Below are 70,662 nucleotides of genomic sequence, written 5' to 3' on the forward strand. Positions count from 1 at the left end.
TGTCAAAAATAATGTTACCATACATGTGAGGGTTTATTTCTGGGCTTTCTATTCTGTTCCATTGGTCTGTATGTCTGTCTTTATGCCAATACCACACTTTTGATTACTGTAGCTTTGTAGTAAGTTTTGAAATCAGGAAGTATGTGTGCTCCAGTTTCGTTCCTCTTTTTTCAAGATTGTTTTGGTTATTGGGGGTCTTTTGAGATTCCATATGAATTTTAGGATGGGTTTTTTCTGTTTTTGCAAAAAAAAGTCACTGGGATTTTTATAGAGATTGCATTGAATCTGTAGGTCTCTTTGGGTAGTACTGACATTTTAGCAATATTAAGTCTTCTGGCCCATGAACATGCAATGTGTTTTCGTTGATTTATGTATTATTTAATTTCTTTCAGCAGTGTCCTCCAGTTTTCATTGTATAAGTGTTTTACCTCCTCGGTTAAGTTACTTCCTAAGTATTTTGTCCTTTCTGATGCTATTTTAAATGGAACTGTTTTTGTAATTTCCTTTTCAGATTGTTCACATATAGAAATGCAATTGGATTTTGTGTGTTGACTTTCTATCCTGCTACTTTGCTGAATTCATTTATTAGTTCTAACAACTTTTTTGTGGAGTCTTTAGGGTTTTCTACATATAAGATAAACATCATCTGCAAACAGATAATTTTACTTAGTCCTTTCCAATTTGGATACTTTTTATTTATTTTTCTTGCCTAAGTGCTCTGGCTAGAACTTCCAGTACTATGTTGAATAGAAGTGGTAAAGCCGGGCATTCTGATCTTAGAGGAAGAGCTTTCAGTCTTTCACCATCAAATGTGGTGTTTCCTGTGGGTTTTTAAATATGGCTTTTATCATGTAGAGGTAGTTTCCTCTTCCCGTTTTGTTGAGTGGTTTTATCATGAAAGTGTTGAATTTTGACAAATGCTTTTTCTGCATCAGTTGAAAAGATTTTGTGTTTTTTCCTTCATTTGCTGATATGACCTATTACATTGATAATTTTCATATGTTGAGCCATCCTTGCATTCTAAGAATAAATCTCAGTCATGTGTATAATCCTTTTAATATGCTGCTGATGTCTATTTGCTAGTATTTTCTTGATGATTTTTGCATCACTGTTCATAAGGGATATTAGTCTGTAGTTTTTTTTATTGAAGTATAGTTGATTTACAATGTTGTGTTAATTTCTGCTGTACAGCAAAGTGACTCAGTTATACGCATATATACATTCTTTTTAATATATTTTTCCATTATGGCTTATCCCAGTGTATTGAATATAGTCCCCTGTGCTGTAGTTTTCTTTTCTTGTAGTGTCTTTGTCTGGCTTTAGCATAAGGTTATGCTGGCCTCATAGAATGAGTTAAGAAGTATTCTCTCCTCTTCGGTTTTTTGGAAAAGTTTGAGAATGTTTGGTATTAGTTCTTTAACTGTTTGGTAGAATTCACAGTGAAGCCATCAAGTCCAGGGCTTTTTTTTTTCCCCCCGGTTTGGAGATTCTGGATTGCTGATTCAATCTGCTTACTAGGTATAAAATCTGTTTATATTTTCTGTTTCTTTGTGATTTAGTCTTGGTGCGTTTTGTGTTTCTAGGAGTGTGTCCATTTCATCTCGGTTATCCAATTTTTAGCATACAATTGTTCACAGAACTCTTTTATAATCCTTTTTATTTTTGTGGAATCTGTAATAATGTCCCCACTTTCATTTCTGATTTTAGTAATTTGAGTCTTCTCTCTTTTTTTCTTAATCCATCAAGGTAAAGGTTTGTCGATTTCATTGATCTTTTTGAAGAACCAACTTTTGGTTTCATTGATTTTCTCTGTTGTTTTTCTATTCTTTATTTCATTTTTCTCTGCTCTAGTCCTAATCATTTCCTTCTTTCTGCTAGCTTTGGGTTTATTTTGTTCTTCTTTTTTCTAGTTCCTTAAGTTATAAAGTTAGTTTGTTGATTCTCTCTTTCTTGTTTTTTAGTGTAAGCATTTATAGCTATAAATTGCCCCCTTAGCACTGCTTTCTCTATGTCACATAAGATTTGGTGTGCTGTGTTTTTCTTTTCATCTGTATCTAAGTAGTTTCTAATTTTCCTTGTGATTTCTTCTTTGAGCTATTGGTTGTTTAAAAGTGTATTATTTAACTTCCATAATTTTGTGAACTTTTCAGTTTTACTTTTGTTATTGATTTCCAGGTTTATCCTCTTGTGGCCAGAGAGGATACTTTGTATGATATTTATCTTTTCAAATCTATTGAGACTTAATCTGTGGCCTAATATATGGTCTGTTCTAGAAGATGCCCCATACGCACCTAAGAAGAATGTGTACACTATTGCTGTTGGGTGGGGTCTCTGTATCATATATGTCTGTTAGATCTAGCTTATTTTAAGTCCTCCATTTTTTTTTCTGTGTGTTCTGTCCATTATTGTGAGTGGGTATTGGTGTCTTTATTTTTGTGGAACTGTCTGTTTCTCTCTTCAACTCTGTCAGTTTTTGCTTCATGTATTTTGATGGTCTGTCACTAGGTGTGTAAATGTTTATAGTTGTTATATCATCTTGCTGTATTGAACCTTTTATTAATATATAATGTCCTTTGTCTCTTGTAACCTTTTGTGGTTTAAAGTCTATTTTGTCAGATATTAGTATAGTCACCCCTGCTCTCTTTTGGTTACTAGTTACATGGAATGTCTTTTTCCCTTTCATCTTCTTTGTGTCTTTGGATCTCAAGGGAGTCTCTTGTAGATGGCATATAGTTGGGTCATGTGTTTTTATTCATTCTGCCAATCTGTCTTTTGATCGGAGAGTTTAATTCATTTACGTTTAAGGTAATTACAGATAAGAAGGGACATATTTCAGTCATTGTGCTGTTTGTTTTCTATGTGCCCTGTAGCCATTTTGTCCCTCATTTCCTGCATTCCTGTCTTCTTTTGTGTTTTGTTGATTTTTTTGTAGTGAAATGTTTAAATTCCTTTCTCATTTTTTATACTCTATAGCCCTTTTCTTTGTGGTTATCATGGGGATAACATGGTAAAGCTTTAACACTCTAATTTGAATTTATATCAGCTTAACTTCAATAAGTTTTTATAAAACTGCTCCTTTACAGCTCTGTCCCCACCCCTTTCATTTGCAGATGTCACAGAATTGCGTCTTTATCCATTGTATGCCCAAAAACATAAATTAAAAATTCATTGAAATGCATTAGTCTAGACTTAGAGTTACACACCAAAGTTACAGTAATACTAGCTTTTACACTAGTAATTGTTGGGAGTTTTTTTTCTTAAAATGTGTTAGTCTCTTACTTCATGTAGAAAACAAAAAGTACAGTTACAAACCATTGTTACAATGATGGTAGCTTACATAATTGCCCATGTGTTTGCCTTTTTTGAGATCTTTATTTCTCCATATAGCTTCAAGTCACTGTCTAGTGTCCTTTCATTTTACCCCACAGGACTCCCTTGAGCCATTGCAGTTGTTGTCTGGGTGGAGAGACAGCTTCCTGGCACTTCCTGCTCTGCCACCTCCCAGAATCCTCTGAGAATTGATTTTTTTTTAAATGTATCTAATCAACTAGCTCTGAAAGTACTCTCACCTTGTCCAAAAAAACCCTTCATTTCTTTAAAAAGCAAAATCAGTATTCTTAATATTTAACAGATTTGATTTCAAATAACTTAGTCGTTTCAAAAAAATTGAATATCCTTTCCGCAGCAGAAAAACAACTACTGGGGGTATTCAAAGGCAGTACAGATTATCAATATAGAATATCAAAGGCACTGTAGATTCTGAAGGCAATAGTAATATCTAATGTTTATGATTTATTTACTATGAATCAGACGCTCATATGCTTTAAGTAGATAAACCTGTAAATCTTTACAACCACACTACGCAAGGAAAAACTTAAGATTTTTGGAATGAACAAAAGAGATTACTAGATATCCTTTCAATGGGATGCTTGAGCCTTGTAGGGTGTGTGACCACGTCTTTGAATAGGCTATTTTACAACTCTCTAGAGGTAGAAGTTAATTCATAGAAAACTGATAGTAATGTGAATATTCCCTAACTGTTGCTATGCAAGTGATTCCCATTCATGGCAATGCAAATGAATTTTGTCCTGTAGAGAATAAAGCTAAATCCTCATTTGAACTGGTTTTAACATTTTCCTGATTCTGTCATTAAAAAAAATAAGTTAATTCACTTCACCATACAGTAGAAACTAACAAGACATTGTAAAACAACTATACCCCAATAAAAAAATTTTTTAAATAAAATCATTGGCACATGTTCATTTTACATCTGTCCGAGAGTCAACAGTTCCTACTGTTAAATACATTTTTTAAATGTTTCATGTATTTGTAAGGTAGGTAATACTGATATCCCCATTTTATAGATGGAAAAAACAGACAGATCCACTGAAGGCCACACCCAGCTACTAGGTAGAGAAGGTGGGTTCAGACTCCGGTGAGCTCAGAGCTCCAGATTCCATCGTCTTCATTACCTTGTAATACTCTCTCCACAAAAGGAAAGAAGATCCAAAAGTATTTTGAGCCATGAGAGCTTCACTGGAGTAAATTCAAGTCTTCCATAAAGACTCCTTGGGGGAATAACCACTACCATTCACATGACTTTAGAGGAGATGGCATTTTTCTTAACATGGGAGTATTTTCTCCTTTAAGTAGGTCATGTTCTGTATACCAAGATGCTCACAAATTCTCCTGGCTAAGACAAGGAAAAACAATATCAATTCAGTGCACAGTTACCTAAGCCTGGCTTCTTGTCCAATTCTGTTAGGTTCTATGAGAATGAGGACAAAAGTAAATGACTACTTCTGCCCCAAGGAATTTACAAGGAATCCTAAGAAGACTTCCTAAGTAAATCTGAAAATATGAGATTGTTTGACTCAGAAGAAAAATTGTCCTAACAGCTGGGACTAAAAAGTTTGAAAGGAAATGATTTTCTTGGGTTCAGAGCTTTGTATATGACAGAATGTTTTCAGTGAATGTTTAAGTGGGGTACTGCTTGGGACCCAAAGTTGTTCCCAGCTCAAATGTAAATTTTTTAAAACTTCTACTAACTGCTTCTGTCATCTCTGAACCTGCAATTTTCCTCAAGTATAATTCTAACCATGTCATTGCTTCTCTTAAAAAGCCTCCGTGGTTACTTATTGCCTACAGGAAAGGAAGGGGGTGAAGGAGATTAATATTTTTTGAGCATCTGTGTCCTGGACAGTGGACTGATTGCCCTCCACAAATTACCTTGTTTAATCCTCATAACAACCCTGTAAGATAAGCACTAGTCTCACCATCCTATCCCAGCTTCCTGGTTAAATTGTATTTTCTCTTCCCCTGAATGGTTTCTAATCTCCTTTTCATACTTACATTTTTACTATTTTATCTTTCTTAAAATCCCACCAAGATTCTTTGGGGAATTAAGTAAGGTATAAATAATTTCACATTAGTAACACTGGGGCCAACAAGATGACTTGGGCATGGCTGCAATCTAATTTCCAGAACAGGTCATGAAAATAACCTAAATGAAAAATGGCATATGCTTCATCTGACTTCATCGTTAACAAACGGCAGTAGCTTAGCTCTGTTTGCAGGCATGGCTGCCCTCAACCTCTGGGCAAGTCGGTTGCTCTTCAGTCTGAATGAGACTGTAGCCCGCCTCCTTCATTTTTATGAAAGATCATCAACTTTGCCATCTTCTGGTACCTAAAGCTTCCTGATCTCCAATCAACAACATCGCATGTCTGCACTCTGTGGGCTCAGTGATGAGCAGGCTGCTAATCAAGGCATGGCCACAGTTTGATAAGGGAAACGAGAGAGATAGTAAGGACAGTATCATCTGTCTGTTTCTCTTGGTTCCCCCAAGTTTTATTTCCATATCAAACTTGATGCCGGAAAGCAATACCCCTGAGCTAAGGTATAAGTTCCTTGCTTTTAGCGAAGAAATAGCCCTGTGAGCAACATCTCCTGTCTTCCAAAAATTATAATTGAAGACATGGTCAATTACATGACCTATTCTTTTCTTTATAAGGATCCATGTAATAGATTTTTCTTAGAATTTAGTGCAAGTAAAAGTTTGCCTCTTCAAATGTCTATGATTTATTTATTTATTTTTTAATTTTTATTTATTTATTTTTCGGTACGTGGGCCTCTCACTGTTGTGGCCTCTCCCGTTGCGGAGCACAGGCTCCGGACGCGCAGGCTCAGCGGCCATGGCTCACGGGCCCAGCCGCTCCGCGGCATGTGGGATCTTCCCGGACCGGGGCACGAACCCGCATCCCCTGCATCGGCAGGCGGACTCCCAACCACTGCGCCACCAGGGAAGCCCTATGATTTATTTTTATCAGACAGATGAGTCCTATCACTTCCCCTTGTTAGCCTTCCTAGCAAGGGGCACAGAGGCAATTCCTGTTTCACTGTCTCACTGCAGCTTCCTGTAATATTGCCCTGGATCTTTCCTTAAACACTCTCTGATCTCCTTTTTATACCTCCAATTTTTCTATTTTATTTTGTCTTAATTTAAAAAGAGAGCCCAATTTGGGGAAGAATCAAGTAAAAGATAAATAAGTATGGAGTAGTCACTTGGGCATATATGAGTAACTTTGCGTCCCCAATTTTTAAAAATATGTATGAGGGGACTTCCCTGGTGGTCCAGTGGTTAAGATTCCATGCTGCCAATGCAGGGGGCCCAGGTTTGATTCCTGGTCAGGGAACTAGATCCCACGTGCCACAAGTAAAGATCCCGCATGCTGCAACTAAAGATCCCGAACGCCGCAACTAAGACCCAGTGCAGCCAAATAAATAAATAAATACATTTTTAAAATAAAATAAAATATATATGAGAATGAGCCATTTCACAAAACACAAATTCCTAAGTGAGGCACATCAGCAAAAGTGGTGATGAAGGCAAGAGTCGTAGAGTCCTGTCACTCTAGAACTCTAAAAAGAGGGAATAGGTCACGTCAATGATGCAATAAAAATAGTAGTTGCCGGGCTTCCCTGGTGGCGCAGTGGTTGGGAGTCCGCCTGCTGATGCAGGGGACGCAGGTTTGTGCCCCGGTCCGGGAAGATCGCACATGCCGTGGAGCGGCTAGGCCCGTGAGCCATGGCCGCTGAGCCTGCGCGTCCGGAGCCTGTGCTCCACAACGGGAGGGGCCACAGCAGTGAGAGGCCTGCGTACCAAAAAAAAAAAAATAGTAGTTGCTAACTGTAACTCCATTCAATTGGTACCTGAACACATAGAGTCAGACACTGTGTGTGTAACCTGCTTGTACCCTGTGCATTCAGAGGAAGAAGGCTCCTGACCTGAAACAGCATGTGGTCTAGTGAGAGAGACCAACCAGAGCACAAATCCCAGAAGAACATGCTTTTATCACAGTAGGAATGGGCGTGGAGCATTAAGAGAGAGCATGGGAAGGCCTCCAAAGATGAAGAAATCGCCAAAGCTTCCCAGAAGGGGTGATGCCGAGCCAGGACTTGAGCACTCAAGGAGTTAGCCCGGCCAAGGAGGGAAGAGGCGATGGCTGTTCTGGGTGGAAATGCCACGTTTAAAGGCACAGAAGCCATGGGCACATAGAGCATTCTGGGCCCTCCGAGGAGCTGGCTTGGAGCTTGCAAGAGCATAGGATGAGAGGCAGGGTGTCGCCAGAGAGCAGCTTCCCATTTCACAGGGTCTCATAGGAGGCTTATAAGACATGCATGATGTGTAAGTTTTACAGGAGTCTGATTTTCCGTGCTAAAAAATTTGGATTTTTGCACTAAAACATTTGGAAGCCTCTGAAGGACTTTGATTTGATCAGGTTTGCATTGTAGAAATCTGATTTGCATTTAGAAAAATCCCTCTGCTGACTGTGGAGAATGGAGGCCAGACTACAGAGTTAGAAACAGGTGGCTGCGCTGGCAATCCAGGTGAAGAGAAATGAGGACCCGGCAGCACGTAAAGGTGGAGACACAAGGCGATGGGCCGGCATCTCCGTGGGCAACTCTCACGCTGAAGACAATTTATACACTGGATAAAATAGAAAAAGCGTTTTTCTAAAAACATCAGATGGCTAATGAGCTGGTGAGAAATTGTTGCACAAGGTCTAGAGGAAAACAAGTCAGGACAGGTGAGTGAGTCTAGCGTTGCCAAGGCGACATGGTAACTGTGAAACAGCAGTGCGCTTCCTATAGCAAACGCGGTGACCCTAAATCTGGGGTTCACAGACAGGTCAACTCAGGGGTCTGTGAACTTGGTTAAGAAAAAAATTACATTTTCTTTTCACTAACCTCGAAATGAAGCTTAGATTTTCTATTATGAGTCTAGGCCACAAGCCTCAGTGATGTGTGCATGCCTGTGACTTTGTCACCAACAGAAATCAGCTATTTTCCCACCACATTTACAGCTGTATGTATCTCAAAATGTTTAGGGACTTCCCTGGCGGTCCAGTGGTTAAGACTCTGCGCTTCCACTGCAGGAGGCACAGATTTGGTCCCTCCTTGGGGAACTAAGATCCTGCATGTCGCATGGCGCGGCCAAAAAACAAAATGTCATTTACATTCATCACTATTTCTAAATTGCAGTCACTTTCAGACCTGCTGCTTGAACTTGCTATTTAATGCTCTAATAAGGAAGCACACATATGACTCTATCACAAGGTTTTTATAAATGTTTTGTTAATTGTATTTCAATTTAACGGGCTTCCTCTGTAACTCTGTATATTTTTTCCCCTTTAATTTTTTTCTATTTTCTTCTTTTATTTTTTGTTCTCTACATATTTTATGTTTTTAAAACCATCGTTCTGAGAAGGCGTCCACAGCTTCATCAGATTGCCAAAGGGACAGAAGAGGCTAAGCATCCCTGGCCTGGTGGAACTGAAACGGAGCAGTTTGGTCCTTCCCTGCCCCCCACCCCATGTCCTCAGCCTACCTTTTGTCTGTGGAAAAACTTTAGCTGAAGAATAAGTTTAATCAGAGAAGTGAGAAAATGCAGAAACAGAGGAAAAGAGTCAAAGGAGACCAAATAATAACAGTTTAGTCATTAAGCATAGTTAAGGATCTTTAGTTCCTCCTTAAGGGCCATAGATAATATTCTGAGCCATGTCCTATGAGCTGTCTTGTAGATACTGAAACCCCCACCAGATGGAAGAAGTTAACTCCATGATGACCAGGCTGTAGCCATGACATAAGCTGCCACAGTTCCAAGAATTGGCCTCAAAGAAACGGAAACAAACCGACCCTGGAACTGAAGATTAACTGTACCTAAAACAATCGAGATGACACTGGTCAGGCCACCACATGACCAATTTCATGATGACTGTCAGAGCTGACTGTGCTGTTTCTGCATGTAGCCCCCTCCCTCTGTCTATAAAAGCTCTGGCCCCCTGGGCTTCCCTGGTGGCACAGCGGTTGACAATCTGCCTGCTAATGCAGGGGACATGGGTTCAAGCCCTGGTCTGGGAGGATCCCACATGCCGCGGAGCAACTAGGCCCACGAGCCACAACTACTGAGCCTGCGCGTCTGGAGCCTGTGCTCCGCAACAAGAGAGGCCGCGATAATGAGAGGCTTGCGCACTGCGGTGAAGAGTGACCCCCGCTTGCCATAACTAGAGAAGGCCCTCGCGCAGAAACGAAGACCCAACACAGCAAAAATAAATTAATTAATTAATAAACTCCAACCCTCAACATCTTCTAAAAAAAAGCTCTGGCTCCCTGATTGTTGGGGGGGCGGGGAGTCGGCCTTTGGACAGGTGTCCACCCTCCCCCCTGGTTGGTCGCCTCTGAAATAAAGCAACCTTTCCTTTCCTACCAACACTTGTCTCTCTCGAGAACTGGCTTTTGAGCGGCAAGCAGCTGGACATGGGTTCGGTAACAGAAAAAGTTAGAGTCCAGGGCCTGTGAAGGTTGAGAGTTCTGGTAAACCACCCTTCATTCAGTATCAGGACTCTACAAGTGCAGGTGAATTAGAAGCACACCAACCCCTCACACAGAGATTTTAGGCCAGCTTTGAATCCAGTGGATGGTCCTGAAAATTTCAAACTCGTAAATTGGATTAAAGCAATCCAGGCACCTGATAGGACTAAAATCATCTCTGAGGAAAGAGAACATCCTAGGCCTTAAATGATTTCTATACATAATTTTTCAAATACAATATCTAACATAGAGATAACTGGCCATAAATGGAAAAAAAACAAAGGGGGAACAGATAACAGAGACGCAGGTCCTCCAGATGGTGGAACTAATAGACACAGGCTGGAAACCGACCATCCTCATGGAGATAAAACACGAATGCAAACATTTCAGGGAGGAACTAGAAGGAATACAGAGTAACGCTGCAGATTTGAAAAAGAATGTTAGCAAAGAGCAAGCCTGAGAGAAGGGGATGAGCACTTAGATTGGAGGTGGGCAGGAATCTGAGTAAAAGAGAGAGGAAGCTGGGACTTCCCTGGTGGTCCAGTGGCTAGCTCCCAATGCAGGGGGCCTGGGTTCAATCCCTGGTCAGGGAACTAGGTCCCACGTGCATGCCGCAACTAAGACCCAGCACAGCTAAAAGAAATAAGAAAGTAAATATTTTTTTAAAAAAGAGAGAGAGAGGAGGCTGGCTACCCATCTGATCTGGGTAACTGTGAAAACAACAATGCCATTCATTGGTACAGGATAATGTAGAACAATTTTGTAAGGTGGAAGTGGAGTAAAGAAAGTGATGGGGGCTTCCCTGGTGGCACAGTGGTTAAGAATCCGCCTGCCAATGCAGGGGACATGGGTTTCAGCCCTGGTCCAGGAAGATCCCACATGCCATGCAGCAACTAAGCCTGTGCACCACAACTACTGAGCCTGTGCTCTAGAGCCCATGAGCCACAACTACTGAGCCCATGTGCCACAACTAGTGAAGCCCGCGTGCCTAGAGCCTGTGCTCTGCAACAAGAGAAGCCACCGCAATGAGAAGCCTGCACACCAGAAAGAAGAGTAGCCCCTGCTCACCATAACTAGAGAAAGCCTGCGTGCAGCAACGAAAACCCAATGCAGCCAAAAATAAATAAATTTTTAAATTAAAAAAAAAAAAGTTACTCAATCCCTCTGTTAAAAAAAATATAAAGAAGGATTTTTAGAGTAATGCTAAATAGTTCATTCTTTAAAAGGACTAAACAGTAATATAATTACTTACACAGCAAAAGAAGTGTTCTCTGAACATGAGGAAGTCTCTAGACTACAAGGAAGATAAAATTGTAGACTGGGCAATGTTACAGACTGAATGTTTATGTCCCCACCACTGCACCAACAAAATTCATGTGTTGAAGCTCCAGTACCTCCAGGTGTTGGTATTTGGAGGTGGAGTCTTTGGGAGGTCATTAGGTGTAGATGAGGTCATGAGGGTGGGGCCCCTATGATGGGATTAGTGCCCTTACAAGAAGATGAAGAGCCCAAAGTCCTCTTTCTCTCCACCATGTGAGGACACAGCAAGAAGGCAGCCATATACAAGCCAGGAAGAGGGCTCTCATCAGAACCCATCTGCACTGACACTGTGACCCAAGTCTTCCAGCCTCCAGAACTATGAGAAATAAATATTGTTTAAGCCACTCAGTCTATGGTATTTTGTTTTACCACCCCAAGCTGACAGCAAACAAGAGACCCATGGAATTTCCATCCCTGGGAGCCTCTAAGAAATGTATAGCCCTGTCCTCTCTCAGATGGGAACCTGGGCTTTCCTCACTGCTTGTGATTCACAGCCAACCACTGATGGCTTAGACTTCAGTGACCTTTAAAATGAACCTGCTCCATTTAATGAATTAACCAGAAGAGCTGGGGGTCTGGACATGGTGATGAATGAGACCATCAATTTGCATGTGGTAATTCAAGGCATATACTAGATCTGATGACCCAATTTGATCCTGATTTTTAAGGGGCAAATTAGTTTTGTGGGATTAAAAAATTCAGGAGGAAATGGTTGTGGAATTACTCAACTGAAAAGAAAAAGGAAGGAATTAAGCAAGTTTTTTTGTTTTATTTATTTATTTATTTTTGGCTGCGTTTGGTCTTTGTTGCTGCTCGCGGGCTTTCTGTAGTTGCAGCGAGCTGGGGCTACTCTTTTTTTTTTTTGGTACACGGGCCTCCCACTGCTGCGGCCTCTCCCGTTGTGGAGCACAGGCTCCGGACGCGCAGGCTCAGCAGCCATGGCTCATGGGCCCAGCCGCTCCGCGGCACGCGGGATCCTCCCAGACCGGGCCACGAACTCGTGTTCCCCGCACCGGCAGGCGGACTCTCAACCACTGCGCCACCAGGGAAGCCCTGGGGCTACTCTTTCTTGCGGTGCACGGGCTTCTCATTTGGTGGCTTCTCTTGTTGCAGAGCTCGGGCTCTAGGCGCATGGGCTTCAGTAGTTGTGGCACGTGGGCTCAGTAGTTGTGACTCACGGGCTTAGTTGCTCTGTGGCATGTGCGATCTTCCCAGACCAGGGCTCGGACCGTGTCCCCTGCATTGGCAGGTGGATGCTTAACCACTGCGGCACCAGGGAAGCCTGCAAGTTTTTTTTAGTGAATGTTAAAAGACCAAAAATTTATAATATTATGACTAGTGGGGGGAAAGCAATGGAATCTTGTAAAAATCAAGCTGCTTTGGGGCTTCCCTGGTGGCACAGTGGTTAAGAATCCACCTGCCAATGCAGGGGACATGGGTTCGAGCCCTGGTCCGGGAAGATCCCACATGCCGTGGAACAACTAAGCACGTGCGCCGCAACTACTGAGCCAGTGCTCTAGAGCCCACGTGCCACAACTACTGAAGCCCGTGCCTAGAGCCCGTGCTCTGCAACAAGAGAAGCCACCGCAATGAGAAGCCCACGTACCGCATCGAAGAGTAGCCCCAGCTCGCTGCAACTAGAGAAAGCCCATGCTCAGCAACAAAGACCCAACTCAGCCAAAAATAAATAAATTAATTTTTAAAAATTGCCTGTGAAACTGCTCTTGCCATCTACATAAGCTTTGATAGCAGTGCCAGGATCATGCTGAGCTTGGCAGCAGCCAATACAAACAGAGGAAAACAAATTTACACAAGGTAGGTCATGAAAACACTTACTGAAAGTACAAGAAAAAAAGAAGCCAAATCTAGAAAAGCACAGTCCAGCTACGTTCTGTTCCCCTACAGTAACTTGACACTTAAAATAGTGGAAAAGTGGATAACAGGGAAATAAGCAAAGCTGTAACAGACTGATACTGACAAAGCAAAATAGAGGTATCTATAGAATTATCAACATAGACTCCAAGGCGAAAAAGACTAGATAGGATAAAGAATTTTATCATCCATTGATATGGGATGAAATCACTTAGAAGATATAATAGTGATGAGTCTTCACACACCGAGTAAGACAGTGTTACAATGATATGAACCCTAAACTGTTGGAGAATATACGGATTTGAGAAAAACGCAAACCTCATAGGAGACTTGAACTCTCCTTTCTCAGAATCTGAAGATCAAATTGGGGAACCTCATTTGAACAAACTGAGAAAACACTTGCTTTTTTTAAGAAAATTTGTTCACATACTAGCCAACAAAGAAAAGCTCAATAAATTCCACATTTTCTGAATGCTAGAAATTAAACCCCAAGATGATCAGCAACCTTGCCAGTTTTGTTCACCTTTGTACCTGAGCACCTGACACAATGTTTAGCACACAGTAGGGATCCAAAAGTATTAGTTTCATAAGGAAGGAAGGATGACCCACAATACAGCACAAAAGCAACTTGAAGAATACATCCTCCCCCCAATTAGAAATTTCCATTACACTCTTCAAAATAATTCTTGTGTCAAAGAGAAAACTGAAATGGAAATTAGAACCTATTTAAAAGTAAATGGCAATAAGAGTACTGTGTATAAAAATGTACAGTTAAAAAAAAATGTACAGGTTGTCTTTGTGGAAAATTTACACTTTTAAATGCATTTCTTGGAAAACATAAAAGATTGCAAATAAATGAAATAAAGTATTCTGCTGAAGAAAGTAGAAACAAAGTATTATAGAAAAAGAAAAAGGGAAATCATAAAATGAAAACAAAAGATAACGAGCTGTACAAAAAGAAAATCACTGCCTAAAAAATTAAAGGAAACATAGTCTGATCATGAAAAAAATAGAAAACACAAATAAAGTATATTAAGTATAATAAAAGGACTGCAGATAACACAGAAATTTTAAAAAATTAATAAAACACTATGCCCAACTTCACATCATTAAGTTTAAATTTAAAGTTTAGAAGAATGGCTGATTTTCTAAGAAAATACAAAGGATCAAAACTGACTCAAGAAGAAGTAACATCACCTTGGTTGGTCAAATATTTCCAAATACATTTTCCTAGTCTTTTGTTTGTTGATTTTTTTATGGTGTCATTAGCCATACAGAATTTCTCCCACCCCAAAACTATACAAATATTCTCCGATAATCCTTTCTTATGACTGATATTTTTTTAATTAAATTCTGCAGTTATTTTTGGTGTGAGGTAGTGGTCTACCTTTATTTTCTTCCAGCTAGATAGCCCACTTGCCAATGTCATTTATTAACCTAAGAGCTACTATGACTTAATTTAAAAATATACAAATGGCTTACTATAAAAATTGGCCAAAGGTTGGAATATGCATTTGATTGAGAAGGAAATGGAAATGACCAATAAATACATGAAAAAATAATACATACCATTTTTGTTTAAAAATATAATCAAAACAATCATGAGATACTGTTTTTCACCTATCATATTGGCAAATATTTAAAGTTTGATCATTTTTAGTGATGGTGAAGGTATGGAAAAAGGGTAATTCTTCAAGGTTATTGGTGAAATTATAAATGTATTCAGCCTCTCTGGAGGCAGGTTGGCCATACTTAACAGAATTTTTAATGTGTACCTTTGAACTAACAGTACTCATTCTAAATATCTGTCAAGGAGAAATGCTCACACATGTACAAAAATGTATGTATACAAGAATGTTGGTTGGACTATTTTATTAGCCAAAAACATTGAGAATCCCTTAAATGTCAATAGTAGAGTATGGTGGACCCATATGATGGACTCCCATGCACCAGGGTGGAAAATAGGCTACATCTATAATACACTAATATGAAAAACGCACATTGCCTATATGTACTCTGAGGCCATTTTTGTAAGAATAAAATCTCCAAACCACTTTATAACCAACAACTTTACTTTCTTGCTGTTTTTTTTTTGAAATAAACTTTTGATTGATTGAAGTAGAACATACATACAGAAAGTTACACAAAGAACATACCTGACTTACCACCACCCAGATCAAGAAGTGCATTATTATCTAGGAGTCTGGAGCACAAGAGAAAGGTGCAGGCTAACGACAGAGACTTGGGAGTTAGCATAGGAAAATAATTGACTATTGTCAAAATCGGATAAAGACATCCAAGAAAAAGGTATAAAGTGAAAAATGTGAGGGCTGAGGACTTGGGGTACATTAAAGCCTAAGGGGTAGGGAGAGTATACTGGGTCTGCAAAGGAGACTGAGAAGGATGCCCAAGGTAAGAACCCCAGGAAAGAGATAAGATGTTGGAGTAGAAGGACGTGAGCTCCTATTCTTACAAAAACACCAAAATCACAACTAACTGCTGAACAACCATCGACAAAGAAAAAAAACACACACTGGAACCTACCAAAAAAAGATAACCTACATCCAAAGACAAAGAAGAAGCCACAACAAGATGGTAGGAGGGGTGCAATTGAGATAAAATCAAATCCCATGCCCTCCGGATGGGTGACCCACGAACTAGAACCCCAGGAAACTGGTCCACCACCTGAGACAATCTGATCCAGCAGAGGCTCAAAGCCCGCGAGTGCCATCCAGGTACACAGGTGGGATGCGTTATGGATGTACTTTGTATTCTATGACCCTGTAACTCCAGCCACAACGGACTGAACCGGAAATCATTGCCCAGGGCTCTGTGCCAGCTCTCAGTATTGGTCAATGAGTGCCACACCCAATGACCCCCCCGTCTCTTTGGATCACACCTGTATCGAGTAGTACATCAACACAGAATCCAAAATGGAGAGAGAAGGCAGTAACGGAAGTGTGATTGGGAGGAAACCATGGTGGAGAAAAGCGGCCAGAAAGTGGGTAGCTTGGAGTAGCGTAAGGAAAAGCAGCAAGGCTGACTCTCACAGAAGCAGAGGAGAGAGAGTGCCGTGGGAACCCTGGGGAAACTTCTCACTCCTGGAACTGGAAGCCTGTCTTTCACAGCTGAAAGGGGTTCAGTCTCATCACCGTCCTTCCTCTCCCTATCACAGGTGACCCTAAGCCTGCCTGGTCAGGGACAGAGTGCCAACGCCTGCGCAGAGTGTCTGAGTCACGCTTCTTGTCACCTTTTCATTTCCCCAACCAAGTGTTTAAGACATGAAAGGCCTGATTGGCTGCGTCCCGGGCCGGTGCCTCAGTGCGGCTGGCCCTTGGGGTGTCAGGAGCATATAAATAGTTCTTGCTGGGGAACCTGGTCTCAGACAAGAGGAGAGACCTCTCTGCCACCGCTGCTGCCCAGACCCGAGTGGGATAAGCGCTCCTGCGTCCAGGAATTGGGAGCTCCCTGGGCGCGCAACGCTCTGCCCCTTCCTGCCTGCGCTTCTTTGTATCCACTTTCATCCGACACGTGTGGGCCGGCGACCCAGGGGAGGAGAAGTGCAGTGATGGGGCGAGGGGAAGGGGGTAGGCGGGCTGCAGTTGAGAATGCCTGGCCCTTCTGCCCTGTCATCAGAAAGCCCTTCCTTCTCTGTTCAAAGGTCCCGGTGCTGCCGGGTCACCCGCGCGCCGCCCCATGCACCTGTGCGTCCGCCGCAGCGCATCCCCGCAGCAGCGCCCCACGGACCGTCCCAGAGGAGCTGCGTCCCCGGTCATCCTTCCGCTCCTGCCTGGCATCGCCTCCTGAAGCCCGGAGACCCAGAAAGCGGGTGGTGTTCGCAGATACCAAGGGGCCCTCGCTGACGTCGGTGCACAGATTTGAAGATGCTGTGGGCGGAAACTCAGAGGAGGACTCCTGCCGCGGGTCCAGCTGCGCGCGCCCTGCACAGCCCAGCTCGCCAGAGCCAAGCCTCTAGGCTCCGGGCTGCCCCGCCACGGGCAGGACTCCGGGATCCCGGGAGGCGTCTTCACACCCCTCGGGCGCCGGGAGCAGTGTGCGGGGCCGGGGTCCTCCTGCGAGGCGCGGTGCGGGCGCGCGGGCTGGGATTCCAGAAGGTGTTGCAGATGCGCATAGCCTTGGATGCCTGGGGTCTGTCCTTGAAGCGCCGCGTGTCACTTGCCCGGTGCTGGCGGAAAGGACAACACGTTCGCGCGGTGTTGCCGCGAGGCCCCCCGAGGCCGGGGGCACCATCCAGTCCTACTCCTCTTTAGAGTGTGTTCAGAGCTTTCGAGGGACGATGATCAAGGTCAGAATTATTGCTTGGCGCCTACTTCACAGTCCTGCTCATCGGAATGAAACTGAACTCGGCGAGGGCCCACAGACAGAGCCCTCGGGGATACTTTTTATGTGCAAAGCTTGAATCTCTTGCCCAGGACGTGCGCCTTTCCTCTCTCCCCTGGAGCCCATCTCAGACCCTTACAGCTCCTGCATCACAGTGGGCAGACAGGAATGACGCAACTCCTAGTCGTCCAGTAAGCCTTGAATGCCTTGCATTCTTGTCTCACAAGGTCAGGAAGTAGACCAAAGAGATGAGATTTCCTTTAGGAAGATGCCACCGATGGCGCCCTTCACCCTCTGCAGGAAAGCTTTTGGAGTGTGGAAACAGAAGAAATGCAAACAAAGCTTTTCTATATAATTTGTTCAAAGGCCTGGCAGAGAGTGTCCGTGAGGATGGTGTGGAGGGTAGGAGGGGTGAGGGAGGGGTTCTTTGCATTAAGGCAGGAGGATGCAGCGCAGAAACAGGCTCTTTTACTTCCCTCCCTGTTTGGAAAGGTCTCGTTTTCTGGTAACTGGGAATCGTCTTGCTGCTTCAACTTTGGCCAAGAGAAATATTTGTTAAAGTATTTTCAAGTTGTAAACACTTGACCTTTCCCCTCTTCAGCAGATAAGAGGCAGGGACAAGTTTGTCTACCTTAAAGTAGGTAGACTTTAAAAAATTAATGGTTTAGTACCGTTTTTTTCAAGCCGTAATTTACTGAGGCCCAGAAGGCTGACCTTTGCTCCCATGGCCACCCACACTTTCCCTGTTGTATTTACTACCCCGTATTGAAACTGCTGACTGAACTGTGCCTCCCGTAAGGTAAAGAATGTTGCCCACCATCCAGCTCTACAAGAATCAAGTCATTAGCCAGTGCAGTCGCTGGCCTACAACACACTCTGAAAGGAATTCAGGGCGAAGACCAGGTTGGGGCACTTCGTGCTCTGCGAAAACAGGCCAAATGAGCCCTTAGATAGTTAGAAATATTGCAGGAGACATTTTTTATGAACCTGGATTCGTGCATCTTCCTCTCCTTAGAAAAGCACTAAAATCATTAACTGAGGCACCTGCTCTTTGTAACTAGCAGTAACCTTCTGCTGAGATGTAGGCTTGAGTGCACATACCCTTTTGCCAAAATCACACGTATACTGATCCTATCTCTTCGGAGCAGGTGCCTCAGAGCTATCTGAGAGGCTGTCTCCCAGGCTATAGTCCTTAATAAGTTCCCCAATAAAGCTGAAACGGCTCTCACGTCGTGGGGTTTTATTTCAGTCAACAACTCCCTCAGGTCTGGGGAGGCTGGGACAGGCCTGCCATGTACACTGCAGTCCCCGAGCCTGGCCACCACTGAGACGCCCAGAATGTATGGGTTGGTATAATACATGAGTATTTGTGCCAAGTATGCCAAGTATGCTTCTAGCTTCAGTTTACAATATTCTGAGATCTTTAGGCTTTGGAAGATTTTAATCTCTTTTCAGAGTTTGTTCATTTCCTCAGTTTATCGTTCATGGATGAAAAATTTTAAATAACCATGCTTTTCAAAAAGTCTTTATCTGCTCTGATCCTTGACTTGTTGGGCTACAATTGTTTGTGCCAGTGGCTGGCTATATAAATGCAGTCATAGTGGTCGAGCAAGCAACCTTCTTTTTATTTTTCTCCCTAAAGGGCCTGCCCTGGCCAATTCACTCTGTAAAACAACCAGGTGGTTAACATCGTAAAGAGAGAGGCAGCCAAACACACAGGCTTCCAGGGACAGTGTGAACACAGCTGCAACTTCCTCATCTGAAAAGGGATGCTATTGTGACCGCCCCCATTCGTCCCCATCCCTATACCTGCCTCTAGTCCTGACTCCATTAAGGGATGATCGGGTATAGGGTAGGTGGTCCCCACAGGGTATGTTGTCAGGATTGGGGAACGAATGCTCTCTGAAATTAAAGCTGGTAAGACTTGTCCATGAAAAAGTTAATCGACAGTCAACCTGGGGCTTCCCTGGGGGCGCAATGGTTGGGAGTCCGCCTGCCGATGCAGGGGACACGGGTTCGTGCCTGGGTCCAGGAAGATCCCACATGCCGCGCGGCGGCTGGGCCCGTGAGCCATGGCCGCTGAGCCTGCGCGTCCGGAGCCTGTGCTCCGCAGCGGGAGAGGTCGCAGTGGTGAGAGGTCCGCGTACCGCAAAAAAAAAAAAAAAAAAAAAAGTCAATCTAAGAAAGAAATGGAAAATTTTATTCACGCCAACCTGAGGATTATAACCCAGGAGACAGTCTTTTAGAAGGCTCTGAGGACTCTTTCGAAGAGGTAAAGGGGAAAGCCAGTATATGTGTGATTTTGGCAAATGGCTTATGCAGCCACGCAATCATCTTGGTAGAAGGTTACTGCTGTTCACGATGAACAGATATCTTCGTTAATGGTTTTAGTGCTTTTCTAAGTACGGGAAGATGCAAGAAACTGGATTCATAAAATTTTCTCCTGAAAATATCTAACTGCCTCCGGGCCAGTTTGGCCAGTTTTCCCAGAGCACAAAGTGCCTCATACTGACCTTCCCCCAGAATTCCTTTCAGGGTGTCCTGTAGGTCAGCGACTGCAGTGGCTAATGACCTGACTCTTGTAGAACTGGATGGTGGGCAGCATTCTTTATCTTACGGTCCCCTCCCTTGCAGTCTTAATTTCGACCAAGGTTTGGGAAGCATTTCATGACCAGTTTGTCTCACGTCACCAGGAATGCTCATTCCCAGGTCGGGCGAGGATTTTCTTGATGGGCCTCTCAATGTGCTATTACTGCATCTGGTCCTGTTCATAGTAGCTCAGAGCCTCTGGATCGCCAGTCTTACTAGTCTCTTGTGGTCCAGGAAATGGTTCCCTCTTCTTGCTTCTTCCCTTATCTAGAGTTACAATATATTACAGTCGTTGATCTTATAGAACTATATAGTTCATCAATCATTTCAAGTCACCTAATAATCATTAACTTTATTTGAGACTCAGTCACACATTTGCAAGAAACAATAATCTTGTAAAATCGGCAGAATACAAGTATCAATAATATAGCTAGTAGCATTAATAAGGTCATAAGTCAGTATTTAAGCTAAGAACTTCCATTAGGTGTGGCCTAGTGTCTCCCCAGGTCATCTGACCAGTCTGTTCTACACCAATCACTGTCTTTAAGGGAAACAATATATTGGCATTGTACAGAAAGCTCACCAAAGGTGTCGGCACATACAAGGTGAGTGGTGGGTCATTATGACCCCTTACAAGATTGAGGAAGGAATGTTATCTTCTAAGGAGTTACATGGCTGGCGCCAGAAGAAGAAAAATGGATCTATGTGGCAAGTATTTCTGCCATCGGAGAGGTCTGGTTAACTTATAAAACAGATGCACAGTGCACACTGGCGGGGAGAGAAGAGGCCTCAAAGGACAGATTTTATGTTTAAATTTTGTGGGGTTTTTTGTTTATATTTATTTTATATGTTATGTTTAACTTTTTGTTTATTTTCTATTTTATGTTCCATTTTTGTTTATTTTTGTTTTATTTTATTTCAATTTTATGTCTGCCTTAAAATGTGAATTTTTATTTCATCAGTGTCAACAGAAAAAGTAAGTAGCCAGCTATAAAGGTGACTTACCCCTAGAAATGTGTTGTAATACATTTGTAATGAAATTAAGGTTTCTAAACTCTCATCAATGAGCCTTTGAAAAAGTACTACTCATGTCAGAACTCACCACTGGGGAGCGGAAGTCTGGAAGACCATGTGGGTCTGGTCTCACAATTATGGGGACCTGGAATCTAGGTTTTTGATATTATCTCCAATGATGTTATACATGCCACCACAGCCATAGCTAACAGGATTGAAAGAAGATGCTATTCATCATCATCTGTGAATTTTGCAAGCCTGTAGTGCACTTTGAATTAATATTTGGTGTTTTATAAAGCCTTATCTTGTAAATTGCACAACTGTGCTCAATGCCCCCTTTTCTGTTAGAATTGTTGATTTTGGAAATATGCACATGTACTATATGTCACAATATTAATCCTGTAATTCTTTTTTCATAGTGATAATCTCAAAAAAAATGAAAGTGGCTCAGGACCCTCTTGACCTCTGAAGACTCCAGACTAAGATAAACTGGTCTAATTTATAACACCCTTTCTTATCTGGGTAATATTTCCATTCACTGAGCTCTGATCTTTCTGCTGTTAAGAACCCCTTTTACTATTTTTCCCCACACACAATGTGTGTTGTCTACCAAATTTCATGCATTCAGTACTAGTTCATTTCATGATTTCATTAACTGCGTAAATAATTTGTCAAGTTTCTGATGGTTACATTGTGTAGTTTTTACTCATTCAACAAACATTGATTGAGCAAGTGCTATGTGCCAGATACTAACTACTAGGGATGGAAAGATGAATTTAAAAAAATCACAGTCCAGGGCTTCCCTGGTGGCGCAGTGGTTGAGAGTCCGCCTGCCGATGCAGGGGACACGGGTTCGTGCCCCGGTCTGGGAGGATCCCACGTGCCGCAGAGCGGCTGGGCCCGTGAGCCAGGGTCATTGAGCCTGCGCGTCCGGAGCCTGTGCTCCACAACGGGAGAGGCCACAGCGGTGAGAGGCCCGCGTACTGCAAAAAAAAAAAAAAAAATCACAGTCCAGTGAGGGAAGCCAGCCATATAAATAGATAATAAAAATGAACAGGGAATTCCCTGGCTGTCCAGTGGTTAGAACTCTGTGATTTCACTGCCAGGGGAAGGAGGGCGTGTGTTCAATCTCTGGTCAGGGAACTAAGAGTGTTAGGGGACACGAGGGAGAAATCAGAGACCACTTCCTGTTGGAGTTGCCCGCTATCATGAGTCCCTACAAGCTGAGCAGATGTTTGCCAGAAATTGCATTTTAGTCAGCTTAAGTGGCCTTATTTACATATGTAATTTCCACTAGACTTTTTGAATTAAAGCAACTGAAGCTCCCCTTTTCTTTTCTTGAGACTCTCTGGAAGGCAGCCCATTGTCTTAATGGAGGTGATAATGACTGGTGGGTGTGAATTTTAGAAAATGGAGAGCCTTAATGGAGGTGATAATGGCTGATGGGTGTGAATTTTAGAAAATGGGGAGCCTGGCGAAGAGGAGTAGTTTCCCGTATTCATCCAAGAGGATGCTTTGCTCAACCAAGCATTTTTCAGCTACGTGGCAGGTAGAATGCTGTACAAGTAGAATTTCGGGGTGTATCAGATTGCCAGAGCCTTTACAGTCACACATTTCCTTCCTTCTTCTTTTTGTTATCGTCAACAGCAACCTATTGGTATTGATTTGGTTCCCCAAGTAGATTTCCTACCGCTAAGGGTATGAACTGACCTATGGATTCTATTATCCCAGTTATATTATTCTACTATTCTAGTGAATTAAGCATTTTCAATTAGCCACCTAAATTAAGAAATAAGCCTTATCTTATTATCAGTGTCTCCTGTTGGCTTGATTACTACAGAGCAATCCCCAGAGCCGGATCATCCTGCTGTGAATTGGCAGAATTGAGTCTGTGTATATTCACACTGAGGACCACAGTGTGGATACAAACTGAGAAGCTTGTCTTCATTTTGCTCTTAACTGCAAAGTCCTACTTAAGACCGAGTGTCCTTGTATTAATCTGATCCAACACATATATCATCCATATTCCGAGGATTCTTAAATTTATATTACTAGCCTGGATCTCTCCTCCCAACTCCAGACTCATATGTCAAAGAATAGCATCTCAAATGGTGGTTCCCCCGAAGTTAAAAAGAGAACTACCACACAATTCAGCAATCCCATTTTGGGGTATATAACCAAATGAACTGAAAGCAGGAACTCAGATATTTGTACATTCACGTCACAGCAGCATTATTCACAGTAGCCAGAAGGTGGGGGCAACTCGAATGCCCACCAGTGGATGACCAGGTAAAGAAACTGTGGTCTACACATACAGTGGAATATTACTCGGCCTTAAAAAGGAAGGAAATTCTGGATGAAGCTGGAGGGCATTATGCTAATTGAAATAAGCCAGTCACAAAAAGACAAATATTGTATAATTTCACTTATATGAGATATGAGTACTCAGAGTCATAGAAATTGAGAGTAGAATGGTTGGTTGCCTGGAGCTGGGGGAAAAAGATTAGGGAGTATTTGTTTAATGGATACAGAGTTTTCTTTTTACAAAATGATAAATTTCTAGAGATTGAGTGCACAATAACGTGAATATACTGAACACTACTCAACTGTACGCTTAGAAGTGCTTAGGATGGTCAATTTTATGTGTATTTCACCACAATGAAAACATTTTTCAAAAAGAACCCAACTTTTGCTTAATTTGGCCTTTTCTCTAGGGGCTTGGAAATGAGCATCTCTGTTGCTGGTTGTGGATTCACCTCTCAATAAATGTCAAAGGCTTTGCACACATAAAGGTGACTTGGATGGGAGAGAAGTTATACAGCACACGAACGGGATTATTCTGCTGGGGGAAGGAGTATCATTTTTTTTTTTTTTTTTTTTGGCTGTGTTGGGTCTTCGTTGCTGCATGTGGGCTTTCTCTAGTTGCAGCGAGTGGGGGCTACTCTTTGTTGCGGTGCGTGGGCTTCTCATTGCAGTGGCTTCTCTTGTTGCGGAGCATGGGCTCTAGGCACATGGGCTTCAGTAGTTGTGGCACACGGGCTCAGTAGCTGTGGCTCGCAGGCTCTAGAGCGCAGGCTCAGTAGTTGTGGCGCACAGGCTTAGTTGCTCCGCGGCATGTGGGATCTTCCCAGACCGGGGCTCGAACCCATGTCTCCTGCATTGGCAGGCGGATTCTTAACCACTGCGCCACCAGGGAAGTCCAGGAGTATCTTTTAAAAGGAGTATCTTCCCAGTTCATAGCATCGTGTGACATACACACAGCAAACACAGTGATTGCAGAGGCGCATTTTGGGAAATGAGTTCAAAGTTAGGACGGCGTGGGAGGTTATTAAACTTCTCACTGAGCTCTTAAACACTGTGATCCCCTACTCTTAATGGACTATCCTTCATCAGGTTTTTTAAATTACTCAGGTAATTTTTGTAGTATGAGAGTATATTCATTCTAGAATGTGAAAATTCCTTTAACAATAATCTAAAAGTCCCAATTCACCGTGACAAGGAGTTTACTGTTGGATATAAGCTGATCATGCTATAGGCAAGAGGCCTCCTCTGTAAGTAAACCTACTTTGTGTCTAACTTTTCAAGCTGCCTGCTCATTTTCTCTCTCCCATTTGTATTCCTCATGCCTAGAAATGACCATGACAGAGATGTGACCAGATCACTGACCTTTGCAAACAAAAGTTTGGAGCCTAAGGGAATTATATTAACCCGGTTCTTATTGGCTTCCGCTTTGGAGAGAAGTTTGATTGCCTTCCTGCACTCAAGAAGTTTAGAGATGGTCTCAGGGAACGTGTACATATTCTCTCGCGCATGTGTGTGTGTGTATGTGTGTGTGTGTGTGTGTGTGTGTGTGTGTGTGTTGATATCCAACAACTGAGTCTACTATTTGGTTGGGCAAAGAATCAGTCAACACTATTTGTGTTCAGTCTCTAGTATGTGTAAAACATTTTTAAATTTCAAAATTATTATGTACAAAGAAATGTAGTGTATGGTAAGAATTGTGAGGAAATTTAAACATGAATATATATGAGCAAAGCAGGTGAATGGATGACTTCTACATTTTGACTGATTCTGGATCAAGAAAGGAGAGCAGATATAAGAACTCAAAGAGCATTTATGATGGTGGTGGCCACTTTAAAGCCCTATGCCTCGCATTGATGATGTCCAGTTTCTCCTTTTATGGAACTTAATCTATTTGAAGATTAGACATAGCCATGCATTGTTTGGCTTTGCATCATTGGGACCAAAATTTGTTAAATGAATGGATAAGTGATTGAGTTAATGAATATGGGATAAGTCCCACAGGTGTGGTAGCATTTAGCATGGGGATGAGCGGTCCAGTGTTTGAGAGCAGAGCCATCATTCTTATATGATGATTTTGAGGTCTAAGAATATGGACTTTACCCTCAAGCCTTACTATCAGATCATTTAGCATGGATTGGCAATCTGACAGCAGTGTGCAGAATAAACTAGGAGGGAGGACTTGATCTTTTAAGAACAGGAAGGAAAAGGGCTAATTTTTTTTTAAGGAGAACCAATTTTAGGGCAGATGATACAGGTTTGGGTTAGGCGTTTGAAGTTTAAAGAGATGGTGAGCAATACACATGCAAACTCTAGCAGGCAGCAACTAGAGTTTAGCAGAGAGGTAAGTTACAAGTTGAGGTAGACGTTGGAAAGTTGCAGCTGCGAGGGAACAGGGAGATGCCTACACCAACCCTTTAACTCCTTGGCTTCGCTAGTTGGCAAATGAGACTCGGATGATGATGGTGGTGGTGATGACAGCTAATATTTCTTGAGCGTGCCGGCCGCAAGCTAAGTTCTTTCCATACCGATCTGTATCTCACTGTATACTCACAACAGCCCCAAGATGACAAGGCCATTTGGTGACTTCAAGCCTTTTCTCGCTAATCAGGGCTGATTTCACTCTCTCCAGAACCTATAAGAGTGTTCTTTGCGGGAAGCAGCCAGCGTTCGGGCCCTGGCGCAGCTCAGAAGCGTGGAGACCTCTCTTTAGGAAGTGCTCCCCTTATCACAGCAGGAGTCTCGGGGGCACGCGCCAGGCGAGGAGCAGGCGACCAGGGCCCGGCGCGCACAGTACCGGTCTCTGCAGCAGCTGGCCCGGCCCAGGCAGCGGTCCTCGCCCGCCAGGTGGCAGCTTGGAGGGTACCGGGCGCGCCCACTTGGGGCTCGGGACGCGGAGCCCCGCCTCCTCGGCCCTCCATTCGGTTCTCCGTCTGCCCGTCTCCCCGGCGCCCCGCCCTTCGGAGCCCCGCCTCCCCATCGCCCCTCCCCTTGGCGCCCCGCCTCCCCGGTTCCCCGGCCCAAGACTTGGCGCCCCGTCTGCTTATCTCCCGGCGCCCCGCCCCCATCTCCCCGCCCCTCGAGGCCCCGCCCAGCCCGACCGGGCGCGCGCCAGCGCGTGGGTACTGGGCGTGAGGTTAGACGACGGGAGGGTGGGGACTGGACGCGAGGGTCACGTCAAGGCGGCATAGACAAAGGGCGGGCGCGCGCACGTCCTTACGCACGCCTCGGCCGGCGGCGGCGAGGGCGGGGCGGACGGTCCCCGGAGGGATTTGCCTCCTGGAGCCTCGAGGAAGGTGAGTACGGTCCGGCTGGCCCGTTCGTGAAGGTCACGGGCGTCTGCGGGAGCTGGGGTTTGGGCCGGCGCCCGTGAGGGCTGCGGTCGAGCGACCCCGCTCCCTGCGCCCCCCACCCCACGGCGTTGGGAGGCACCATTGCCGCTGCCGGGGGGTTCCCGGCGCCGGAACGTGCCGCCCTCCCTGCGGTAGAGCGGGCCCGCCCGTCCCCGCGGCGCCCTCCGGCCCGCGCCCCCGCGTGTCCTGCCGAATCCCGGCCCCCGCGGCCTGCCCTCCGCGCGTTCGGGAGGGTGAAAGATCACGGGGAAAGGCCTTCACCGTGACCGCTCAAGTTCTTTGGTGTCCCTGGGATGTACGTTTTCCGCTCCTGTTCTCCAGAGGATCCCCATTTTGCTTTCTTCAGGATTTCTTAACCCTCGATATCCCTTGCCTCTCCGTTTTGATTTCACGCCCTGCGAAGCATCCTCCTGCCGGAGGGTCTTATTTCCTCACTCTCCGTGTCACAGAGGGCTTTAACTTTCGCAGTTGAAAAGTTAGGGAAAATATACCGTATGAAACATACTGTAGTTCTGTGGAAGTAAGCTCCATGCTGTACTACATACCAGTGCCTCACGGCTCAAGGCCTCTGTGCCGCGGACCTTCTCGCTGATAAGTTCCTTGAGATCCGTTGAAGAATTTGCTTTCTGGTTCATTTTCCTTAATTTTGGCTGAAGTTTGAGTACGTCTGTTTAGTTTCATGTCTTGTAGATTCTATCTCAACCCAAGGGAAACGGTAGGAAAAGCAATTGTCCTTATGCCAGAGATGGTAGAAAAGAGTCCTGTATTAATGCCAGTTCGGTATTATTTTCTCACTTTGACAGTGATGTTTTTTTCAACCTTGTATTATGCAGAATTTCAGACATGGAAAAGTAGATAGAATAGTGAGCCAGCATGTACCCATCATCCAGCCTCAAGAACTCACCTGTGACTGAGCATGTCTAATCCACATCCCCCTTCCGCGCGCCCCCATATCTCTGGGATAAATCCTTGATGTCAAAAGTAGCTTGAGAGGGCTTCCCTGGTGGCGCAGTGGTTGAGAGTCTGCCTGCTAGTGCAGGGGACACGGGTTCGAGCCCTGGTCTGGGATGATCCCACATGCCGCCGAGTGGCTGGGCCCGTGAGCCACAGCTACTGAGCCTGCGCGTCTGGAGCCTGTGCTCCACAACAAGAGAGGCCGCGATAGTGAAGAGGCCCGCGCACTGCGATGAAGGGTGGCCCCCGCTTGCCACAACTAGAGAAGGCCCTCGCGCAGAAACAAAGACCCAACACAGCAAAAAGAAATAAATTAATTAAACTCCTACCCCCAACATCTATTAAAAAAAAACACCATGTTCCTTCAATGAGCCAAGTTCTTTAAAAAAAAAAAAAAAAAAGTAGCTTGAGAGTCAAAATAAAAATCTTACTTTATGGCTTTATGCAGTAAAGCCATAACTTACTTTTATTGGGACATAGTCTATTACAAGTACTTCAAGTCCAAAATACATAATAGCATTGGAGAAGCACCAGAAAAGGGCATCTAAAAATTAATTAAGTGGCTGGAGGACAGGTTAAAACAGAAGGTATGGATGAGAACTTCCAGATCATCTTGTCTTTTTCATTTTTGATGAGCCCTCAAGGCCCAGAGAGGTTCAGTTACTTGTCCAGATCTACAGAGAATGAGAGGTTGAACTGAGGCTGGAAAAGACATCTCCCAACTCCGCATCTAGTCTTTCTCCTGTACCATGCTGCTTGCATTTATGTTGTTTCCTTTGGGAAAGAGAAGTGTGTGGAAGGGCTGTAACTGAAAACTCTTCCGATGAAGGGCTTGGGTAGGCAAATATGAACCTTTCCACCAAAATATGGAATAATGAAACTAGGGGATAGGCCTTAAATTATTTCTTAAGCTAGATTTGGGACAAGTTGAAGAGTTCTCATCATAGCTTTTAGGAAACATGGGAAGATGCTGACCTTAAAAGTGGAAATCCAAACAGAATAAGTACAAGCTTTAAAAGATTTAGATGACATTCATAGCTATTGAATGAAGAGTGACTAAGGGAAACTGGAATGCTTTTTAGGGGGTGTACCCCTGATGCTATGCTCTTGTGGCTGAGAGAACAGTAGCGCCCTCCCATAAAAACATCCTTCCTTGCCATGAGCAGCTAAGAATCCTGGGCTGGGTTAGGCTTTTTTTTTTTTTTTAAACAAAACCATGGTTTGTATTTCCTAGCACACTTTAGGCAGTTAAGTTTCCATACCTCAGGAAAGACAGCTAAGTTCAGTACTTGGGCCTCAATTTTTTTTACCCTTAAATGCTACCTGAGGGATGCTGTGAACAAGGGAATCCTTGTATGTAGACTTCTTGGAGTTTGCTTGTAAGTTCAGTTTATATGATATGACATAATTGTTTATAAATTTATTTTCAGGATGGACTTTTCTTCTGTGAGTTTGTGACCTAAATACAGTAGTTGTCATGCACATCCAGTTTATGGAAATGCCGCTCAAATGAACAGCATCAGGGTGTCTTGGTAAATCATTGACCCTGAAGACATGAGGGGGTGGGGGAATTGTATGTTTTGGCTGAGGGGTTGGTGTGTGTTGGAGAATATTTGGTCCTGGTTAAGCTTGAGCTGTACTGCAGAATTGTTTCTTCACGTAAAACAACCTCATCGTGGCATGTCATTTACTTCTTACTGTATCACTACATTCATGGGGAGGACCTGAGCAAATGTCATCAGTTCCCTGTATAATAATGCTTACTCTATAGCATGATGAATGCTTTTTAAGAGCACAGAATTTTAGAGTTAGGAGGAGTGTTGTAAGTGCTTGGAGATTTTCGTAAGTCCTTAAAGGTACTCTCTCTTTTAAAACACATTGACACATGCACACGCCACCCAGCCCTACAGGCTGGTTTGCTCTCTGGGAGCTCTTTTTATTTTGTCTTCATAATAGTTGTTAGTGTGTTTGCCTTCTATTAAACTGTTAGCTCAAGATCTGCAATTCTAGAATGATGCTTTGTAAAAAGTAGGCACATGATACGCTTTTGTTGACTTTTTGAATTAAAAAAACAGAAACCAAAAAGCTGGTGGGGAAACTTAAATCCACAGAAGGTGAATGACTTATTGAAGGTCACACAGAGCAGAGAGTAACAGAGCTCGGCCTCCAACCTCAGACGACTCCTGAGTCCATTTCTCAGTCCCTTCCTTTGCACTGTTCTCTTCACACCTCCGAGGAGTAGGGCGGGGAAGATACTATATGTATTTTTTCCGTTACCAGTTGGAGATACATTATCTTCAGAGTCTGCCTTAAAACTTTGTGGTCAGTGCTATCCAATAGAAACATAACACAAACCGCACGTATAGTTTTTAATATTTTTTAGTAGCCACTTTAAAAAAAAGTAAAAAGAAACAGGTGAAGATAAGTTTAATAATATATTTTATTTAACCCAGATTATCTAGAATATCACTTCAACATGTAATCAGTGTACAAATTATTAACGAGATCTTTTACATTCATTTTTTTTACCCTAAATCACTGAAATTCCAGAGTCTGTTTTACATTTACAACACGTTTCAGTTTAGACTAGCCACATCTCCAGTGCTCAAGGGTCAGACATGGTTAGCAGCGGCTGTGTTGGACAGTGCAGAATCACTGTCAGCTGAGCATAAAGATGAAAGAGCATTTTATGTTCCTGGTAATATACAGGTCTGAGGTTAAAGTAGAGTTTGTGGTTTTGGTGACTTTTCTTTGCACAATTAGGGTTGTTTCAACCTTGTGGCAAGTTGAACCAAGAAGTCTGATGTTTCACAAATTTTGTGCCTTTGTGATGAAATGCTTTCTCATTGTAAAGAGACTGCTTAGTCATGGGAGGGAAGGTTTGACTTTTAAAAAATGGCTAGTGATAAAACTCAATAATAAAATAACCTGATAAAAAGTAGGCAAAAGATCTGAGCGCTTCACCAGAGAGGATATACAGATGGCCAATAAGCACATGGAAGATGCTTCATATCATTGGTCATGAGGGAAACAAATTAAAACCGTGAGATACCACCTAACATCCATTAGCATGTCTAAAATTAGAAAGACTGATCATATTGAGTGTTGGTGAAGATGTAGAGCACGTGGAATTTTCAGACACTGCTGGTGAGAATTAATGCAAGATGGTACAACCAGTTCAGAAGCCGGTTTGGCCGTTTCATTAAAAGCTAAACATACACTTATGTCATTCCACTCCTAGGTATTTACGCAGGAGAAATGAAAGTATGTCCATGCAAGGTTTGTAGGTAGCGACTTTATTTGTAACAGTTGCCAGCTGGAAGGACCCATCACTAGGTGAGTGAATAGAGAAGCTGTGGCCTGTTCTACCAAGGGAAACAGCTCAGCAATGGGGAATGAACTGTTGACACGGGCAGCAGCATGAATGATTCTCAGAGTGATTATGCTAAGTAAAATAAACCAGACACAAATTTTTGAAAAAAGAAGGCCAGGAAGTTGCTTCCAGTTACATATACAGTACTCAGATGTCAGAGCACTGATTTTGAAATGGAACTCTGAGAGCAGCGTTCAGGTTGGGTAACGAAACCTCTCGGGTCTTATAGTCCCAGCAAATGGAATTGTCCTTTCTTAAACTGATGGCCCCAGAATGTCAGTGTATCCTGTATCTTTGTCCTTTTTTTCTTTTCCAGCTTTGCAGGTTATGTTGCTTTGGGTTGAACTTGGTACCACATTTCTTGTTACCCAGGTCCAGCTGATGTGAGGCCTTTCTAGGCAAGGAGAAAGTACTTAGGGTCAGAATGACCTTAGTTAAGACCAAGACCCTGAAACTGACCATGTTCCTATCTTCTTCCTAGTGAGTTGAGTCATCCTTGAGCCTGACATATCCTGGCTTTGTCTTGGACCATCTGTTTTATCCAGGATTGCTGTTGGCCGTAAGCATATCCCTGGTTTTTCAGCAGTTCAGGTTCACTTCACCTAGCAGCTCTGTGCTGTCCCAACTCCTTGGAAACATTTTTACACCCTTCCTCCTAAGCAGCAGCGTCCTATTCAGGCATATTTCTTATACTCCACTGCTCTGACATGCTTGACATCAAATTCCCCCCAGCGTACATTTCCTCTGTGTACGTGCATTTATTTACCATCACATCAGAATGGGGGCATTTGCTGGGTCTGTGACCTGACAGAGTAAACTAGGAAAAATGGATGGCTTTCCTCTCAAGTGTAACCTGCCCCAAAGCAAAGGAGAGGCCAGCTTGGGGAGCAGAAAGACCACAAGACGGGGGGTTGGGAGGCAGATGTAAGTTCTAGTCCTGCCTCTGTTACTGGCCAATTTTGTAGCTTGTCTCATCACTCAACTCTCCCAAGCCTAATAATTTAAGCCATTAGAGGAGCTTGCATTAGAATTCTCAGTGATTCACTAATAAAGTTGTGGTTTGCGACAGCTACCTTAGGAATTGTAAACACCTTTAGGCAGGAGTGGTGTCGAAAGAGATTTCTTGTCAGTGTAATGTCATGACTTCTTGGGAAATACCTTCCAGTGCCCCCTTCTCCTTCATAATAACAGGAACTTAGTGTAGCAGTAATAACAGTTAATGTATTTTGAACATTTACCTTGTTCCAGACACTGTGAAATGTGAACATTCTTTTTAGTAGATGTTGAGCAGAAGTTTAAAGAGATTAAGTAATTCACGCAAAGTCACACTCACACTACCAGTTAAGTGATCGAGTGAGGATTCAAACCCTGAAGTGTTTGTTTTGATTCTTGAATCATGAGTCTGTTACCTATTCAAAAATGATAAATACAGTTTTAAAAGTACCAAAAAGATAAAGTGATGCCTTCCTTCCATTCCTGGAGGCGGCTGCCATTGCCAGTCTCCTGTGTCTCTTCCCAGAGATGTGTGTCTTTGCAGGTACACACGCACCCTGTATGTATTTGTCCTTTTCCTCCCTCCCTCACAGTTGGTATTTGCAGTGGACCTTGTTCTGCATCTCACTGGGAGGTTGTTTCTTCTCGGTGCATATGTAGATGTCTCACTCTCTCTCTTTTTTTTAAACAGATGACTAGTATTCCACTGTATCCTTGACTAATGGACAGTGATGTTTCTCTTGATATTACAGACAGTACTGGAGTCAGTAACCTTGCACATACCTCCCTTTGCACAGGGTTTCTCAGCCTCCGCACGGTTGCCATTTGGTGCTTCCTTGTTGGCAGGGGCGGCCCGAGCGTTTTCGGACGTTTAGCAGCATCCCTGTCCACAGTCAGCGCTGGATGCCAGGAGCCCCGCATCCCAAGTTAGGACGATCACAAATGTCTGCAGACATTACCAGGTGTTCCCCAGGGGCTACAGTCAATCGCCCCTGGTTGAGAACTACTGTTGCAGTTTATCTTAAGCGTAAGTTTTTAGAAGTAGAGTTGCTGGATCTAAGGTTATATGCATTTCAAGTTCTGACGGTGATTGCCGAATTGTTCTGCATAGAGGTTGTACCGTTGTACACTCTAGTCAGCAGTATTTGAGGGTATTTTCTCATTTTCACCAATAGGGTGGGTTATAAGAAATCTTTTTTGCCCCTCACTGTACTTTTAATTCACATTTCTTGGCTTTACAGCTCCCCTTTGTATGAGCACTTAGTGCTTGCTAGGCACCACGGAGTAGTTTTTGCTTTGTGGGTTTTGTGACATACTTTGAAATGCCTTCCCCTCTATCTAGCCCTCTTAAAAAGTTTGGTACTTAGAACTGCAGACAGTGCTCTGGGTGTCTTCTGATCGTAATGAAGTAATAATATGTGCCATTTATTGAGATCTAATATATATAACAGACATTGTGCTTAGTGTGCTTTAAAAATGCATTCTCCCGGTGTAGCCTAAGCACTTATTTTTAATGAAATGGCATATCTTCTCCTTTTTGAGTTCGTATGTGGCATGTCTCTGGACATATTCTGGTAGTAGGTATGGTCTCCTGAAGTGTAGGATGTGTCACAGAGTCATGGAGAGCTAGCAGAAAAGAAGTTTCTATAGCTGCAAATCGTAATAGTCTCTGCCTTGTGATCGAGTCAGAACTGGTTTAGAAGCCCTGATTTCCCTCCTTTATTTTCTCTTCCAGGACTCTTATATTTTTTTTTTAGTTGAGGTGTAGTTGATGTACAATATTATGTAAGTTACAGGTGTACAAAATAGTGATTCACAATTTTTAAAGGTTATACTCTATTTATAGTTATTGTAGAATATTGACTGTATCCTCAGTGTTGTACCGTATACCCTTGTAGCTTATTTTATATCTAATAGTTTGTACCTCTTAGTTCCCCACCCCTATATTACCCCTTCGCCCTCCTCACCGATAACCACTAGTTTGCCCTCTATATCTGTGAGTCTGCTTCTTTTTTGTTACATTCACTAGTTTGTTGTATTTTTTAGATTCCACATGTAAGCAATAGCCATACAGCATTTGGCTTTCTCTGTCTGACTTATGTCACTTAGCATAATGCCCTCCAAGTTCATCCATGTTGCTGCCAATGGCAAAATTTCATTCTTTTTTATGGCTGAATAGTATTCCACTGTATATATGTACCACATCTTCTTTGTCCATTTATCTCTTGATGGACCCTTAGGTTGCTTCTGTATCTTAGCTATTGTAAATAATACTTCAGTGAACATTGGGGTGCATGGATCTTTTCGAATTAATGTTTCTGTTTTCTTTGGATAAATGCCCAGGAGTGGGATTGCTGGATCATATGGTAGCTCTGTTTTTAGTTTTCTGAGAAACCTCCATACTGTTTTCTATCGTGGCTGCACCAGTTTACACTCCCACCAACAGTGCAGGAGGGTTCCTCTTTCTCCACCTAGGACTCTCTTCTTGTTGGCAGTCATCGAAGTGGGCAGTGATGACTGTGTATGTGCCTGTTTGCTGAATACTTGTCTCTAGGCACTGAATGCCTAATGCCTAACATGGTGTGTGGCACGTAGTTTGTGCCCTGATGTCGTCACCCTGAGAACTGAGAAGCCCTGGAAAGTGGGCCAATGGGGGCCCAGATTTGCCATTCAGTGGGTTGAAGAGTTTCATTAGCTTGGTGGTGGACTGCCACATTCCTAGGATGAGGCCATCTTCCCTCCTAAGAGGCTCAGAACTGGTTGGGTCTTCTCTTTTTCTCTGGACCATATGGACTGTTGGGGGAACATTGGTCCAAGCGACTCTCAGTGGATTTGGCTGAAAGGTGTGGAATGGGAGAGAAGGGGTAACTAGTGCTTTGAGCTGATAGCTTCCCCTGCCTCCTGCCAAGGAGTCGTGGTTATATTTACTTGAGGCAAAGTGATAGCCTCTCTTACAAGAGCATTTATCTAGAAATTGTGTTGTGATGGAGTTCTCATGTGAGCAGTTTCCCGATATTTCCAGAGACCAAAGTCTGTGTTAAGGGGCCTTAAGACGCCAGCACCTCTGGCTGTGATGGCTGGTCCGCTAGTCCGCCAAGACGTTTGGAGGCCTGTTTGATAACCACAGTGTGCTGGCCTCATCTTTGCCTCTAAGAATTCACGAGAGGATTGTTTAATGTTGGCCACAGAACTCATTTGGCTAGTTGCTGTTGCGAGTCCTGGAGTCTCTGGGGGTGCGGGGAGTGGAGGGCAACGAGGGGGAGGTCATTGCCTTGGAGGGGAGGAAAGAGCAGCCGGGACAGAGGTCTGCACACTGTTGCTCTAAAGGGTCAGATAGTAAGTAGTTGAGGTTTTGCTGGCCGTGGTCTCTGTCACATGTTATTCTTTTTTTTTTTTTTTTTTTTTTACAACTCTTTAAAGATGTAAACACCGTTCCTAGGACACGAGCCTTGTAAAAACTGGCCCAGGTTTGTCCTGTGGGCCTGGTGTGTCCACCTCTGAACTAGGTGACGAAATTATTGCTAAATGTGTTTACTTTGATGTTTTGGGGACACGAACCCAGAATAACCTTGGAAATTCTCAGTTGATTGTGATCCAGAGGAACGTGATCTAAGCTCTGGCTTGGGACGTCAAAGTGACCCCGGTGTTGGTCACCTTTGGTTCATGGAACTCAAGGTAACCTTGGCTAATGTGACAGCAGCTGTGCAGTGGGGCAGGGATGGGAGAGTGGGACAGAGGTGTGGCCCTGGAATTAGGCTGGAATTGGACAGGTTTAAGGAATACAGTGACTCAGCGAATTGACTTAAGTCTCAGAAATACCTCTAATTTCCTGAACGTCCGTTGGGATGTCATTAGAAATCTGGCATGTACTGTCAGCTTGGCCAGTTTTTAAAAATGAACGAGCAGGTTTGTACCTTGGATTCTGAGAACACCAAATTCCGATGCGTGAATCCAGATTTGTCTTGTGGTTTTCCTCCGATGGCAGGAAGTTCTGTCGAGCAGGCCTGGCGTGAAGGCAGTGTTAATGTAGCTCAAGGTGGTTTGAAAGCTAGGAGGGCCTGGTGGCTAAAGAGCGGGCTGTGAGATAGGCGCACTTGTCCAGATTCCTCCTGTGCCATTTATAGCCGTGTGGCTCCGGGTGACTTTGTCCTCTAAGCTCCGCTCCCTCACCTCTCATAGCCGTGATGGTAACTCCCCTGTGGGGTTGTTGTGAGCATTCAGTGAGGACGGCGTGTGCACAGTGCTTGTTGTATTAGCTCAGTGTCCGTGCTGTGAGCAGTCAGTAGACGTTAGCAATGATTGTGGTCACGTGAAAGTGGAAGAAGTGGAGGATCCCTGCCACTGAAACGTCTTTTTAATTTAATTGCTAGGTGTGTGGGATGTAATGGGAGCAGTTAGGAGTCAGAGAACGGGATCCGTGTCTCCCTCGCTTAGTTTCCTAACTGGTAAAATGGAAAGAATACATACTGACAGGTTGTGAGATAACATGAGAAAGGGCTTTGAATCCTAAACAGCACTGGACAGAACTCAAGGTGAAGTCAGTGACCTGTTCATTTGTTCCATTTCTTGAACGTCTAAAAGTATTGGAACCGAGCCAGAAGGTGATTGGCGTGAGGCCAAAATGTTTGCCAGAGAGACATGATAGGATGTTCCCAAGTTCAGAACTTGGAGTGGTAACTTGTGGTTAAGAATGAGTAATATAAAATTGAAATAGTGAAATTTAAAAAAATAAGTGGCTGTATTAAGTAAAAGCCAAGAAGGCTGCATACTCTGTGATTCCAACCGAATGACATTCTGGGAAAAGCCAAACTATGGAGACAGTGAAAAGACCAGTGATTGCCAGGGGTTGGGGGTAGGTAGGGGTGAATAATCTGAGCACAGAGGATTGTTAGAGGAGTGAGAATACTCTGTGTGGTGCCTTAGTGGTGGATACATGTCATTATACATTTGTTGGAACCCATAGAATGTACAACACCAAGCGTGATCCCCAGTGTAAATAGTCTTAAAGAACAAAAAAAAGGGTGTCCAGAAAGGCTGCAGGAGTTAATCTATGTAGAAAACGTGACAATGTCTTGTAATACTGAAACTGTATTTCCTAAGTCAGAAGCGAAACACAAATACTGTGTATTCTTACATAAATGTGGAATTCAGAAAATATGAACTTGTAGAAACAGAGAAAAGAATGGTGGTTACCCAGGATCAAGGGGTAGGAGAAGTTGGGAAATGTTGGGCAAAGGGTAGAAACTTCCAGTTATAAAATAAATAAGTTCTGGGGGTCTAATGTACAGTGTGGTGATTATAGTTAACAACACTCTATTAGATACTTGAAAGTTGCTGAGAGGGTAGATCTTAAATGTTCCCACCACACACACACAAAAGGTAAATATTTGGCTAATACTCTGTGGGTGTCACGTTGCGATATGCAGGTGTGCAATATGTAGGTGTATCAGTCATGCTTTGTACTCTGCAGACTTGCTCAGCGTTACCTGTCAGTTAAATGTCAGTAAATCTGGGGGGAAATAAATAAAAACAAGAGTTATTATTTTTTTAAAACCTAGATTTCCTTTTCCCCTGCAATTCCATTTCTAGGAATTGATCCTGCAAATATGTTTGCATGTGCATTTTGTATGCTAAATCGTGTAGGCACATTCATTACATTATTTATAACAAAAAAAAGGGTAGAAACATTGGTGTCCAACCTCAGGAAAGCAGTTAACCAAATCAGGGAACGTTCTTAACAGTTGAGAACCATGCACCTTCAGAGAGTAAGGGAGCTCCGTGTGCACTGCGGGAACACTCTCCCAAGACACGTTAAGCTACAAAACAAAACAAAAAGCAGTGTTTGTGGTGTGCCGTCATTACTGTTGCCTGGGCGCGAGGTGGGCCAGAGTCATTTCCTCTTGTGTGCGTAGAACGTCTCAGGAAGAATACGAAGCTGGTGATGCGGTTGCATCTGTGGACAAGAACTCTGGGCAGTGGGGGGACAGGTAGGAGGCACGTGTACTCCGCCTAGTACACCCTCTTTGTCTTTTGAGATGCGTCTTATGTCCATGTATTTTCTTTTTCTTCTGTTTGAAGTCTACGGTATTGATTTTTTTTTTAATTGAAGTATAGTTGATGTACAATGTTGGGTTAGTTTCTGCTGTGCAGCCGAGTGACTCAGTTATACATACACATTCTTTTTCATATTCTTTTCCACTATGGTTTATCCCAGGACATTGAATATGGTTCCCTGTGCTCTACAGCAGGACCTTGTAGTCCGTCCAGTCTATATGTAATAGTTTGCCTCTACTAACCCCAAATATGCATACATTTTCTATTAGAAAAGTTTGAGCGGCCACAGGTCGTCATTTCACCGGGGTTGAGAACTATGAAACATCTGTGGTTCTCCTCCACACGCGCGTCTGCCACCTGTTGCTCTGCACAGTCCCTTTGACCTTGATGTTGTGAGAACGGCACAGGCTCTAGGCTGACCCTAAAACGCGCCGGGCCCCACCCCAGAGCATCGTGATGTGTCTCCCCTTGGTTTGTGTTTGTGTGACGGATGGTGTTTCTGTCTCCACCTCCAGCTTCGGCAGCATGTGAGCAACTTCTTGCCAAGGACCCGGGTCACCGCTGAGAAGGGCGCCTTAGGGAGAAAAGTATCCAGAGGAAACCAGCGCCAGACGCGTCTGGAATTCCACGCACCGCAGGCAGCATGAGGCGTGCCGTGCCAGCACCTGCGGCCTCCTGGCACAGCCTCTAGCTCTCCAGAGAGGAGGGTCCTGGGAGCAGTGCGCCTGGAGCCTCTCCAGGGGAAGCACGGGGCCAGGTGTGAACCCTCTATGATGGACGCAATTTCAGCTTATGAAGGAGTTTTAAGGAGAACAGTTATTTAACTTCCACATATTCATGTTCGCTAGCCTTCTGTGGGAAGCGCCAGCAGTCGCCCTCCTCCGCTGGAGTTATCAGGATTTTTCTGGCACCGAGTTGAACTCTTCTTGGTACTTCTGGCAATGACACATCCTCAGGAGAGATTTATCTGCTAAATGCTCTTGGACAGGAGAAAAAGTAAAACTCCTGGAAGCAGCGTGAGAGTAGCAGAGCCCAGATCGCGCCCTTGCCGCTCACTCGCCCAGACACTCTGTCTGGCCTCGGATGCTGGCACTGAAGACTGACCCTGCCCCGTCCACCCCTGCAGCCCATCTCTTCTGGGGGGGGCTGGCCGCCTCGGGGGCCCCCTTTTGCTCTCATCCTACTCCCAGGCTCTCTGTTCCGGCCGTCGAGTGAGGTGAACTTGGGAATGGAGTTGGTGCCCCTCCCCAGGCCGGTGCTGTCGGAGAGGACCATCTGAGGCCGAGCTTTGTTCGTGGGGAGGAGGGCGCTGGCCTGGCCTGCATCCTCCACCATGTTCCTGTTGCTGCCTTTTGACAGCCTGATTGTCAGCCTCCTGGGCATCTCCCTGACCGTCCTCTTCACCCTCCTCCTGGTTTTCATCATAGCCCCCGCCATTTTCGGAGTCTCCTTTGGTATCCGAAAGCTCTACATGAAAACTTTGTTAAAGATCTTTGCGGTGAGTGTGCTGTTTACAAATGGTTGCTTCACGGAGGAGGGAAGAAGTACCATTAGCAAAAAGAGCTGTTCTTGTCTGGTTGATTGTGAACTCGCTGCTGGATGTGGGGAGAGTTGGGAGAATGGGAAGGAAGTGGCATTTTGAGTAGAAAGAATAACTAAACGTGAGCTTGTGAAAGCCTTTAGCAGTCTTTCTTTTGAGCTAAGGGACTTGTGTGTTTGGTCTGTCTGAGCAAAGGCACCTATTCCATGACCCCACACCTTGCCTGTTTATTTCAAACGGAGGGCCTTAAGAATGAAAGAAAAAGTCACTGCCGGGCAGTGATGTAACAGATACTGCAACTCAAAGCTGCTGCTGGCATATTCCCTGACTGATAAGTATGGGAGAGTCTTTTCTCTCTTTCAGATGTTTATCTTAATACGTTCTTGCACTTCAGACAAAAAGAAGTAACAGAAAAGGGCATTTGATGAATTTTTCTATTTTCTGAAAGAGGAGGAGAAGAGTATATTTCTTAACATATGTCAGAACTTAAGTCGTTATACCAGTGAACAGAACTGGTCACAGTGGGAAGGAAATGAGTGAGAAGTGATATTTCCTGGAAGTTGATCTCTGCCACAAGCCTCTTAACTGTCTCTTCAGAGATGTGGTGGTTTATTAGCAGGATCTGTTTTCAGTAGTCACCAGATCTTCAGGTTCATCTTTTCCATGGCTGAGACCATAATAGGAAACACAGCGCAGTTATATTTGTTCAGATAGTATCTTACGGTTCAGAATAGTCTCAGTCGTTTTCCTTTGGTTCCCTGTATGTAATTCTGCAGTGGCCCAGGGTATCTATCAGTGATAGACTTAACCAGTGAAGAAATAGTGACTCTGGAAGATGAAGTGAGCTGTATGAAATGCTACATTGCAGCAGGAAATATTTTTAGGTATATTGCTGAATCTTGAGTTTTGGTATTTTATATAAGAATATGACTTTTTTTCACATTAAAAAAATGGAGGTGAAGTTGACAGAACCTAAAGGTAACCATTTAAAGGGAAGGTTCGCCGGCATTCGGGGTAGTTGCCGCGTTGCCGGGCCACCACCTCTGTGTGGCTCCACAGCACTCTCAGCTCTCCGGAAGGAGGCCCCGCACTCATTAAGCACTTGTCCTCCTTCTTCCCCTCCCCTGGCTCTGACAGCCGTGAACCTGGGCTCTGTCTCTGGCTTGACCTATTCTGGATCTTTCATTTTCATGGAATTACATAAAGTGTGCTCTTTTGTGACTGGCTCCTGTCATGTAGCATAACTTTGTAACATGTTTCAGTACTTCGGTTTTTATGGCCGAGTAGTATTCCACTGTGTGTCTGTACCATAATCCGCTTACCCATTCATCTGTTGACGGGCCGTTTTCACCTTCCGGCTGCTGTCCGTAATGCTGCTGTGGTGTGCTTGTACTTACTTAAGTACTTACATTCAACAGTAAGATTTCTGAGCCCTACCTATGGTCTCTGGGGTTGTCTTGCTACTCAGAGAGTGCTCTGAGACCAGCAGCTGAGTGTCACCCAAGACTGGTTAGAAATGCAGGTCACAGGCCCCCTCCAGACCCACTGAATTAGGATCAGCATTCCAGCGAGCCCCAGGTGCACAGTAAAGTTTGAGAAGTAGTAATCTTGTCAGTCTTTAGTGTTTGTTTTAATTAATCAGGAAATGTAATTTTCTTAAACTTCAATCCCTGAAAATCTTCAGTAGAACCCAGGGTTCCTGTGAACCACGTAACTACCCATGCCCGTTTGCCACTGAAAAACGTACATCAGTATAGAGTGAGTAGAACAGCTGATAAACTTCTAGGAGACAACAGTGAGTGATGTCTAGCTTTTATTCAAGTTTATAAGCAACTGATTAATTCATAGACCTATGGAAGTACTTATTCTTAAAACATAAAAATAGGAGTAATCAGACCAGAGTTCTTTGGTAGTAGCTAAATTTTTAAAATTTGGATCACTTTGGGTGGAACAAAAGACCTAGAATCCATGTACCTTCCCTATTCCATTTTGAAAATGTCCCCTCAAATTAGTATTTTAAAGTTCATAGCCAAGTAAGTCCTTATTACTATTGACTGTGTTTTTCAGATGTACGTTCTTGTGGCTTTTAATGTCGATTATAATCATATATTTTTGGGCCAATCCATGGGACAGGTAATCTTTTTTTTTTCCTTTTTTAATTAATTAATTAATTTATTTTTGGCTGCGTTCGTTGCTGTGCGTGGGCTCCCTCCAGCTGCGGTAAGCGGGGGCTACTCTTTGCTGCAGTGCGCGGCTTCCCATTGCAGTGGCCTCCCCCGTGGTGGAGCATGGGCTGTAGGCGTGTGGGCCTCAGCAGTTGTGGCTTGCGGGCTCCAGAGCGCAGGCTCAGCAGTCGTGGCACGTGGGCTCAGCCTCTTGGCAGCATGTGGGATCTTCCTGGACCAGGGCTCAAACCCGTGTCCCCTGCATTGGCAGGCGGATTCTTAACCACTGCGCCACCAGGGAAGCCCTTAGTTGCCGCAGAGCAACTAAGCCCGTGCGCCACAACTACTGAGCCTGTGCTCTAGAGCCCACGAGCCACAACTACTGAGCCCGTGTGCCACAACTACTGAAGCCCGCACACCTAGAGCTCCGCAACAAGAGAAGCCACTGCAATGAGAAGCCCACGCACCGCAACAAAGAGTAGCCCCTGGTCGCCACAACCAGAGAAAAGCCTGCGCGCAGCGACAAAGACCCAACACGGCCAAAAATAAAAAAGAAAGAAAGAAAATAAAATAAAATACACCTAAACTTGTGGGTGCTTTTTAATAAAGACGAGACCTTTATTTTGCCTTTTTTTATCCTCTTCATCCCTTCCTAAACTGGGGTGCTATATGTAATTTTGCAGTTGGAAGGAAGCTCAGAGATCATCTTAATTCCATGGGTCTCTTCCTAACTATGCATCTGAATCACCTGGGGAGTGTTTAAAAAATACTTGTTTGGGAGCACTAGAATCTCCCCAGAAATTCTGATTTCATTGGTTTGGGTGGGCATTTTTAAAAAGCTCCCCGAGTGATTCTAGCATCTACCATCAAAAGGTGGAGTCTGATTGCCCTCCTCTTGAGTTGGGGACCTGCCTTGGGGACTCGTTTCTAACATATAGAATGTGGTGGCCGTGACGCTGTGTGACGTGTGAGGTTAGGTTAGAAGTGGCAGTATTAACTTCCGTCTGCCTCTGGATACTTGCCCCTGGAGCCCGGCTGCCACATTGTGAGGAAGCCTAGGCCCCGTATATGTGTTCCATATTCCAGTCCCAGGGGAGCTGTGACAACCAGCATCAGCTGACACCCAGCCGATGCCGGACCCTGTGCAGTTTGCAGATTCATGAGCAGAATAGATGGTGGTGGTATTTTAAGCCAGTGTTATGGGGTGGTTTGTTACACAGCAGTAGATGACCAGACGAATAATAGTAAAGAATTTTAAACATTCATTCATGTCTCACAGCTGACAACACCTTAAAAATTTTTTTGTTACCTTTCAGTCTTGGCAGTATTTTATGGCTGTGTTCATGGCATGTACATTTAATTTTATGTCTGCATTTTCTTCTGGGATCTTATAAGCCAGTTTTACAGTTTAGTAGGTAATCTTCATAAAGATAATCCAAGCTGGATGTCTGGTAGTCCGTGCAGTACACATACCTGTGCTTTTGGGGGACCTAGGTCGGCGCAGCTTGACAAATGGTTTCCCACGATCAGCTCATCTCCCCATATAAAGGAACCTTGGGGTACCTGCCAAGGGGGGATGTGTGTGTGGGCGGGTCCTCCAGGTCTTTCCTCCTGAAAGACAGCTCAGTGCAGGTCCTTTTAATGCTGAGTTACGGGAGATGGTTGTGCGCGGAGGGCAGCGTGTTACTTAAAGTACCTTAGTTGTCCTAATGTTTGTGCTTCACATTTACCCTCAGTACAGTGATGATGGGCCAGCTGTAATGAGTGGCGTTGAGCTCCACAGCGGAATGGGTCGGAAACCAGTGATGGCCGTGAGGGGGGTGAAGAGACTGAACAGGTCGCGGGGTCCGGGTGGGATAGGCGTGACTTTTTGGAGGGTTTTTTACCAGCTCTGGAACTTGACCGAAGTCCTCAGACCCTGCAATCTACGTCCTCCTCTGGGGAGTGGGAGCAGTAAGGCCTCCTTCACATGGGTCCGTGCCCCCACCCCCCGTCCCAGCATCACCGGGGGTAGCTTAAAGGCCGAACTGAAGGAGATGAGAGTGGGATTATGGTGCTAGGGAGTGGTTTTAGGTTCAGGTCTGTCTTTCATACGGAGACCTTGATGAAGAGAAATACTGGGAGCTGGTAAATTAAATGCAGCCCTTACTGACTGCCTGCGAAGTGCAGGGCGCTTGGTCAGATTCCGCTGGGTTCTGCCTCCTGCCCCTCGAGGCAGTTATAGTTTAGTAGGAAAGACAGATGTCTGTATACAAAACTAATTCAGAATGTGACGCCAGTTAAAATACACAGGCGGAGACGAACTGTGACTGCAGGAATTGGTTAGGTAGCATTTCATGTAAGATTTGGCCTTTGAACTGGATCTTAAAAGAGAGAAAGCATTCTAGAAGTGCAGTGGGTAGAGGCGAGAAAGTGCGGTCTGGTTTAGAGGCAGTACCTAGTTCAGGAGAGAAGAGCCTTTGGGGGCCTGGAGGGGATGTTGCATGGTGAGACGGGAGTGCCCGTCCACACGGCCTGGAGCGGGGAAGGCGGGGGAGAGAGCTGTAGGTGGGAGAAGCCGCGGGTGGATGAAGGGGGTGGCCTGACACTGGCAGCCAGGGAGGACCCTTCTCAGGCGGGGAAGCTTGGGGACCATGGAAGGAGGGCCGGGCGGAGGGGAGCACATTGGGGTCAGGTGTGTGAGGCTGCCTCTCGCTCTCAGGCCGGGTGTGAGGATGGGGGGACTTGCACACGGTCATGCCCAGCAGGTGATTGGAAACGTGAGGCTGGCGCCGCTGTGCAGTCAGGATTGTTGATTTGACAGTAGCTGCTGAGAGATTCCCGCGGAGCAGGGAGAGGGGATGTCGTCGCTGGCTGGGCGGTGGCCGGTGACGGGTGCTGGGGTCTGGTTCTTTGGGTGTCTCTAGTGCGGTCGTGCGAAGTGCAGTGGAGGCTGGCTGAGAAGAGGGGCGGGTCTCCGCTGAGATTAGTGCTGCAGAGACTGTCAGGCCTTCCGGTGCACTCAGTTCCTAACCCGCAGTGTTCAACAGCGTGCAGTAAAGATGCACTGTGGTGCCGCCCACACCTCTCGGGGCCGGGCCTGCGTTCACCTGCGAGGGCTGTGTTGGGTTTACTGTTAGCTCGAGTGCAGCATTGTCCTTGCCCCTAACAGTCTCTGTCTGGGAGGTGCTGAAAAGGGAATAATTAAGTAATCTGGTCCTGAACATCCCGGATCAAGGGAACGGAGGGGGTTGTGGGGAAATGACCTCTGAACCCGGAGCTCTCGCTTTTATTCTGGGCGTCTGGACGCAGTGCTTCTTGAAGTGAAGCTGGAGAAGCGTAGCTCTCCATCGCCCTCCCGGGAGTCACCGCAGCAAGGCGAAGGAGCCCGTCGCGAGCGCTGGCCCCTGGCGGCCCCGCCCGGCGCTCTTCCCCTGCTCTGCTGACCTTGGACGGTTCTCTCCTCAGCGCAGAGACATTTTGAGGTGTGCCTGAAGTTCAGAAAAGTAAAGCTCGAGTACAAAGCGGGAGGGCAGGAGGATATTTGTGACAGAGCTAGGGGACTAGACTCTCATGCAACCAGCACCTTTCCAGTTAAAACAGAAGCCACAGCCTTCCCGCACATTCCGTCGTGAGGCGTCCTCACAGACGTTGAGTCCTAGTGATCCAGCGGCCTGAAGGCAGGTGCTACCTGCCGCTTAGAAGCGGATCCAAGTATCAGAACTGTCAGTGCAGAACCAAGCTTCTCTGGCTCTGTGCTTTGCAGCTCCAGTGCAGAGTCCTGGCCAGAATGGACAACCCTCAGCTCTGGTGTGCCGGGCTTGTTGTAAGCTCTCTCGCCCCTTAGCCACCTCTTCCCTCGATGACATTCCCAGATGGAATTCATCTTCCTCCGTTGTAGGAGCTAGGTTTACATTTTCTTCTAGAAGGAAATCACCTGTGCCAGAAGCCATCAAGGGTTAACTGCCTGAAGTGGGCTGTGTGAGTTTTCCTGCCCTAGACTCTAACTGGGTGACTCTGTAAACTCTGTTTTCTCTAGACAGTGGTGTTTGAAGAAACTTCCAGATGAGGTCAGACGGCTGATTAAGCTCGTGTCCTGCTCCTGGCTCTGATGCCTTGCTAACACTTCAGGCTCTGCCAGCAGAGTCTCACCAGAGGCTTTGTGCCATGTGGATTCTGCTGCGTCATGGAATGATGGGGTTCTTTTCTGCCTTGCAGAACTGTGGAAACAGAAGTGTGAAAACACACCTTTTAAAATGTCCGTTCTGTTTCCTTGACTCACTGCGGTCATAACTTTCTGTTCTGCGGTACCACGTTGCGGGAGGGTGGACAGGAGCCCGTGTGTCTGCCTCTCAGCATTTGAGAGCAGGAGGGACCCAGCCTCTGGCTCTCTTCAGACAGCTAAAAGGATTTTAATGAAGGAAGGGAGGATCTAGGAAGAGCCTCACTTTCCTGGAGCCCATATTATTTCAGTGATACTGAGGACAATTCGGGGGGTTTGCCGTTTCCCGAGTTCTGTCACATATGGTCTCATTGGATCCTCGTGAAGTAGGAGGTTGAAGGACCATCATCCTGTTCTGTGGATAGAAAAGACTAGCACCCAGAGTGTTGGAACGAGTTGCTTAAGGGACACAGCATAACTGTCAAACTTGGGATTTGAGCCTAGTTTTGTTTTTGTTTTTTATCTCCAAATAGTGTTTTTTAATACCTTTTTTTTCTTTTAAATTTTATTTTATTTTAAACACTAAGCTATTCTCAGGCTTTCTGTGTCAAGTTTGTGGGGTCTCCTGTTAAAGGTTACCCAGAGGGTGAATGGGCAGTCCAGACATATATATTATTTAAATCCTTTATCGACTCGAAAACTAAAATTGTTGCTTTCTTGGAATAATTTGGAAGGCAGGCAGCACCGGGTGGCGGGCAGTAGCTTAAAGGGTGCTTGGTTTTGCTGTTGGTGAAGCGCTGCTGTTTGGCAGAAACGAAGGAACCCATGAGGTCCGTGGACTGTCGGACCCGGGAGGCCGTGAGAATCGAGGCCCGAGCAGCTCACCCCAGCTCCTAGTTCCCTGCTCGTGACCGCCGGGGACGTGGCTTTCGGTCCAGGTTATCTGGGACGGGTGTCCTCTAGGAGGAGAGGGCTCCAAGTTTCCTTCCAGAGCCAGTGCTCTCTCGGCCGCAGTCTGCTCTCGGGGCACCGGGCTGGAGTCTGTCACGGAACGGAAGTGGAGGTGCCCCCGAGCGAGGAAGGGACTCATCGCGGTGTGTGGTTGTTCCCTCCGCAGTGGGCGACCTTGAGGATGGAGCGAGGCGCCAAGGAGAAGAACCACCAGCTCTACAAGCCCTACACCAACGGTAAGACGGGGTGTCCATCCCCCTGCGCAGCGGCCCCCTGGAGCTGCGTTCCCGCGCGCTTTCGCCCCGCTCCCACTCGTCACTGGTGAGCACCCTGAGCGTTCCCAGCGTGCTTTCTCCCAGTGGGCCGCTTGACCGGGCTGTTCTCTTGCAGGAATCATTGCAAAAGATCCCACGTCACTAGAAGAAGAGATCAAAGAAATTCGCCGGAGTGGTAGCAGTAAGGCTCTGGACAACACTCGCGAGTTTGAGCTCTCTGACATTTTCTACTTCTGCCGGAAAGGGATGGAGACCATCATGGACGACGAGGTGACAAAGAGGTTCTCGGCAGAGGAGTTGGAGTCCTGGAACTTGCTGAGCAGGACCAATTATAACTTCCAGTACATCAGCCTTCGGCTCACCGTGCTCTGGGGCTTAGGAGTGCTGATTCGGTACTGCTTCCTCCTGCCCCTCAGGTGAGGCAGGGCCTAGCCCGATGCCTGATCTGCCTGCCCGTGCCCCCGGCCCCTCCGCTTTGCTCTCCCACTTTAGAGAGGAGGACAGTACCGTTCTCTCACCGGCCAGGCCATCTGGCTCTCGGAAGGCTGCACCGGGGCTTGTCCTTTAAGGGCCCTCGGATTGTCTGCGTATCAGACGTAGCTGGGTTTCTCAAAGACAAATTGCTTGTCTGGACTGACTAAACACAGGGACGGGGAACACGATGTTCTTCCTGGCCGCCCCTCCCCGGGCCTGGCTGATTCTGTTCCTGCAGCTTCCTCTCCAGGACAGAGGCAGTATTGATCTCCCAGTGTTTCTGTACCACATGCTATTCTGAGTATGTCTTGTCGGCTGCTGGTACCTTCGGGCCCTATTTCCTATTGCTTCACAGCGAAGCTGGGCCAAAGGGAAGGGTAAGACCACAGGGCAGCAGGTGCGTGAGGGCGGCGCAGCCATCAGTAGGCCGTCCCGTCGTTCTGGCTGCTGCCAGTGCCTGCGGAGAGGGTGTCGGCTGAATGCCAAACCCGTGGTGTCCTGCCACCCTGGAAGCGGAACGCCCTCTGCTTCTGATAGGCCTGCCCGCGTTTCTAGGGACCCGGACTCCTGTCGGGGTCCAGGTGATCAGATCTTGCGGGGGGGTTTCGTGACGCCCAGTTCCATTTTCACACATCCAGTTCTGTACTCGGGGCACAGATTTGTCTGCTTTGTTGTAACTTGTCTTCTCGTTACAGGATAGCTCTTGCTTTCACGGGGATTAGCCTCCTGGTGGTGGGCACAACGGTGGTGGGATACCTGCCAAACGGGAGGTGAGCAGAGCGCGGGCATCCGAGTCTACAGGTACTGGGGGACGGCTCCCATCTTGAAGGCCAGGCCACTTTTTTGGGCGTAGCCCAAACCACAGACTCTTAGAGGGAGAAGGTAACCCAACGACAGCAATGACATAGGCAGGAAAGTTTTCTTCCAGCTGATCTTGATCTGTGACTGTTCTCTTTGCCCTCCAGCCCTCACACTCTTCCCATTTTAAAGACAAAAGGGAGAAACCACAAGCCCTTAGTGTCCAGGACTAGCAGGTTTTATAGCATGTTGTTGAGTTTTGAGCATTCTGCTGTGTTGATGAATTGGTAAGAGGATAAGACGTGTAGGTAGGGCCTTTTTGTTTGTTTGCTTTTTTTTTTTTTAATAAGAGAAATGGGCTTATTCTGGGAAGTTATGGGGCTGGCAAACCTCTCTTTTCCCCGGGCTGGTGGGGAGGTTTGACTCTCTGGCCTTTGCCTTGCCTCTGGGTGTTGACCAGCAAGAAGGAAAGGAATCTAGGAGACTCAGGTGAGCTGGAAATTTTAGGGCTGTGAATTCTAAGCCCATTACCTTGTGTGAATTTGAGTAGCCCTCATCATTTCCTTCTTTCTTTCTTTGCCTGTAGACAGAAATATGCTAATACAGAGTTTTACCATAGACACTAATATTTGTAAAAATACTCCTCAGTCATAAAGGCCATAGGCAGTGATGGTTAGATGGTTGGACTCAGCACCTTTTCCTGTCTTCCTATATGTATGAAAAATAAAAACAGAAATCTCTGTCCTGTTGTCGCAGGTTTAAGGAGTTCCTGAGTAAGCACGTTCACCTAATGTGCTATCGCATCTGCGTACGAGCCCTGACGGCCATCATTACCTACCACGACAGGTGAGGGGGCTCGGGGTGGGACAGAGGGGTGCGCTGGCGTAACACGGGGGGCTGGCAGCCGGCCCGTGGGCCCTCAGAGCGTCGTTAGAGCCGAGGAAGCTGCTGAGGCCAGGCGTGAGTTCCAGATGAATTGTTTCACACTGATTTTTGTTGCTTTGCCTACAATTTAAACGCAGGAAGAACCGGCCTAGAAACGGCGGCATCTGCGTGGCCAATCATACGTCTCCCATTGACGTCATCATTTTGGCCAGTGATGGCTATTACGCCATGGTAAGGCCTCTCTCTGTTGCTCCTTTAGGCTGGTCGGGGCTGGGAGCTCTTTCTTAAGGGTGTGAACAGGTAAGCACGTTTTTATACACGGGCCTGACCTAGGTTGTTGCCTTTGTTTCTGTGGCCTTGGGGACTCCTTGGGACCTGGATGTTGTGAGCAGAGTGAGCACCGTGGGGAGGGGTGAAGGTGGGGAGGGAGGATTTGAAGGCACTGGGCTCGGGGGCTTTGGATAATCCGCCCAGGGAGGGCGTTGGACACAGGTGTGCTCTGCTTCACGGTTCGTTTTAGGGTTTTCAGCTGTGTTTTTATCAATAGTTACACATCTCTGGTATCACTGATTAGAAGGAGAATTTAAATTCAGAGAATCTAATGGTGGTTTCTGAACAGTGAGAGCCTGTGGTTACTGATAAAGCGTTACGGGGTGAGAGGTTGGGGTCTGTGTCTCAGGGGACCTGGGGGCTTGCGTGAGGACGGCTTCGCTGCCCTTGCTCCTTTGTCTGAGAGCAGGTGGGGCAGGTGCACGGCGGCCTCATGGGCGTCATCCAGAGAGCCATGGTGAAGGCCTGCCCCCACGTCTGGTTCGAGCGCTCGGAAGTGAAGGATCGCCACCTGGTGGCTAAAAGGTAAACAAGTGACACACAGTCTGCGCTTAGAGGAAGCTGTGCGTCTACAGCCTTCTCCACTGAGCCCCAGCCGCTTTCATAGTAGTGTTTTTCTGAAACAGGGAGTATAAAAAGTATCAAAACCCTAGTGTTATTACTAACCCAAGGTAGTAATGTTTGTAACCTTTTTTATTCCTTGTACCCATTGTAATGAACACTGTATGAACTTTTAATGTGATTTGATTTTTTTTAAAATATTTATTTGGTTGTGCTGGGTCTTAGTTGCGGCTTGCCGGCTCCTTAGTTGCAGCACGAGGGCTCCTTCGTTGCGGCAGGCGGGCTCCTTAGTTGCGGCTTGCCAGCTCCTTAGTTGAGGCATGCAAACTCTTAGTTGCGGCATGCATGTGGGATCTAGGGAAATCTCAAAATGAATTCATTGTCACAAATGAAGAGACACTGAAGGCAACAGAACAGAGTGCAGCTCTGTTTTCAAGGTAAAAAAAAAAAGTAAACATGGTGCAAGTGATGGCGAGAGCTTTGCCGTAAATTGAGAGGAAGCAAGCATGGCTGTAGGAAGTCGGGGGTGCGTGTTTCTCGAGGCTGCTCTTTGCCGGACTCTGTGGAGGGTGAGCCCTTTAGACAGTCCTAGGTCTGAGCCATGGTCCCTGTGCACAGACTCACGTACTTCATTGAACAGCTGTGCACATTAAGTAGTAATCATCCGGTGTTCCCTGTCCTTGGGAGTTTTGTCTGTTAGCCCATGGGTTTATAAAAGAGAGGGTCGTGTTTGTTAACCTGCTTTTATACCACGTCCAGCGTCACGTCTAGGCAGGGTATCGATAGACGCCTTTGGGTGATGATGGACGTGAGGCTGTCTGACCCTTCGCTTTATTTTCCTCTTGTAAAGGCTGACCGAGCACGTGCAGGATAAAAGCAAGCTGCCCATCCTCATCTTCCCGGAGGGTAAGCTTCTGTGTGGGGAGGCCGTGCAGGAGGGTGAGTCCAGCGTTGTGTTGGAGCCCGGGCCCTCACCCTTGTTGAGGGGACCTGTCTTCACTGAGCAACGTGGGGGCCCTTTAGATTGGTCGTGGGACTGAAAACTCAGGAGATTCAGAATATGGACTGAGAGTGCCGCCGTGTGGCGTTCCCCGTCGCGGGAGCCCCTTCTCTAGTGTTGCTGACAGGCTCCTTGAGCTTCCTGCAGGGTCCTCCCTGGACCCTCCCGAGTCGGCCAGGGCCTCTGGCCTCTCATCTGGGCTGCCGTGGGAACCAGGGAAGACGGTCCTATAAGAAGAGAAGAGGAAGCAGCGCAGTAGTCTGTTCATCTGTTTTCAGTGTGCGTTCAGGAGCTGGGGAGATGACAGGTTTATCCTCATTGAAGAGCCATTAGAATGATTTTTATTATTATATTTAATCGTTAAACTCCTAATCTCTGGGGTAAAGGACGGAAGGAAATAGCATTTTACTCTCTCCTGCGTTTTAGGAACCTGCATCAACAATACATCTGTGATGATGTTCAAAAAGGGAAGTTTCGAAATTGGAGCCACAGTTTACCCCGTTGCGATCAAGGTACGAGCCCTCTGAGGCCAGGTGATCACCGCCGCCGCTGTGACGCACAGCGGGGAGCTGGGCCCCCTCTGCATGGAGCAGCCCACACTGCGGAGCCCTGAGCTTGGCGCATCTCCCCCACTGGTTCCTCTTTCCTCCTAAGCCCCGCCGGTGTGGAAGGCAGTCCACCTGAGGGGCTTCCTGCGGGCACGGGGCTGCCCAGCTGGGTCTGTGCCTTTGGTCAGTTAGAGGTAAGGGTGGGTAGGTGCAGATGTGTCCTTGCTGCTGGAGGAAGAGACAGCCCTGCTGCTGTGGCTCCCGTGGTTCGCGTGGCATATGACAGACCGAAGGCCTCTCGTGAAAGTAAAGGGGCCTTAAACAAACCTGTTAGTCTGCCCCACCTTTTAGGAACTTGAACCTCTGAGAGTCCAAACTTGCTTAGGAAGATGGGACGCACTCAGCCAGTTTCCCCTTTTCCTCCTCCTCTCTCTCCCCCCTCGTATCCATCTGATTTTATAAATAGATACACATAATTATTTCTAAAAGAATGCTGTTACACTACTTCCTCAAAAAAAAACACAGCCTTTGTCACTATGTTTAGAGTATTTAGGTTGACGTCTCAGATCGGGGTAAGAGTGAGTCAGAGTTGCTGTTAGAATTTAGTCTCCATACTTTTGCGAGCGTCTTTTGTCTGCAAAGACTTCTGAAGAAATATTCCTCATTGTCACCTGGCAGCACAACTGGGGCATTTGGGGGAGGAGGTGTTCTTCCTGGTTAAGCGAACACTTCCCAGCCACGCTGCTTTCCCAGGTAGGCCGAGCACCAGGGCAGGGATGGTGAATGAAGGGTGGCTGCACAGTTACAGGTCCCTGGGCCAGGGCTGCCCCCGGGATTTGTTGAGGGTGCTGGGTCTGGAGCAGCAGAAAACGTTCTGTTCGTATTGTGTGCCGTGGGTGTGGGAACGGGGAGAGATGTTTGCATTGCGTGCGTGCGTCCCACAGTTTAATGTCCTGGGAGCCCAGTGCCTCACCCCACGTGTTTATTAAACACCGGCTGCTGCACAGAAGCCCTTCCTGCTCACTCCAGAGCATCGGTTCTGTGCAGCTGCGTCAGCATCACCTGGGGGGGCTGTGAAAAGGCAGATCGTTGGGCCCCACGCCTGGAGTTTCTGAACTTGCGTTTCTGACCCGTCCCTGGGCGCTGCTGACACTGCTGGTTGGGGACCACACTGAGAGCCTGCTTGCTCTTCGCCACTTTTGGAACATGGACCCTTGGACAGTCGTGCCAGCTCCAGAACACGGCGTATAAATTTTCCTTCCACCCACAGGTTTATTAAAGCTCACATGTGATTAAGAACTTCTGCCTCCCAGATACTTTTCTAGTTTTTGTGAAGACGTCATTGGTAACCAAACTTGCATGACCTTAGCGGTTTTAAAGCTCTTGTTACATTTCCACCAAAATTAAGCCATTGTCTGACTTTGAGGAATGTATTGCTGTTTTGAACTTCTGCCTTGTTTTTCTCTCTATGGTGTCTGCCCAGCATGGAATAGAGAATCAGCCCTCAGCTAAGGTTTCTCTCCAGTCATGCCGTGTAAACTGTAACAGCACCTTCTTCAGTCACGCACACTAGCTCCTGTTTAAGACTCGTTCTTCTCCCACGTTTCCTCGTGGTGTTATAACATGAACCCTTTAAGCCTTCTGTAGTTACATCCGGATTTTTTAGTTTCTATGATTAAGTCTAAATGTCTTCATTTCTGTAGTCAGGTGTGCAATTAGGCAAAATGCTCTAATTTTTATTCTGAGAATCATAAAATTTCGGCTTGAAAGGCCTGAAAAAAAATCATATAGTTGTAACCCAGCCCCCTCGCCCCCAAGTGTGAGAACCTGCACTCGGCATCTTGGCCGGTGTCCCTTCCCAGGGTCTCCGGGGAGGGGCGTCCTCCACACTGGTGGCAGCTGGGTCCTGTGAGGCCGCTCGTGAAACTGCATCTCCTTTGGTTTTTTCACTCGGGTCCTGGGTCTTTGCTTCACAGTCACACACTCCATGTGACGGCTTGTCTCTGAGAGCCCTTCAGACGTGCAGTGGCAGTTCAGCCCTAACCCTTTTCAGGCTTTCTCCTCAGGAACCGGTTCCTCTCGCTGCCTCTTGTGTAACTTCCTGCGGCAGCTCTCCCTCCCGACTCGCCTGCACTAGCTCTTCTCTTTGGGGAGAGTGAGGGTCGCAGCTGCGGCCACATGGCTCACAAAATGCCCCTGAGGCACAGCCCTCGCCTCCCTCGGAGCGGCTGGCAGGTGGCAGTATCTGATGCCCGCCCGCCCGCTGTGGCCGCTGCGACTTCCTCGGGGCAGCGCGGCCTCCTCACACAGACAGGCAGCTCCGTTAGAAGCGCTGTGACACAAGCAGAGCTTTCTAGTTGTTTTCTCCTTGGTCTGGGCACCAGAAGCGATCTTTGAAAGCTGGCAGTTGTGTAAGAAAGTCTCTCTCTGTGGAGGTACGTGTCGGTCTTTGTGAGTGTGTGACGTGACAGGAGGGGTTGATGGAGCCGGTGGGGCGAAACGTTGGGGGTTGTTGACTCAGGGCGTGGATCCCTGGAGGATGTGCTCCTCTTCTGTGTGCGGATGCGCCTGAGGACTTGAGGAATAGATAGTAGACACCTGTGAGTGAGACAGGCCCCCTGGATCAAAGAGGGAGGACCTTGGAGGAAGGCTGCTGGTCCCCCTGAGTGATCTCCGCTCGGGGGTGGATGTGCTAGGTGTCACACCTGCGCAGGTGTGGGGCTCCTGCGGAAGCGTCCACGTAGGGGGCTGGGAGCAGCGTCCTAGTACCGGTCCTGCCCCGGGCATGGCAGGGAGCGTTCAGCAGAGCTGCCGTTGACACTCACACAGGTTGGAACTCCTGACTTCTCACTGTCCGGCGTTCCCTTGTCTTGCAGTACGACCCCCAGTTCGGTGATGCTTTCTGGAACAGCAGCAAGTACGGGATGGTGACGTACCTGCTGAGGATGATGACCAGCTGGGCCATTGTCTGCAGCGTGTGGTACCTGCCTCCCATGACGAGAGAGGCCGAGGAAGATGCCGTCCAGTTCGCAAACAGGGTGAAGTCCGCCATTGCCAGGCAGGGAGGCCTTGTGGACCTGCTGTGGTGAGTCAGAGCCGGATCTTAGCAGCCGAGTCCAGGAGGATGGGAATTTCTGAAGCAGGTGCTGGGTGGTTGACTCCATTTACGAAGGATCCTCCTCTCCCTGGTGTGAAGCACGAGCCCACCAGTCCTGGAGAGTCAGCAGTTTGACTCACTCTCAGAAGCCCGGGATGTTTGGACGCAGCGGTGCGTTTGGCGCCCCTTCCTGGGGACACAGTCCGCCTGAGCACCGGGACCGCGCTGTCTCTGCGGCAGGGGCTCCGTGCCACCCTGGAGACCTCGGAGGAGCATCGGGCTCTCCCATCTCCTGTATTTGGCAAATTGCACCATCCTTAGAAAGGCCAGTTTTGGTTTTTTGTAGCTTGTTACCTACTAGAGCCGGAGTTAGCAAACTTTTTCTGAAAAGAGTCAGTACGTATTTTAGACTCTGGGTCACATGGTCTCTGGTGCAACTGCCTGACTGCCATTGTAGCAGGAAAGCAGCCAGAGACAGTCCAGGAGCGGGTCCGTGTGCCAGTGAAACTCCACTTACAGACGTACGCGTCGGGTGGATTCAGCCCGTGGGCCATGGCTTGCAGACCCTTACGCTAGGGTATGAGGTAGTTATACTCCAGCTAACAGGAGGTTGATGTGGTTGAACACTGGGTCAGGGGGACTGATCCCCGCTCCTGGGACCCTTAGGTTTAAGTGCAGGGGTCAGCTCTGGAGTGCATTTGACTGACTGGGCGTTTAAACTGACCTGTAACCTTTTTTTATAAAATTAATTTTGTTATTGGAGTATAGTAGATTTACACTTGTGTTAGTTTCTGCTGTACAGCGAAGTGAATCAGCCATACGTATGCGTATAGCCACCCTCTTCCAGACGCCACTCCCACATAGGTCACCACAGAGCACAGAATAGAGTTCCCTGTGCTGTGCGGTGGGTTCCTCATAGTACTTATCTTTTATGTATCACAGTGTGTATGTGTTGATCCCCGTCCCCCAGTTTATTCCTCCCCTCCCCTTTCCCCCTTGGTAACTGTTAGGTTTCCTGCATCCGTGACTCCGTTTCTGTGTAAATACGTTCACTTGTATCATTTTGTTAGATTTCACGTATAAGCGCTACCACGATTTTGTCCTTCTCTCTCTGACTAGTTCACTCAGTATGGCAGTCTCTGGTCTGCTGGGCCCTTTTTAAAAATGCTGACGTTTATTGGGCATCTGCTGTGCGCCAGACACAGTGCTGCTGCCGCTGGTCTGATCATCTCACCTCACCTCAGTAACCCCATGAGTAGGAAGATCATTACTGCCATTTTTCAGATGAGAAGCTGAAGCTCGGAGAGGTTAGGCGGCTGCCCTCAAAGCTGCGGGACAAGCCTGCAGCCGCGCTGGGCTCGGGTCTGAGCGGCTTGCGTGTTTAGCCACTGCCCCACGTTCCCCGTCGCTGGAGCCCAGCGAGGACAAGGGTGGCCGCTTTCCGAAGGAGGCCTTTGCTGGGGATTTTAAAGGATGTGGCAGGTGTCAGGGCTCCCAGGGTAAGGCGGCTCCGGTGGTGAGGGCTTCACCAGAGACTTTTCCTACCAGCCCGCCTCCACACTCAAAGTGTGAGAGCAAGACTGCGGTGGGCTTGGGTTTGCATCAGTCACTGAAGATGATGATGATTCTAGGGCGCAGGCAAGGCGTTGGGGTGTCTGTCAGGTGGGGGGAGACTTTGAAGAAGCGAATCCACGTTTAGAGGATTTCTTTGGGGCTATTGGAGGAGGTGGGTGGTTAGCCCCAAACTCTGCGTTACTTCCATTCCCTTACGGGACCATCCCTTGAGCGCGAAGAAGTAAGAACTTGTATTTTCCATTGTGTTCATTTGCGTGAATTTGGAGAATCCCGGCGTCTGAATTGTACAGATTTTATTTTACAGATCAGTTTTACAGATTCATTATAAGTCCTGGTATTTCTTAAAGCTTGGCTCACCTTCCATAAAGCCAGGGCCTCCTTTGCTTTCTGTAAGGTGAGGATGAATGTTTGAGCAGAAAGAACTTTTAACTCCTTGGCAAGTGTGAGCAATTAGAAAGTACCCTGGATAAGAGGAGTGAGCTCTGACCCCAGGGCAGGGGTGAGAGTTGTAAGGCGGAGAGGGTGGGTCCCACAGGCCCAGGGCCGGTTTCCGAGGCCACTGTGACGAGGGAGCCGCTGCGACTCTGGCGGGCTTCTCCGGGCGGGAGCGGCACGGGCGGCCGGTGGGGGCACACCTGGCCGGGGCGCAGGGCGGCCGCGAGGCTTCTCTGCTCTTGCATCCAGCCCTCCTCTTTCTCTCGTCAGGGACGGTGGTCTGAAGCGGGAGAAGGTGAAGGACACGTTCAAGGAGGAACAGCAGAAGCTGTACAGCAAGATGATCGCTGGCAACCACGAGGACCGGAGCCGGTCCTGAGCCCGCGCTGCCGCCCGGCCACCTCCGCCCGGGACGCAGGCGCCATGGGCCGCTGTGCGCACAGGACTCTTCGGGCTTCTTCGAGCCGCCCGGGCCGCTCCCAGGATGAGCTGCCTTCTTGTTCCTTCTCCGCCGAGTCGGCGGGAGGAGTGCCATTAAAGTCCCTTCCCCACCGTGCCCGTGTGGCCTGAATGCTGGGCGAGAGCCTGCCATCCCCACTCGGGACCCGGGGTGCGGTCTGTCCCCAAGAGCCGCCTGTGGGCGGGGACCTCACCAGGCCAGGCCCGCCCCGAGGAAGGCGCAGCCTCGGGGCCCCGCAGACTCGAGAAGAGAACATGTGGTCTGCAGGGGCCCTCGGCAGACTGACGGTCCCCGGCCTGGGCCGCTGGCCACGGGGCCGGGTGGGCATGGGGACCGGTCCTCCCACTCCGGCCGCACTCTGCCAGCTCGGCCTCAGCTGCCCCGCTGTCCCCTGGGCTGGGGGTGTGGCGACACCTACCTCACCGGGTTGCTGTGGCAGCTCACGCGCTACCACGAGGGGAGGCCGGTCAGCTCAGCGTTGCGGCTCCAGGGCTGGGGTGGGGCGGGACGAGGGGAGCTGGAGCTGCCCACGGGGCTCCGGGTTTGTTTCTGTGAGTAAATAAAATTGTCTTCGATGGTGACTGAATTGCGGGGTCTCTTCCTTCACGCGCACGCCCCTGGCTGTGGGCCCGAGCAGCATGCTTCCCAGCAGCAGGCTGGTTCTCTGACTTGAGCCGTCGTGGAGACTTGGCTTCTGGAACAGGGACTAACGCAGGTGGGAAGAAGGTAAAGCCCTCGTGTTAGGTGTTTGCGTAGCTCTGGGTGATTTGGGATTCCCCACATATGGGTGCCGTGGGATTGGAGGTGTGTGACGGCGGGTGGAGGGCGTGCAAGGCGGTCTGGAGGTGAGGGCGGGGGAAGCGACGAGAAAATCCCCGGACAGGGCAGCAGCGGGGGCTCTGGGGGTTGGGTGCCCTGTGGGCTTCACGCAGCAGAGGGAAGCCGCTGGCCGCCTGCGCCAGCCTGTGGTCACCTGGAGGCAGGTCCGAAGCCAGGCCCCTTCCCCCTTATGGCTTCAAGGCTCGCCTGAGTTCACATCCCTCAGGGGAGAGCTGCCTCTCCCCCAACTTCTCTATCTGTCCGTCCGTCCCTCCCCGCTCCCTGCTCTGGCAGAGCAGCCACCACACCCTTCAGGGTTTTGCCGCGGCCACGGGGAGGGTCAGCTGTCCGAGCCGCCCTCCAGCCTCCACGTGGGGAGGTGGTGGCAGTGAGCCTGGCTCCAGGGGCTTCTGACCTCAGTCTGAGTCTCCACCCAGCTGCCGGCTGCTCCTGTCCCCTGGATAGCCTCTCATTTCCTCCTACCCGCCCCTGCCAACGGGCAGGAAACTGTTTCTCTTTCTATTCCATTTCTCTCAAACTAAAACACTGTTAGGACAGTAAGAACAGCCTCTTATGAACTGTTTTACAAAATGTGCAAGAATAAACAGTGATTTTTAGTCTTTTGTAGGCAGTACTGTTCAGTGTTTAAAAGCTGTCTGGGGACTTCCCTGGTGACACGGTGATTAAGAATCCGCCTGCCAGTGCAGGGGACACGGGTTCGAGCCCTGGTCCAGGAAGATCCCACATGCCACGGAGCAACTAAGCCCGTGCGCCACAACTACTGAGCCTGTGCTCTAGAGCCCGTGAGCCACAACTACTGAGCCCATGTGCCACAACTACTGAAGCCCATGTGCCTAGAGCCTGTGCTCCGCAACAAGAGGAGCCACCGCAATGAGAAGCCCGCGCACTGCAACGAAGACCCAACGCAGCCAAAAATAAATAAAATTTTAAAAACCAACAAAAACACCATTAAAAAAAAAAAGCTATCTGGAATGATCTTTACAAACTGGTCTTAAAGATCAAGTTCCATTTTTAAAAGTTCCCTTTTCTTTCTGCCATTTAGTACGTTTATTTCATAATTTTCATAGGTACTTTTAAACATTTTGCTTTTAGTTTTCTTACATTCTTTTCAGCACATCTGTCTGTTGCTGATGACATAGCAGAGGACTGCAAGAACCTGGTCTAAAATTGCTGCTATGTAAAGAAATACTTGTGGAGACTAATGATTCTTTTCACTGTTACCAGCTGAGAAGGGATGTGAATTACACCCCTATAAATAGAAATTTTTATTTAATGCTTGTTACAAGAGTACAGAATCATCAGACCACTCCATCCTTTTAAATTGGGGACCCTGCAGGCCCCCAGTTATTCATAACTGGCTTGGGATAACTGAGTCGGTCTTGTATGGTTAAACCTCCCGACATTTAGGAATAACAACAATGAAGCAGGTAAAGCAACGTAATGTACAAAATACGCCCACTTCTGGGATCCCAGCACCCGGGAGGACAGGTCTTGGAGTGAAACCAAGTGGTAGTAAGTAGTGGGATGAGTACTGGCCAGCATCAAATCACCTTCCCGACCTGCTACTCATTTGCCGTTTGGGCTTTATTTCTATTTCCTGATCCATAACTTGGGACTTGGGCTAGGTGACCCCTAAGGCCCTTTCCACATCTGAAATGTCTGTAATTTTTAAACCCCTAGTTCAGACAACTCTGAGCTGTAAAGTCATCTGGGTTCAGACATAAATGAGTTTGAATCCTCTTGCTTCCTGCAGAACACTGGGCTTGTGAAACTCCTTCAGAGGGTGTCACAACATGTCAGAGAGTCCCCAGGGTTTTAGGTGGTAGTGGGGCTGAGTGGATTTGATTGTGCATCTTGGGAAGACTTTTTTCACTGAAACGTGAGCTATTTTTTTTCCCAGCAGGTTGGTGAAGGAACTTTGTGAAAAGGCTGGTAAGATCCCCCTGATGGGAAGCTCTGTAGAAGGCTGTCTCCAGGCTGGGGCCCTGATGGGAAGCTCTGTAGAAGGCTGTCTCCAGGCCGGGGCTTGGGGAGCTCAGCTTGGCCGAGCAGTCTGACGTGACGTCCAACTTCAGAATTTGATTCTTTACTGGGTCAGACCCCACTGCCGGTCGCCGCCCTGCAGCCCGATGTGAATGTGTGTGTGTGTGTGTGTGTGTGTTTTGGGGGGACGGGCCGCAGAGGCCTGAGTGCCCAGACCAGGCCGGGACGAGCCCTCGGGCACCACCCCAGCTCAGCGCTTCACGACAGCACCTCCCCAGCCATGGGCACTAACCCTGCTGTCCTGTGGAAGTCCTCCAGGTCTTTAAACCCTGGCGTTTCCTTCCTGGAGTTGACCTCAGTGGTCTGGGGGATGGCGCTTCCAGCGGTCCCTGATGATCAGAGTCCACGGCGTGGCATGTCCCATCCACCTGCTTTGCATCCCGGGCGGCCAGACTTGATTTCTCTGGTTGCACTTGCCCTGAGTGGCCCGTCGCCCGGGCTGGGAGGGCAGCTGCACGCACACTGCCTCTGGACGGGCCCAGAGACCGCCATCCCGCCATCCGTCTTGCGCTGCGCTAACCCTCCTCTCCCCCAGTCAATATGTCTCTCTCCGATGGGAAAGTTAATAAATTTTGCTCTAGATTAAAAGTATTGATCATTTCATTTGTAAACGATAAATAAAAAGGGGGAACTTTTCATCGCAGCAGGGGTAGCGTCAGGTGTGTTTTGCGGGTGAAATTGCGCTGGCTGTCGAGGGGGTGGGCTTCTTATATGCATTCCAGCCGGCCAGCGGCATTGATTTCCTATTAGTCTCCCAGCACCACCCAGTACCACATCATTCCGGTACCTGCTATTAATGGTCTTTTGATAAATAATCACTTGTAAGTCAATAAATTTTTATTAAACAGTGTGGCTCTTTGATTTATTAAAATCCGACCATGTTTGTCTGGGAGAAAAAGGATGCTGAATTGAAGTGGAGGTTTTCATACATCTTCCTGACGCCGAGCGGTCACGGCACTCCAGAGAAAAACAATTGCGTTTTAACAGAAACGAAACAGCCGAGTTTGAAACTTGGGCCCAGGGAAACTTTATCTCCAGCAGCCTTGAGGCTCACTCTGCAGGCAGCAGCTGCAGGCCGGGGGCGCCGAGTCAAGAACTTGCTGTTTGCTTCCGAGAGGGGCGAGGTGCCGGGGCTGGGCCCCCGTGATTGCCACCTGGGCAGCACAGACCCTCGTGCTGCAGGCGACCCGCCGTGCACCCTGGAGTAGTCACCCTGGACGGACAGACGTTTGGGATCCATGAGAAAAGTTGGACGGCGGGACCTCTTAGCTTCCTCCCTGGTCAAATCACCAAAGTCACATCTTGTGGCAGGAAATGCCAAGAGGTGGTTCATGTGTTAGGTGGAGATCTGGCTATACGGATTATCTTAGAAAGTGGGCTAAAGAGCTGAAGATTGGAGTCTTTTTTTGGTGAGATTGTCATTGGCATAAAATTCGCTGTAAAGGATTTGGCAAGTTTTCACTGAGACTGATATGGCCCCAAACAGACTTGTGTACAGAGAGGCCCAACCACTGGGTACAGAACCAGAACTCCCAGCCCGGAGGGAAGTATGAGACCCGGGAAATGCTCTTATTAGGACTGATGGCCGTCCCCAACCCTGCCCTGATCCAGGCCACTGCTGCACCCTCTTTTCCATTCATAACCAGCGTGACAGGTGTTAACGGGAAGGGGCTGCTGAAGCGAGGGTGGCTAGTAAGAAGTTCAGCTGAGGGCTTGAATGTTTTTAAACCTATTATAAAACGTTTAAATCACATTTTAAGATGTTTTAAAATTTTAATATTTTAAACCTGCTGCAAGGTTTCTCTTGTTGCTTGAGTTCCTTTTCTGTCCTGGTCTTGGGGGTGACAGCTGCGGCATCGGGGACCCTGAAGGTGGGCAGGATTCAGGTGCGCAGGGCAGGTGAGTGGTGACACGGCTGTCCTGGAGCATGGCCCGTTCTGCCCCATTTTGAGGGGTTGCCCGAGATGCCCAGCCTCTCCCTGGAGGAGCTTTGGGTCCTGTCCCTAGGGGTTGGTCCCACCCACCCCTAGTGGGGCGTAGAGGTAAGCCCAGGCCAGAAAGCCACAGGACAGCTGTCTAGAACGTGAGTAACAGTAAGTATATTCTGCACTTCACACGTGCACAGTTCAAGTCCACTTTCAAGGTGAAACTGGAGACGTGGCCCATGCTTCACCTGGGCTTCACTTCTAGCCTTTGTTAATTCTCCCCGACTTCCCTCCCCTGTCCTTGCTCATTCAACTCTGCGTTAGGACTTCAGTGGGGCAGCTGGAGAAGACTCATCTTAGGGTTTCTTGCGCTCTGTGAGTTTCCTTCCGGGAATTCTGAGTCAAGTACATTAACTTGGGAGAGAAGTGACTCCTGCTGTCCGGCTTCTGTTCCAGCTGATGGCGGGGGGTCGGGGGCGAGTGAGGTCGGCACAAGGAGTTAGAGGGGCATCTGGCCAGCGCCAGGCAGGCACCTGCCGCTCCTGTAGGCACAGCCAGGCAGGAGGCGGCGGGGAACGGTGGACGGTGGGAAGCTCTGTTTCCCTAGAGAGTAAGAGTGGAGGCCTGAAGCTTCTAGAATGGAAGACCCGGTGATCCCGGAGACCTGTGACCCCAGGGTCCGCAAACTGCACTTCACTGCACATAATGCTCCGCGTACTGCAGACTCAGCGCCGAGGGTCGGGGACTGGGGTCGGGAGGTGAGCTGGTACCGTCGCATCAGATGCCATCCGGAGCCCTGGGGCAAGATGTTCTGCTCCCCCCCCCCCCCGCCCCCTCCCGCCCTGTTTTGGGGGTCTGGACAGACACCGACCCTCCCGAGCTGAGGAGCGGCTCTGCAGGGGGGCCGAGGGCGCCCAGCTCTTGCGGCGCCTTCCCGGGCTCGGGAAGGGCTGCGAGCCCTCGGATTGATCCCCCAGCCGTGATCTGTCATTTCTCCGAGGCAGGCGCTGTTTTCTCTTGCTTCAGGAGCCCCTTCGACACCTGCTTTATTTTTCTTCCTGTGCTGACGTGACGGGAGACAGGTGTTAAACTAGTTAATCACTTTAAAATTGTTTTAATTTTCTGGTTTTTATTGATCGCTCCAGCACCAATTAATCAGCTCACTGGACCAGGCAGTTAGTACATTAAAAATTGTCAGGGAGGCCGTGCATCTTGCAAAATGTCTAAAAAATATTCGGCTAGCAAATTTCGTTTTTCTTTGGCACGCAGCAGCCCTTGGGCCGCAGAACTCCCACTCTCGAGGGGCCTCCGCCTCTGGGGCTCGAGTCCGGGAGTATTCGGGGTGCAGGGAGCTTCCGGTAGGAAGGACGGAAGCAGGTGCCTGTTTCATCACTGATTTGCATCTTTCCTTCCACTTTTGTTCTCTGCTTCCAGAACAACATTGGATCTCCTTTCCCCAAGAGGGTTGGTAATTTTCGGGGATGCAGTGCTCGCTCTGGACCCCATGTCTGGACCCCAAGGACTCTGCTATCTGTAACTGCCCTTGCGACTGGCCGGGCGCCAGGCCCGCAGCCAGGGTCCCTTTCCCCAGCACTTTTAACTTGTCCCGCTGACGCCAAAGCCACCTCTCTGGGGCAGCGGCGCTGCTATACTTGGTAAACTCTGTGGCAGGTGGCTGCGGGTCACGCCGCCTTGTCCCTGGCAGCCGGCAGTGCGCCTGAAGTCCGTCCATGGAATGTTCTGGACAGCCCCACCCCGTTGGTCACCCGGTCCTGTGCGGCAAAGCTTTGCCACTTGTCTTTTATCACCTGATTAACTGCTTGGCTGTACTTTCTTTTTTTAAAAATTCATTTATTTTAAATTTAGATTCTATTGGCGTCTAGTTGATTTACAAGGCTGTGTGAGTTCCAGGTGTACAGCAAAGCCATGCGGTTATACATATACATATATTCATTCTGTTTTAGATTCTTTTGTACTTTCTAAATTAAATAAAACGTGGACCGAATAAACCAGGGGCTTCCAAAATCATTTCTTGGGGGTAGAAATTTGTTTTCCGGTTTTCCCATTTTTGCCATTTTTTGCCACTCACTTTCCAAAAGCGAGCACCTTATATCTTCTGTGGCAAATGAAGTATCAAGCAGCCTGTCTGCGTGGTCTGAGTTGCTTGTTCTCTTCCAGTGGGTACCACCCTCGCAAGCATCTCTCACCCATCACACCCTCTTCCTTCTACTCCCAGCTGACTGAGGGAAGCTCTCTTTCTCTTCTTCCCCGCTTCCTTCCCCGACCCTTCACTGTTCAGTCTGGGGCCCCCTCTGGAACCAGGGCCTGCAGCCCCCTCTGAGCCAGGGGCAGGTACAGGCAGCGCCCGCCTGTGGCTGGGGGACTTATCTCCCCCGGCACCCGGCCGCACCCGTGCTTATTAATTGGTATATGACTGGGCTCGGGCATATAATCTCATATTGATTTTCCCTCCGGACGCCACAGCTTTATTTGCTCACATCTGCCCTGTGTTTAATTGGTGCTTTGCTCTGGAAAGGAGGGATCTTATCGGCCGGTTTGGGTTCTTTTCCTGGGGCACACAGGCACACACACACCCTCACACTCAAGTCAGTGGCCCAGCCCGGCTGCTCCCTGCCCCTCCCTCAGTGAGCCATTCCCGGGGTGGGGCGGTGGAGAACGACCCAGAAGGGCCTTCTGGAGTCTTCCCGTCTTTACACTTATCCTCACACGTTGTACTTGATCCCGCCTGCAGTGAAAGTGCCTGTGTGAGGCTTACTGGGGAAATGCTGGCTTTGGAGTCGGACCTGGGTTCAAACCCACCTGCTCTCCGTGTGTGGCCTCGAGGCTAACCTATTGCATTTTTCTGCACGGCAGTACCTCCCTTTTTAAAATTTTATTTATTTATTTAATTGAAGTATAGTTGATTTACAATGTTGTGCTAATTTCTGCTGTACAGCTTGCAGTATCTTCTTTATCTGAGAAAAAGGCAGCATACCTGCTTTGGAGGATTCTTGGGAACTATGGGTCAGTCACCACACACAGTGCCGGGCACTTAGTAGGTGCTCAGTAAACAGTGGCCCCATTCAGCCCGTGCTGGTGTGAGAGATCATAGCCTTGTGTGCTGGGAAGAAAAAGAAAAAGGTGTCTCTGGCAGCCACTGTGTCCCCGCGGGGTAGGGAGCATGTGTCCCTAGGCCCACGGTGCAGGGAGAGAGGCTCTGTCCCGATGCACTGCTGTTACCACCCCCTTGTCTGCGGCCAGCACCTGGGCTGTGAGGTTTTGTTTTTCTCTTCTAACCACAGTCCCGCATCTGGGCGGTCCCGCACCCCACCCTGGGGTGTTCATAGCAAAGGGAAGACATAAAGGCCAGAGGTAAACACGAATTTCCTATTGACACAACATTAATTCTCCTGCTTGGACAGGTGAATGTGCTTTCACTCACTTTACCAAGATTAATGGTGTGTGTTTGCCCACTAAGAGAGGCCTAATGAAGGGCCCTGAATGAGAGCCTTCTGGGTTGGCTGTGGGAAAGAGGCCGGCAAGCTGCTCTACGTGGGGGGCAACCAGCCTCTCCACCACTGCCAACATCACCGCCTTCCCCCTGGAACGAGTAGGACGAGACAACTGTTGGTTTAAGAATGTGCCCTGGGGACTTCCCTGGTGATGCAGTGGTTAAGAATCCGCCTGCTAACGCAGGGGACACGGGTTCAATCCCTGGTCTGGGAAGATCCCACATGCTGCGGAGCAGCTAAACCCGCGCGCCACAACTACTGAGCCTGCGCTCTAGAGCCCGTGTGCCGCAACTAGTGAGCCCATGTGCCACAACTACTGAAACCCACGCACCTACAGCCCGTGCTTTGCAACAAGAGAAGCCACCGCAATGAGAAGCCCGTGCACCACAACGAAGAGTAGCCCCCGCTCGCCGCAACTAGAGAAAGCTCGTGTGCAGCAATGAAGACCCAATGCAGCCAAAAAATAAATAAAAGTAAAAAAAAAAATTTCCACATATCAAAACATTAAAAAAAAAAAAAGAATGTGTCCTGCCCCAGGGGGTTCTGCTTGAGGTTAGCCCGCCCAGCCCTCCCCCCCCGCCCCGTCCTCTGAAGCTCTCTTCCCACCTGTGCAAACTGGGTCCTCGCCCCACCTGCCCCCAAAGCTGTCGTCAAAGGTCGGGTCAGCCTCTGGTTCATTGCTCTGAAGAGTGACAGAGTATTGGAGGGGCCAGGTCAGGGCATCTAAGGTGGGGCTTCTGGGAGAGAAGCATCAGGACCACCGAGGATGCTCTGAGCCCTTAGGGCAGAAGGCTCCTGGGCCTGCAAGTGACTGGGAACAAGACTGGATCTGAGCAACTTCTGTTCTGTTACTCGTAGACTCGGCACAGCTCAAACATGGCAAGAAGGGGCCTGCAGCTCGACTCTTCTCAGCAGAGCAGCACAAGACAGATGATAGAGGAGGCTGCAGGGGGTGGCACAGCAGGGGGTGGCACGGCAGGGGGTGGGAGGTAGCTGCTACTCCAAATCCTGGACTCTTAGGGTCTCTGGAGGATTTCCTCAGCCTTGGGGGTGGGGCGGACAGACCGCCCATCTCCTCCCAGGCAGCCTGAGCCGGCAGACACGCCGCCACCCACCGGCCGCAACATAAGTGTGGCTCCCCACCAGGGCTAGGCGCTGCTCTCATCAGGAATCTGATCACGGCTTGGAAGAATAAAAGCTGGGGATGGGAGGTTTAACCCAGTCCCTTCCTGTCACGAAGGATGGTCCATTACCGGGGGCCAGAGCTGAGAGAGGAGAGCTGGGGAGTAAAGAGAGGAAGTGCGGGGACAGCTGTCAAGGAAGGCAGGCTGGGAAACCCGAACCCAGGGCAGCTCCCCTTTGGCCATCTGTCCCCATGTCCCTACAGGCTCCCTGGCAGGGCCAGCCTATAAGCAAACAACAGGGGTAAAAGAAACATTTTTTTACTCCAATAGTGTTCTTTGAGCTGTAAATTATAGAAACCCAGCTCAACCAGACTGAAGACAAAAGGGTGTGTCTTGTCTCCTGAAAAGGCTAGGCTTGGCTGAAACACTGTCACCAGTTCAGTCCCGCTCTCAGATCCTCTTTCCACCAGGCTGGCCCCTTCCCGGGCAGGCCAATGGCCAGGCCACTTGGCGCTCCAGGTAGAGAGGGAAGCGGGCACTCCCCAGAGCAACCTGGTCCTTCGCTCATTGGTCGGGACTGAGCCGCGGGCCCATCCCTGGACCAATCCATCACGTGACCAGGGAGGTGGCATTCACTGATTGGCTTAGAGTGGTGTCAATCATCCGTGCCCGGAGATGGGGGTGGGTCGGCCTGTCCACACAAGATCAATCAAAAAAATGGCAGGTAGGTTGTTCTCCAGGGTGGCCTTATCAGAGGCCGCAGGGGTCCACACCCGGCGAGCCCAAACCACAGAAGCGCGCTGTGCCCTTTTCCTCCTCGCAGAGGGGAAGCTGCCGTTTACTGGGCAGTGCACAGTACTCTACAGTTTTCCCGCAGCTGGGCTGCAGAGCCCTCTGCCCTGGCTGTTTTCACCGTGGCATGTGGTGTCCCGGCTAAAGCAGCGCTGGAACTGCAAGGCCAACGCTGCTTTCTCTTCCAGAACATAGAGGCAGCGGGTTAGCAAATTCCTTAGTTAGGGCAGGGTCTCTCCCAAGACCCCTTGGAGGTTTGAGTGTATCAGACCTTTCCATAGTATCACAGGCACAGGACTGATGCCAGTGGCAGCAGGAAACCAGAAGGGTCCTGCCATCTCTCTGTCCTTCCTGAGGAAGAAGACCCAGACCCTTTGCACCGTTTCTTGCACCCCTGCTGCCTTCCCTGACTATGTGGGTCTTTGTCTCCTGGGCAGGAAGGAAAAGTTGTAGAATTCAGCGTGGGTCACAGAACAACTCAGGGAGAGCCAACGTGAATTGAAGTCAAGTTGGGCTTCTAAGATCACCATTTGCCAAATCTGTCCACTGCCAAGTCCTGGGGCACTTGTTAACCAGGCACATTCCAGGGCCACACCGGCCCAGAATATCCCGGAAAGGCCCTGGGTATCTGTATGTCTGACAAGGTCTAGCGTCGGGCGAGCTTAGGAGACTGCCTAAATGAATATTTTCTCTGGCTGTGGCGTATCTGCTCCATCCAGGGACACTGGCCATCAGTTATAAAGCATCAGAAACCATACCGAGAAGAACGGTGTTCACTGTAACCGTGCACTGCAGTGCCCTTGGTCAGGGAGCCTTTGATGAGGGCCCTCATCTAGTCCTCTTGTGTCCTCTGTAACTTGCAGGTCCTCATACACCTGGCAGCTGACACAGCCCTGGCCTTAGAATGGAAAGACAAGGAGTTTTGACCTTGGGTACGTAGATTCATAGCATTTGAAACCACGTAAAACACAGCTGGAACCTGACTGTGAGCAAAAGGAGAGATCACTGGGGACAAGAAAGCAGCTGCTACAAGGCACACGCAGCCCTCCCAGGCAAGGCCAGGGCCACCTCAGGTGCGGGACGAGGCTCAGAGAGGCCCAGAGCCGAGACGCAGGGCGGCAACTCTTAGCAGTGGCTGACAAAGGAGAAAGGAGGATTGCAGAAGCACAGGTCCCTGTGGGCATTTGGTGATGGGATAGAAAGCCCAACTTAGGTCAGTGCATCTCTATGTATCTAACAGTTTTTTGTTGAGCACCTAATTTGGGCCAGGCTCTGTGCTCTGAGAAAAGGAGGGTCGTCCATACACACTCACACGGTCATGCTCGCCGTCCATCTTCTCGCACCTACAGACCACCTGGGGATCTGGCTACAAACGCAGATTCGGATTCGGGAGGGTTGAGATGGGACCTGAGAGTCTGCATTTCTAACAAGTGCCCAGGGGAGGCTGCTGCTGCTCGTCCATGGACCATGTCTTAGGGTATCGAGGCTTCAGAGCAGGACGTATAGACCCACATGCCTTCAGGGATCAGGCAGGGGATGGACCCTGTGGGGACCAGGCCAGGGATGTGCCAGGAAATCGTGAGGGTCACTCACGGCACCAGGCTTGCTCGGCCTACAGACCAGCTAAAGTTTCTGTAAATGCACTGTTCTGCCCCTCAAACAAACACGTCTGCAAACTGAATCCAGCCCTCAGCATCTGACTTGACTCCGTGCCCCAGAGTCCAGAACCTCAGGCTTTTGGCAGGTAAATGAATCTGGTCACACGCGAGGCCTTCCATAACCTCCCGATAGCAGCTGACCTGCTGGGGCTTGAGTACTTATAGGAATGGGTAGCTGTGACTTTGAACCTGCCTGTCCCACTGTGAAGAAGACCCGCTTAGGACTGGCTCTGCCGCTTCCTGGCAGAAGGAAGGAGAGGGTGTGAGCACGCCGCTATGGGAATTCCCGCCCCCTTTTACACCTTGCAGGTGATTTCAGTGCATCTTCTGCTGGGTCTTGCTGATAACCATATCAGCTTCACTTCACAGATGAGGAGACTGGATTTCAAGAGGTTACCTAACTTGGTCACGGTGACCCAGCGACTACTTGGTGACATGGGGACCCAGACTCGGGCCTGTCGGCCTCCACAGCCCTCTTGAAATAACATAGCAGATACTGTTGGGTGTCTGTATATGCCATGCATGCTCGTGAGTTCTGATCTTACAGAGACCGTGTGAGGTATGTATAATTACTCCCATCTTACAGATGAGTAAACTGAGGCTCAGAGGTTAAGTCACTCGCCCAGTGACACAGAGAGTGGTGGCGCCAGTGTTCGAGCCCAGCTCTAACTGAACCCAGTCCCCTCTGCCATGCTCAGGCAAAGACTCGGGCTGGCTGGTATCTGGGCTCAAATCCTGGGGGTGGCTGAGAAGGAGGAGGGATTGCCAGCAGTGAGATTTCAGTCCCCATTCTTTTCTTTGATTGTTGCCATTGGGATATGGCCATTCGGAACCTGCTAAGACAGTGTCATCCCTAGCTTCAGCCCCGCCCTGCTCGGGACACGTCAGGTCTTTCCTACACTGGAAGCCGCAAGCGGGAGGGCTGTGGACGGGGCAGAATCTTGCCTGCCTTGGGAGCCTCCTGGGCTGCTGGCAGGGCAGGACTCGGTCGCTCTCAGGAGCCTAGGGCTGAGCGTCTTTCTCTTTATTCATCCCACAGGAGAAAAGTTTCTCCTGTGGTCAGAGGGAAGTTGCCAGACGCATGAATATTCTTAAAGTTGTGTAGTTTTCTTTAACTCAGCGTATACAAGAAGGCCCTTTGTGACCAGGAATGGAGAAGGAGAAGGGGGGCGCTATGACTTATGATTTCTTTATGATGGATGAAGTGAAATAGTCCTGAGTTCCTCCCAGCTACACACACACACACACACACACACACACACACACACGAGTGTGCACGCATCCACAGAGGGCAAAATTTATCCAAATTACCCTCGGGCATCTGGGCCATTCACCTGTGGCTCTTCTCCTCCTTCAAACTGGGAATCTGGTCCCTAGATGAGGCCTGAGCAGTGCCTCTTCCTCGCTTGACCCCATACTTGGGAGCAGGGGTGAGGTAGGGGGACTCCAGGAAGGCTGGAGGCCTTGACTCAGAGGTTCCAGTGGCAGGTGTCCCA

General features: G+C 47.8%; 1 protein-coding gene across 4 annotated transcripts; it reads left to right on the forward strand.

Moving 5' to 3' along the window:
* The first annotated feature begins 26,496 nt into the window (after positions 1–26,496).
* On the forward strand, positions 26,497–57,853 carry GPAT4 (glycerol-3-phosphate acyltransferase 4). 4 transcript variants are annotated; one of them, XM_027122901.1, is made up of 12 exons: positions 26,497–26,606; positions 38,553–39,535; positions 47,001–47,070; positions 47,225–47,525; positions 48,279–48,353; positions 49,138–49,227; positions 49,404–49,497; positions 50,006–50,121; positions 51,008–51,063; positions 51,584–51,669; positions 54,582–54,790; positions 57,083–57,853. In XM_027122901.1, the coding sequence occupies exons 2-12, from the start codon at positions 39,371–39,373 to the stop codon at positions 57,189–57,191; spliced, it is 1,371 nt and encodes a 456-aa protein (XP_026978702.1). In that variant the 5' UTR covers positions 26,497–26,606; positions 38,553–39,370; the 3' UTR covers positions 57,192–57,853. The 4 variants fall into 4 exon arrangements, with proteins under 4 accessions (XP_026978702.1, XP_026978705.1, XP_026978704.1 ...); XM_027122904.1 differs by having other exon boundaries at positions 47,225–47,501; XM_027122903.1 differs by lacking the exon at positions 26,497–26,606 and adding an exon at positions 35,559–35,658.
* Positions 57,854–70,662: the final 12,809 nt, after the last annotated feature.

This window comes from Aethalodelphis obliquidens, unplaced genomic scaffold, assembly GCF_003676395.1.
Source record: "Aethalodelphis obliquidens isolate GAN/ISIS:26980383/991018 unplaced genomic scaffold, ASM367639v1 scaffold25, whole genome shotgun sequence".
Classification (NCBI taxonomy): Eukaryota; Metazoa; Chordata; class Mammalia; order Artiodactyla; family Delphinidae; genus Aethalodelphis; species Aethalodelphis obliquidens.

Bases quoted from the DNA above. Each gene is read 5' to 3' on its own strand.
- GPAT4 (XM_027122901.1), top strand. From the start codon at position 39,371: ATGTTCCTGTTGCTGCCTTTTGACAGCCTGATTGTCAGCCTCCTGGGC. The intron at 47,071-47,224 runs GTAAGACGGGGT...GTTCTCTTGCAG, and splicing joins CTACAAGCCCTACACCAACG to GAATCATTGCAAAAGATCCC. The intron at 47,526-48,278 runs GTGAGGCAGGGC...TTCTCGTTACAG, and splicing joins TGCTTCCTCCTGCCCCTCAG to GATAGCTCTTGCTTTCACGG.